The sequence below is a fragment of the Plecotus auritus genome, assembly GCF_963455305.1.
Source record: "Plecotus auritus genome assembly, chromosome: 11".
NCBI lineage: Eukaryota > Metazoa > Chordata > Mammalia > Chiroptera > Vespertilionidae > Plecotus > Plecotus auritus.
In genome coordinates this window covers 7,815,856-7,887,944 of record NC_137777.1, presented here as the reverse complement: position 1 = coordinate 7,887,944, position 72,089 = coordinate 7,815,856, and the positions used below count along the sequence as shown (strand labels likewise).

General features: G+C 39.5%; 1 protein-coding gene across 1 annotated transcript; it reads right to left on the bottom strand.

Annotated features, from left to right (window-relative positions):
- Nucleotides 1-24,122: 24,122 nt before the first annotated feature.
- On the bottom strand, nucleotides 24,123-68,802 carry SLC26A7 (solute carrier family 26 member 7; the record flags this gene model as incomplete). Its single annotated transcript, XM_080646564.1, has 18 exons — nucleotides 24,123-24,456; nucleotides 26,103-26,215; nucleotides 26,314-26,368; nucleotides 28,190-28,293; nucleotides 31,789-31,837; nucleotides 34,176-34,313; nucleotides 37,796-37,862; nucleotides 38,214-38,320; nucleotides 39,431-39,526; nucleotides 41,181-41,258; nucleotides 46,482-46,595; nucleotides 48,745-48,892; nucleotides 51,638-51,720; nucleotides 53,869-54,021; nucleotides 55,997-56,161; nucleotides 57,384-57,556; nucleotides 59,043-59,153; nucleotides 68,610-68,802. The coding sequence occupies 18 exons, from the start codon at nucleotides 68,800-68,802 to the stop codon at nucleotides 24,421-24,423; spliced, it is 1,983 nt and encodes a 660-aa protein (XP_080502690.1). The 3' UTR covers nucleotides 24,123-24,420.
- Nucleotides 68,803-72,089: the final 3,287 nt, after the last annotated feature.

Sequence of the window (72,089 nt, the reverse complement as noted above, 5' to 3'; positions counted from 1 at the left end):
TTTTTGCTTCTACTGAGGTGTCAAATTCGTAAAATCTTCTCTAAGACCAAGGTCCATAAGTTTAGGATGTATGTTCTCTTTTAAGTAATTTATTGTTTCAGATCTTATATTTAGGTCTTTTATCAAATTTGAATGAATTTTGTACCTGGGAACAAATTGCAGTCTGATTTCTTTCTTTTGCATGTGGGTTTATAATTTTCCCAGCACCATTTATTGGAGAGACTTTTCTTTTCTCTATTGTATGTTTTTGGCTCCATTGTCAAAGTTATTTGCCAATACACATGTCATTTTATTTCTGGGCTCTCAGTTCTGTTCCATTGGTCTACGTGTCTGTGTTTCCGACAGTTCCATGCTGTTTTGATGATCATTGCTCTGTGGTATAATCTGAAGTCAGGTAGTGTCATAGAGAGATGGTGACACTCTCATACTGAGAACAGCATAACTGCTGTTAGGCAGAACATTTTTCAGCTCACACATGAATCCTGACAAAGGCAGCTACATATTAGTCTAGTGTCTCCATTGCCAACCTGCTGCCTGTTTTTCTTTGATGTTTACAGTTATCCAATTTACATTTCTTGACCCAGCAATGAATACTGGGGCTTACTTCAATATGCCCGGATTTGAACCCAAGTATGAGATGAACGTTTCCATCAATCCAATGTTCTCTGAGATTCTCTGAATACCTTGGCAGAATGTATTACATTTTGCTTTTTTGGAGAAAATAAACAAATGGTAAAAGTCTCATACAGAAATTACAGGCTCTCATAGGAATTAATACAGAGGCTGTTTGCTGTAGACAAGTGGAGCTTCATACTATAAATGGTGAGGAAACAGATTTTGCTGAGAGCCAATAGTAATTTTAAAGGCACTGAATGTACCATGAATGTCTTTCTACAAGTCAATGTGATGTAATGTGATTAAATGGACAGAGCAATTGTACACTGTGCTTCAGTTTTTAAAAAATCATTTTCTCCAGGAACACACAAACCATTACAAGTAAACCATTAAAGAAGAAAAGAAAGGAGGGGAAGGGAGGGGAAGGGAGGAGAGGGGAGGGGAGGGGAAGGGAGGGGAGGGGAGGGGAGGAGAAAGATCCTTTTTTTTTGTCCTAATTATGATAGACAAGGGTATCAGTTGATATCATAAAATTCCATCTTCTCACAACTTCCCAACTCAGGTGTCAATGCTTATTCACAGATTTCTTCCATTATTAGCCACAGAAGCAAATATTTACAGTTGACATTTATTTCCTGCAGGTTTGGGGGGTTTAGAAAAGGTGTCTGCACAGCAAATGTTTCTAAAAGTTGAATGTGAGTTTTGGCTGTATTTTTTTTTATTATTATTAATGTACATCAGTAGATTCAATTCTTTTTTTTTTTTAATTTCAAGAATTTACATTCAGCTCAGTAGGCAATAATTACCAATATTCTATGCTGTTTTCTAATGGCCTGGCTCATCTCCCATGTTATTCTCATCTTTTCTTGGTGGGTAAGAATGGGAAGGTGAGGAGGTTTCCTAGCCGTGGGTCTGTAATCATTACCAGCTAGAGGTGGGAATGAATTAAAACAATTCTTACTTTAGACAACATCAGTTGCTAAGAGTCAGTCATAAATAAGAGCCACCGGGGACTGTCAACATTTAAATATTAACATGACAAAGTCCAAATGCTAGCAGACACAAGAATCATAAAAATTCAGTTGGTTATTACTGAACCAAGAGTTCATACCTGGGGAAGCAGGCTCCAATCATGAATAAAACAGGACTAAATACTAACTGTTCCCAAGTAATTGGCCCTAACACTTGTGAGTATTAATAATTTATCTTTAAGTATCAGGAGATAAGTGGGCCAGAGATGCAAAAATTATTAAGACAGAGTGAACATCCCTATTGGGCATATGCTGATACATCTGACATCTCTTAGCAGCTTAAACTATGAGTATTTTCCCCTCAACTCATTTTTGTTTTCTTTTCAAATATAACCAATATAGCAGTCAAAATTAAAAGAATTATTGAAGTAACCTAGCTTTGGTTAGATTGGGATGAAGCCAATTAGAAAAAAATAAGAGTTTTAAGAATAACTATGAAAATCTAATTCCCTAGGTATATATTACATTCATGTGGAGAGCTGTTTTTTTGTTGTTATTATTTGTTAAGGATGTTTTAGTTTGATTTGGTTTGCCTTTTAAATATTTTAATGCCTTGGCTCAATACAAACCAATTTAATAGAATATCTGGAGGTTGGTCTTAGACATCAGTATCCACTTTCTAGGTGATTCAAACTCACAGGTAAAGTTGAGAGCAACTAGCCTAATTCTATCAGTCTTGGAAGTCAAGGTCAGCCTTTTAGGAATAGTTATTCTTAGAGACCAAGGAGGGATATGCCAAGTTATTCTTATCAAAACTGAATCTTAGCTTTATTAAGAAGTAGGCAAATTTATCTTCAGAATTTCAGACTGTTCTTTCTGGATCTTTCCCACTCATATTTAACAAACTCTTTTCCACCAACTTGCTTCACAACCCTGGAGCGTATCCCTTTGAAATGTACCTTTAGATCCCTCAAGTTCACAGAAAGATATAAATAGCTAACACTACATAAATTTATGCTGTCAGTAATAAAGATAAATTACCAGTGATAGTGAGAATAATTTATTTTTGCTTATAGTTTGCAATACATTTTTGCCTTTACTTAATAATTTGCTCCTCACAAAGGTTCTATGAAGCGGTCATGCAGGTATCATTGTCCACATTTTTCAGGTGGTGAAATGAGTTTTAATAAGATGAGCTTCAAGAATAACTATGATTATGTTATTTATCAGCCACACAATGAGCAAGCGCCATTGCCATTACTCAAACACCAAGTCTTCTGACTCTAAATTCATTGCTAAACACACACACAATGGTGAAGAGTTTGGGCACCCATTTTGTTCTGCGGGGGATATTTGGAAAGGTTTTTAGTCCTTGAGTCATCAGGTCATAAAGACAATCATTTGATTTGCCATATTTGACCAACCCTGGTGATATTACGAGGGACACATAAGCTTTCTGATAATTTTCCCTTTCTCCATTAATTTAAGCTTATCGTTTGTCACAGTGAATTAAACTAGGGAAATTAAAAAAAACCACACACTTCACAGGAAATCAACATTTAAAATTCAAGACTAGAGCATAATTTGGACAAATTAAGGATGTCAAGTGGTCTACTGATACTATAGCTGTCACTCAATAGCTTTCTTAGGGTTTTCATCCAGCAGCAAAATAAAGTGTCTAAGCTTAGCCAAAATAGGACCAATAATCATACGGAATGACAGAGCTTTCATTTCACTGGAGACAGTTCAGCTAGTTCTTGCATTGGGCTCCTGAGAGATGCATATGGAACACTTAGTCTATGAATGAGGCATGTGTGCTCTGCGGGGAGAGCTGGCCAAAGTGCTAAAGTGCATGGATTTTAGATAAGTCAGCGTGAACATGTGGTGTTGTGTGAATAAAATGTGATAGTGCCTATCAGAATGAGCCTGTATCATATTCTTACTTGACACGTTAAGCATAGCTTTCAGTTCTGGGCATACCAATGTTTCAATTTTGTTCACAATTGTTTTTCCGAGACTTAAAACCAAAGACTCTTAACTTTTATCATCAAGAAATACTTAAAGAAGTATCATACACTTAGCCCTAGCTGGTTTGACTCAGTGAATAGAGCGTTGGCCTGCAGACTGAAAGGGCCCAGGTTCGATCCCAGTCAAGGGCACATGCCAGGGTTGTGGATCCCCGGTGGGGGGCGTGCAGGAGGCAGCCGATCAATGATTCTCTCTCATCATTGATGTTTCTCTCTTTCCCTCTCCCTTCCCCTTTGAAAGTGTAAGGTTCTGTGAAGTAGTCATGCAGGCATCATTGTCCATTGACACATATATTCTTAAATAGTGTATTCTGTACCTCCAGAGTTGAGAACTTGTTTGTTCTCATCTTCATCCTAAAAAGCTCAGCTGATTGAAAACTCCAGCCAATATTATACTTTTCATAGAGCACTCTACTGAGAACTGCATATGTGAATTGAAATACCACATTCTTGAATTATAATTCTCTTATCAGAAAAAATATAGGGCAGAATTGTGTGTGTGTGTGTGTGTGTGTGTGTGTGTGTGTGTGTGTTCTCTAGTACATTTGTTCACATATAATGAACTAAATAAATGGGGTAATACCTGTGTTTTTGTTTGTATGTTGGCACCTCATTTTAAACCTCTAATTGATACCAATATAATTCCTTGCTATATTATTCATGGATCATTTTAAGGTATCTTTGACTGGGTTCCCCAGAAATCAGGACCTATAATAAAGTAGCAGTGCTTTATTAGGAAATGAGATTCACGAAGTAGAAATGAGAGATAAAAAAAAAGGGGAAGAAGGAAGGACCAATTCCAAGATGCCTCCCGAGCTGACTGTTGTTATGGTGCACGTGGTTGCTCACTCCCGTAAGACCTCTTGAAGAACTTTGTGAAGCACATGTAAGGGCTTTCTCTCGAGTCCGAAAGGAGGAAACTTCCATCCGTGGGCTCCTGTTTCCCTTCAGCCGAAGGTCTGTTTTTCAGAGCACATCCAGATTCCACTTGAGTGAGTGTCCAGAGATTTAGCTCACTCCGGCAGCTGTATCAACAGAGGCCTTCAGGGAGGGCCGTAAATGCTGTCAGGAAATGCAGGCATGAATGCGGTTTGAGCCAAAGCAGAGCTGGTTGTTCCTGTGGCTACAATAAGGAAGACTAGGAGGCGGTGCCTAAGAAGTGTATACTGTATGAGGGTTCCATGATGAATGGATACGCTAGATTCCAAAAGTGTATTCATAATCTGTTATATGATTGCTTAATTCTTCGCATGAACTATCTAAAGCTCTAGATCCATCTCTTTCTATAAACATATATGAAGAAAATCTCCAGGTAATCCATAGAGACCCATTTAACCCATCTGGATAAAAATATTAAACTTTTTTTCCAGTGAAAATTGTATTGATCAATACTATTCCAACTGTGTCAGCCAGACATGCTGTTTGTCATTTAGCAGCTCTTGGACAATGGCTGCCACAGCCTCAGTCAAACCAGGCTTACCTCCAAGGTCTCTGTTCTGTTCCATGGATCTCTATGCCTGTTCTTGTGCCAATACCAGGCTCTTTTGATTTCAGTGGCTTAGTAGTATAGTTTGACATCCAGTATTGTGATCCCTCCAACTTTGCTTTTCTTTCTCAAGATTGCTTGCACTCTTCAGGGTCTTTTTTTGGTTCCATATACATTCAGGGAATATTTGTTCTAGAGCCGTGAAATATGCCGTTGGTTTTTTAAAAGGAATTGCATTGAATACATAGATTGCTTTTGGTAATATGGACATTTTAATGAGGTTAAATGTTCCAATGCATGAGCATGGTACATGCTTCATTTGTTTCTCTTTTCAATGCCATGTAGTTTTTTGAGAACAGGTCTTGTACCTCCTTGGTTAAGTTTATGTCAAGGTATCTTACTTTTTTGGATGCAATGATAGATGACTTTTTTTTTTAGTTTTTCTTTCTGAGAATTCGTTATCCTATATAATAAAAGGCTAATATGCAAATCGACCAAACAGCAGAATGACCAGTTGCTATGATGCACACTGACCACCAGGAGGCAGATGCTCAATGCAGGAGCTGTCCCCTGGTGGTCAATGTGCTCCCACAGGGGAAGTACCGCTCAGCCAGAAGCCAGGCTCACAGCTGGCGAGCACAGCGGTGGTGAATCTCATTTCCTAATAAAGCACAGCTTAGGTGGACCTAAGCCAGCAGTTGGACATCCCTTGAGGGCTCCTGGACTGCGAGAGGGTGCAGGCTGGGCTGAGGAACCCCCCCTCCCTGAGTGCACGAATTTTGTGCACCAGGCCTATAGTTAGAGTATAAATATGCCATCTATTTCTAGATGTTGTTTCTGTATCCTGCTACTTTGACAAATTCATTTATTAAACCTATTAGTGTTTTGGTGGAGTCCTTAGGTTTATCTATGTACAATAATGACAAATTTACTTCCTCCTTTCCAATTTTGATGTCTTTGATTATTTTCTTCTTGTCTGATCACTGTGGCTAGGACTTCCAGTACTGTGTTGAATAAGAATGGTGAAAGTGGACCTCCCTGTCTTGTCCCCAATATTAAGGGAAACACTTTTAGTTTTTCCCACTGAGCATGATGGCGGTTCCCCATGGCTCCGGCTGGGGGCACTGGGTCTCAGCCACTGCCCACAGTCTCCTCCCGAGGAGGACCCTGCATATCCTCCAATATGGCCCGCTCTCCCATCGCAAGTGGCTAGAAGCTCTGCTGAGCAGTGAGTGCTGGCTGCCTGTGAGTGCAGAACCACCCATCCCAAGTCCCTGCACCGACAGACACCCACCCCCACTCACAGGCATGCATGCTCTCCCTCACACATGCTCACCTACCCCACTCACCCACCCATACTCTCACCCTCACTCAGTCCTGCCCTCCACCATGGTGGAATCCCCTCACTCAATTCTTCTGATAAATGATCCTCTACCAGATTATTCTGTTTTACTTTTTTTTTAATTATTAAACCTTGAATGCCTATAATATTATCTGATTGCAAACAAAATTATTTCTTGGCATATCTCATATATAGAGCATACATATGCATGGGTTATCAGTGCCCCGTTAGTTGTGAAAAAAAAAAGTTTTGTCTTAGACAGAGAAAGTGCTCAACATTCTCTAGCATGGAAAGACTGCTGCCATCGTGTACCTTCAAACAGCCCTACTCTCTCTCTTTCCCAGACCTCTCCGTGTTATTTGTATACTACTGGTTAAGTGGTAAGTAATGGATTTGGAGAACTGCATTGAAGAGTGTTTGACCTATGTTCATATTGAAGGCTATAATTGCAGATTAGATAAATATTGTGACAAGTAGATTACTGAGATGCCATTTTTTACATTTTCTAATAAACATTACTACTACTACTCTTGACAAGTCAGCAATGAGGGGTCGACAAAATATGCCAGTGGATGGGAATTCAAGACATTTTCCAAAACCACCTCTAAACCATTTAGTGTGAGGCATTCCATAGTGTGCTTCCACGAATGAAAATGCATACCTTGCTTGCTTTCACCCTTAGGATTTCCTTCACGTTGCCTTTCTCGTCGGGAATGTCTTCCTTTTTCACCTCTGTCCATTTAAACTTGACCTTTTCTTTAAGGCTCAGCTGGAACAGCACCCCCACTAATAGAGCCTTCATCAATCTTTTATTGCTGGGACTATTTAAAGCAATTATAGAATATACAGTGTAGCATGTGTATTTGGTTATGTGTTTTTCAGCATTGTGTAATAAATATTTTTTTTCCTCAACCAAAGAGAGAACGGTGTCCCTCACAGCCCCAACTGTGCTACGTATTTTCCCAGTAATTCATCTTTGATTGTTTATATATTCTAGTGATGCTTAAACAAACATCTAATCATATTGCTTTTCCTCTTATTTAAATTCATTTATTTTATTCATAGATAAAAATTATCTGAGCCAAAATTCTATTAACTAAATATGTGATTATATATATATGTATAAGTATATGTATACGTGTGTGTGTGTGTGTGTATATATATATATATATATATATATATAGAGAGAGAGAGAGAGAGAGAGAGAGAGAGAGAAAGAGAGTTTATTTATGTGTATATTTTATCTATTATCTACTTAACACTTCTTATTTAATTCATTTTGGTCAATACAACATAATTTTGTAGAGAACTGGTCATTTTTAACTCAAAGTTTTTAACACAGTCTTATTTTTAGAGTGATGGCCTAAACAAATAGGCACTTAATAATAATTCTGACTACTTTAAAAATAATGAAAAATCTTCCCAACTTTGTGTCCATAAGAGATTCTAATGAATGACGTTTTTTCTGCTTGGAAAAATAAGTTTTGGCTAAAACATCATACAACTAGTTTATTGGCATTTTTCTTTTGTTAACAAGCTGTTGGCATCGTGTATATAATGTTAATGTCTTCTTGATGCCAAAATATTTACCATAACAGGAAGCTGACATATGGGGAGGAACCCACTTGATTTCTTCCATATACTTAATGCTAAACAACTGACTTGACTTCGCTTTTAAAATGGAAACAGCCACATTAACCATTACTGTGGAGGTTTATATCCTAGTGCCTCAAATTTAGACTAACAAATGATGGAGGAAAATGTGAATAGATATTTTTCTCTGCCAGGAGGACCCTTGCCTCTATCAAACCTCCTGAGGACTCTTGGCTTAAAGAGAACAGGTTTCCCACTCTTGGGTCTAGTGGCAGCCTGCTGAAGAGGCCAGTGAAACGCTGTGCTTTATTGACCACAAACAGAAATTGTTTCAAGCAGCTTCCACCTTTACAAATAAAAGCTCATCTGAAAACTGTTGTGATGCTGAAAGCGTGGTGAACTGGCCAGAGGAGGAAACAGACCACTTTTTGATCAGGAAAAAAATCCACTGTTTTCCATCTTTCCTTTACTTAATGGCACGGGAAATAGCATTCATCTAAGCATCATTAAGTATGCCCTGCCATATTCTAATTACACCATCATTGTTCCTCGAGTTTTAGAAGAACTTGGATTCTGACAGATTCTACTGAGGTGTAAAAAACATGAAATGATCAACTCTAAGACATATTTTCCAGAAAAGGTCCCGAGGGAAAAGCAGTATCTATCACCGAAGGGAAATAAATCTTGGAGCCGGAAGACTGGGATTAAAGCCTCAGCCTCCTCACTAGCCAGTTCTGCTTGACCATTAACCAGTGATGCCACTTTGCCCTGGCTACTCTAATGCCTGACTCTCATCCTCCCATCTGTACATGGGATGACTAATTCCTGCTTAAGAAAAGACCCGCGTGACTTGTCTGTGGTGACATTAAATAACATGAGAGAGAGACGTACTCTTTGTAACCCCAAAAATAAAACACTGTCAGCCCAGGTCACCGATTTTTCTGTCATTGTCATTAATATTATCAGACAGCAAATGGGCTGTAGGGCCCATAGAGAGCTGTAGAGAGCAGTCCTGCAATTCCATCAGCATCCCCTAAAAATATGGACGGTGAACGTCCTGCCCTCCTGTGACTATGTAGTGTCAAGTTGGATACAGCGCCTGCGTGGTTGATTTTATTATGTTTATCCTTTTGAATGCTAGTGATATGTGGGCAGAATCTATACCCATGTATTTGCATTTAGTCAATTAAAAAAACCACTTTTAAAACTACACAAGATATCACAACTAAACAAACTTAGCCTGGTATACTTCAGCACGCAATGGTGGGCAAGATGGTCAAATTTATAAAATCTTAAGAGTTAGAAGAGAGCTTAGAAACCTAATCCTCCATCGGCCACCTCATGAGAGAATCCCCTCTACAGTTTTATGACCAGCTCCTTTTTATGACTTCCCTGCATGCAAACATTTTCCTCTTCACACTGTGCTAGATGTGTCAGCTTGTCTCAGTATAACCATACAGAGGTTCGGCTGTCTGCAGCAGGGAAAGCCACACTCGTGAGGCAGGTGCTGATGGAAAAGAAAGTGGTTTATTCTCCCTGGCTGGTTTGTCTCAGTGGATAGAGCGCCGGCCTGCAGACTGAAGGGTCCCAGGTTTGATTCCAGTCAAGGGCAAGTGCTAGGGTTGCAGGCTCAGTCCCCAGTGTGGGGTGTGCAAGAGGAAGTTGATCAGTGATTCTCTCTCATTATTGATGTTTCTCTCTCTCTCTCCCTCTCCCTTTCTCTCTAAAATCAATAAAAATATATTGAAAAAAAAAAACTAAAGAAAGTGGTTTATTCAAGTGTTGGCAATCTGGGAAGATGGGAGACTCTCCCCTCAAAGCCCATCTTCACATCTCAGTGCAGGCAGGGGATTTCACCAGGAGGGGGAGGAAGCTCAGAACAAAGAAATCAGAAGGAGGGCGATTGAAAGTTCTCTATATGTCAGTCATCACAGTCCATTCTGATGATCATCTTGAAACCGGTCAAGCAGAGCTCCTGTTTTTATGGTTGAGAGTCTGCAAGTCTTCTGGAGACAGAATGTCCAGTTGCTGGAGTCAGCCTCCTTCTCCAAAGCTAGTTCCTGTAATATGCTGAAAGGCTGTTAGCTATTTATGGGAGGCATGACAAACCCTGCCTTTGCCTAATGCATGCATCCTCTTCCCTGATTTGGGGAGAGGCCCAGTGCATGGATTCATGCACCGGTGGGGTCCCTCGGCCTGGCCTGCATGTTTTCAAACTATATTTGTTTATTAAAGTTCTGATTGGAATTCATAACTAGAGTGGAGTTTGTTTTACACATAAAGTTAATGCACACACACACACATATTAGCATGTTAACTTCTATTCAGTAATTAATTTATAAAAATAACATATTTTCAATTTTATGTTTTCAAGTGCTCTAACATCACTGTTAATCCTCTTGTCCTAAATTCATTTTCTCAGATGTAATCAAGAACTTTACTGGAAAGCTAAAACTATTTTTCCACTTCCCTGTGGAAAGTTTAAGGCATTTGTTTTGTCAGAAACTGGATTAAAAAAAAAAAAAGAAATATTGAAAAGAGGAAAACAGAAAATAATTTAAATATGTTTTACCTCCTTTTCTCTAGTCTTAGGGAACTTTGACTCCAAAATGAAGTTGTGCTTTTTCCTTTCGCTGGTTTATTTTGGCACAAGCACTCATTCTGTTTGACTTGGTGACGGTAGTCTTTATTAGGTTTCCCCTTCCCAAGCGCCTGTGAGAATCCTTTTGAGAATCCGTTTGCTATATGCTCTCAAAATCTTTTCTGGTGCTCACCAGACTCTTAGAATTACCAACATCCGACTCTGGGCCCTATTCTGATCCCAAGTTCTTAACTGAGGTTCATTTCATGTGTGCCTAAGGGTGGGGGATGGTTACCTCCTCTTCTTTAACTTCACCCGGCATAGTGACAAGATTATACCTGAAGTCTCTGAAGCACAATTGGACTATATAAAATTTAACAAGATGATTCAGAGAGAGAGAGAGAGATGGGGTGAGGGGAAGAGAATGAACTATATTACAGGAAACAGAATTGGTGTGGCTTTCAGAATCTATTGTCCTAAGCCACAAATCAAGGTACCATTTTTTTACCTTAAATCTTGGTCTGCTTCACTATGGAAAAAATCAATCTCTCTCTCTCTCTCTCTCTCTCTCTCTCTCTCTCTCTTTCTCTTTTTAATTGAATTCATTGAGGTGACATTGGTTAATAAAATTATGTAGGTTTCAGGTAAACAATTTTACACTACATTATCTCTCTATTGTATTGTGTGTTTAACACCTCAATTCCAATCTCTTTCATAACCATTTATTCTCCCTTTACCCTCTACTACATCCCCCACCCTACTTCCTTCCGGCAATCCCATACTGTTGTCTGTGTCTATCCATGAGTATTTTTTTTCTTTGCTTAATCTCTTCACCCTTCTCACCAGCCTCAACCCCTTCACCTCTGACAGCTGTCAGTCTGTTCTCTGTATCCAGAGTCTGTCTCCACTTTGAATCTTCCATTTTACAGAGTCCCGCTTGACTCCTGGTAAATAAGCAAGAGGACTTTCTAAGTATTCTTTTTTTTTTTTTTTTTTACCTTTAAAGGAAATTTTATTTTTTACTATTATTTTTTTAATTTTATTTTTTTAATTGTTTGAAGTATTACAAATCTAAGTATTCTTTTTCTCTTGTAGTTTATTGTTTTATTTTTTGAAATAAATTTTTATTGATTTCAGAAAGGAAGAGGGAGAGATAGAAATATCAATGATGAGAAAGAATCATTGATTAGCTGCTTCCTGCATCTCCCCCATTGGGGATTGAGCCCACAACCCAGCCATGTGCCCTTGACAGGAATCAAACCCAGACCCTTCAGTTCACAGGCTGACACTTTATCCACTGAGCCACACAGGCTAGGACTCTTTTTCTCCTATAGTTTAGATGCCAATTCCCTGAGACCAGAAAAGAAATAGCTATCTCTTCCTCGGACTCCCCAGAATAATTCAATTTCTGTTCTTGATTGGCCTCTCCCTTGCCTGCTTCATGGGAAACATGCATTCTCTTTAAGGAGAAGTCCACCCTACCCACAGATTTGGTCTCCCCAGTCTCTCTCCACAATACGGAATTCCCTATATCTATCCCAAATTGTATACTGCAAAGCTTTGAAAAATGTTAATGGAGTCAAGGAGGTTAGGATTAGGCGGTAAAGCTTTAGTTTCTGTTTCCAACAATTTGTGAGCAAAATACTGGCATAGGAAAACTCATAAACACATATATCCCCTAAGAACAAATGAAGAATCAACAAAGCTAACAAAGGATAGTCTGCATCAGAATCACATTATCCAAGAGAATATTTGCTATCTTAGTCTTTTTTTATATATATATATATTTTTTTTATTGATATTTTACAGAGAGGAAGGGAGAGGGATAGAGAGCTAGAAACATCGATGAGAAAGAAACATCGATCAGCTGCCTCCTGCACACCTCCCACTGGGGATGTGCCCGCAACCAAGGTACATGCCCTTGACCGGAATCGAACTTGGGACCCTTCAGTCCGCAGGCCGACGCTCTATCCACTGAGCCAAACCAGTTTCGGCTATCTTAGTCTTAAGTACCTGCATGTGGATTACCTTTCTGAATTTAAGATTTTCCCAAGAAGAAAATTTGCATCTGTATTCATCAAAGATACTGGTTTATAGTTTTCTTTTATTGTGTTTGTTATGACTATAGAGCAATCCAATCCTTGACAGCCATTTGTAAGCTTCCCATCACAGGAGGACAAAGACCTGGAAAAACTTGCTGGACACCAGGAATCAGACCATATAAGAAACTGAAACTTCCTAAAGACACCTGATCGAACATCTGCATTCCATCCCCATTCCAAGCCCACCAACTCAGCCGCCAGACCCACCGACAGACAAGAGCTTCCCACCAGTGACTGCACATAAGGATGAAACTCCAGCTCTTTGGTGCTGCCATCATCCACCCAATGGACCCCTTGGCTCCACGCTGTGCAGTCCTTTCTTTGGATATCCCATCCCCCATCCCTTTTCATTAAATAAATTCCGTTTTTCTTTCATCACCATCTGAGATGGCTATTTAGCTGGCCCACATACCACCCACTTTAACCTTTCAGTGGTATCCTTGCCAGGTTTTGGTATCTAAGGATTAATATACAAAATATATAAATAACTCATACAGCTCAACACCAAACAAATAATGCAATTAAAAAAATGAGCAGAGGACCTGAACAGACACTTCTCTCAAGACATACAAATGGCCAACAAATATATGAAAATATGCTCAAATTCACTAGCTGTTAGGGAAATGCTAATCAAAACTACAATGAGATCCACCTCACACCTTTTGAACGGTTCATCTTGATTGGGATTCTCTGTGCTTCCTGAACTTGTGTGGCATTTTCCTCCACCAGGTTGGGGGAGTTTTCTGTCATTATTTCTTTAAACAGGTTCTCTGTTCCTTGCTCATCCTCTGCCCCTTCTGGTATTCCTGTAATGTGGATGTTGTTACGTTTTATGTTGTCCCAGAGCTCCCTTAAGCTATCTTCCTGCTTTTAAATTCTTTTTTCTATTTGCTGCTCTAGTTGGGTATTTATTTCTACCTTGTCTTCCAAATTGCTGATTCGGTCCTCCGCTTCATCCAATCTACTTTTAAGACCTTCCAGTGGTGTTCTTCATGTCAGATACATCATTCTTCATTTCTGTCTGGTTCCTCTTAATGGCATCTCTTTCTGTTCTCATGCTGTTGTAATTTGCACTAAGTTCCTCAAACTTCTTTATAATCATTGCTTTGAACTTTATTTCAGATAGGTTTCTTGCCTCCATCTCATTTAGTTCTTTTTCTGGGATTCCTTCTTTTCTAATTTGGGGTCTGTTTCTTTGTCTCCCCATTTTAGCTATCTCTTTGTATTTGCTTCTATGTGTTAAATAGAACTGCTATGCCTTCCAGTTTTTGTGGGATGAATTTATGTAGAAAGTGTCTTGAGAGGTCCAGTGGTGTAGTCTCTTTGTTCACCTGAGCTGGATGCTCTAGGAATGCCCCTTGTATGTGTTGTTTGGGCTCTCCTGTTGTAATTGGGACTTGACTGTTGATGTCCCATTTGTGGGAGGGGTCTCCCCTCTGACTTGCTGCCAGTGAGGTTCAACCCCAATGTCTTGTGCCAGCTGTCCAGTGGTCAGGGATTCCTTAGCCCAGAAGCTGGGTCTGCCATGAGTCTCACACCTTGATTGATTCTGTTCTGGGCTGTACTTCCTTCCCCCATGGAGCTGTTCCTGCAGGTGTCAGCTGCAGGTTTTTGGGGTCCTGCTGGATTTTGCCTCATTGAGCAGTCTGGGATGGTATCTATAGCGGGGACCCAAACTGCTGTTTCTGATGGATTAGATCAGGCAAAGACTCAAAGCCTTCAGAGAACCATCTCTGCCTGCAGACTAATTGGTTTCAGTTTGGAGTGTCCTCAGCCAATAATCCACTGGTGGGGTGAGATGTTTTCCAACAGGGTGGGACAATTGCTTCTGTCTGGAGGAAGATGGTGAAGGAATTAAAAATGGCAGCATAGTAAATGGAAGCCCACAGACATGCTCTCAGGACCAAACTGGAATTACAACTAAAATACAGAATAACCACCATGAAAAATGAACTGAGGACAAGCTGGAGAGAACCCTGATAACCAAGGACAGAAAGCGGGGAAAGCATAGAGTCTGCTAGGAGGGGCAGAGGAGCAAAAGGGCTGGCCAGGCTCCCACAGACAGCATCTGAAGTACTAGACAGATATCTCAGCTGTGGGAGGTTGCCACTGAAAACTCTGGGGTCTAATCCCCAAGTAGGGCCTTCCCGTGGAGAGCACCAGAACTGAGAAAGGAGCCCACATAACATCTGGCTGTGAAAAACAGCAAGGTTGCTGTCTGCCAGGGAGACACAGCCCTCTTGCACCTCCACACTTTCTGCTAGTCTTGATGTGGCTTCTTCTTTACGTCCTTGGATATAAGGGATCTCTCCAGTTGGTTATTCAGGATGATTTTTTGTATATTTTAGTTGTATTCTTTTTGGTCCTGGGAGAATGTCAGTGTAGCTTCCATTTAATCTGCTGCCATTTTTGAATCTTTAGGGGAGGATTGTTAAAATAATTCCATATAGAATTCCAAAGTGAGAAAAAGTCATATGCACTGAGATTTCAGGTGAGGAAATGGTGAGAGGTGATACCACTGACTAAAACAGGGAAGTTGGGTGAGACCATCAGTTCTACGGAAATACCATATATTCTATTTTAAACATACACATTTAGAGCATGTTGAATTTCAAAACATAGCATACCACCCAGGGAATCTTTCCAAATGAACTAGTTATAGAACTTATATTATGGGGTAAGAACTACATGATTTACAGATATTATCAAATTTGATACTCACAACACAGACCCCAAGAAAAGGAAGCCCAGAAAACTAGAAGATTTAGAAATGGCAGATTTTCAAGTCCATAGTACCTTATAAACCAAGAAAGAAGACTTTCAAAAAGATGGACTTAATTACTCAGGTCAAGTGCAATATAAAGATAAAGCTAGAATTGTGGGGGGTGGAGGACAGATTTGGCTATTACAATACCATAGTGACTTTAGAGGGTGCCGTTCCATTAGTTACATGGAACCAGTTTGTGGTGGTTAAATGGAAAGTTAGAGGTATGGACATAAGAAGAGTGGGTCTCATCCTGCCTTTCACATGGTTTTTCTTCTTCTGCTTCTATATCATATAATCATAGCTGCACATAATCCATATTCCTACATCTGAGACTTTAATCAGAATGTTAATTACATTTAGACTTTGAGTCTTTGCTGTCTGGTTACCTCAGCCCTTTCAGATCACCCATTTACTTCACAGGCATCTTCATGCTCTAAAAAGAACAGACAATCCTGTCAAGATCCTAAATCACATTGACTTACAACAGGCAGAAATCCTTTACAAGGGAAAACAGTGGGAAAGGGCTGTGTGGTGATCAAGGAAAGAGGACAGACTTGATAAAGCTTTCTAAAGAATTCCTTCCTTTCCCCATTGTACCTGTCTGGCCACAGATCACTCACAGCCAGACGGGTGTCTACACTTTCATGAGCTGACTTTCTGGCCAAGGCCAGCCTTGTGTGACTTCAGGAGAAGTAGCGGTCCTGCTGCAGAAGCAGCTCTCCGTCTAGATTTCAACATGGAATTTTTGTGCAGTTGTGCTGGCTTCTCTCTGGTGTTATAAACCGGTCAAGAAGACACATATGGCTGGTAATTTACACTAAAAAATACTTTCATTGAATTATACGTGGGTGACTTATTAAATGAAGGACATTATCAATATTACATTTGTCATAAATGAAAAACTAAATTTGAATGGATCTAATCCATTCATTGTTTTATGAGCATACTGGCCTCCAGAGAGAATCACAAATCCAAATAATGTCTCTGAGTGATGGATCTTATGTTCTCTTCACAGGGATGGCCAAAAATATTTGTAAAATTTTTATGCATCATGATGGTTCCTCTTTGGCCAAACATCAAAAAAATCATTTAAAGGAAAATTTCCTGAGACTATTGGGAAATGTTTCGGTCCAGCTGCAAACATTATAACAGGCAAGGTGGCAAATACTAGCTTCGAGGGGAGACCGGCAGGAAGCCTTTTCTTTCTTACTAGTTCTCATCACATCTCCAGGTCCATCCATTCTGTTGCACATGGTAAGACTTCATTTTTCTTTAGGCCTGCATAGTATTCCATTGTGTGAATGCACCACAGCTTTTATATTCATTTGTCTACTGAAGGGTGTTTGAGCTGTTTTCAGATCCTGGTTATTGTACATAACGCTGATATGGACATATGGATGCAAATATTCTTTCAAATTGGTGTTTGGGATTCTTTTTTTTAAATATATTTTATTGATTTTTTACAGAGAGGAAGGGAGAGGGATAGAGAGTTAGAAACATCGATGAGAGAGAAACATCGATCAGCTGCCTTCTGTACATCCCCTACTGGGGATGTGCCCGCAACCAAGGTACATGCCCTTGACCGGAATCGAACCTGGGACCTTTCAGTCCGCAGGCTGACGCTCTATCCACTGAGCCAAACCGGTTAGGGCTGGTGTTTGGGATTCTTAAGATATATTCTCAGAAGTGAGGTTGCTGGGTCAAGAGGCAGTTCCATTTTTAATTGTTTTGAAAAAGACTACCTAATGTTTTTTACAGTGTCTGCACCAGTCTGCATTCCCACCAACAGTGCACTAGGGTTCCCTTTTCCCCACCTTTAAAAAATTTATTTTTCATTTAGCTAATCAGACCATTGAACTATACTTGAATTCCTCTCTTTAAAATACATAGCAACACTATAGACATCAGGCTCTCTGCTCAAAAGGCTGTACTGTGCCAGTATCAAAGTTGACATGCAGGATTAGGTTAAATATTAAAATGTGTCTCTTTGTAGACAACATGTTGTGCTGTTTGACTCATCTATTAAATTTAAGAAAAAAAACTACTTAGATCATTCCATTTATTTTAAGTATCTTATTTGATGGCAAACCATTTTCACTGAAAGAGAAATAGTGACATCTACTGGAACAATCTAGTTTTATCCTAAAGTCTAGTCATTAACATTTCCTCTCAAAATAAATGTTTAAGATACACATGCTCTACCTGGAGGAAATAAAAATGTGCCTTTATGATGGAAGTGGCACCTGCTATATATCATGCTGTTGCCTTATGGTGCCAATATCAGTAACTAATTCCCTTCCTAAAATAAAAACATGTAAATTCTTCAGTAAATTCCCAGAGCAGAAACAAACAAAAAAAATTAAAACTTTGAGTTTTCCATTATTCTAACCATTTGAACAATGCAATATGAGTGTGGCAAGCACTGTGCTCTGTACAAAGGTCTGAAAACATATGGATTTCTATGTGTATATTTTTAGGTGGCAAGATCAGTAGAAAATTGTGGGAGAAAAATGCATAATGGCCTTTAAGTAGAGTGTGGGGTTAGGTTCTACCTGTAGAAGAAGATCCTTAGAAACGGGATTTAGAAATGAGGTTAACAATATGGTGATGGTTTAAAATACTGAAAAACAGAAATGGCGAAATTACTGAGCACAGGGAAGTGAAAGCGTTGACCGACAGCACTAGAGGCGAGGAATTTTCGAGGATAGAAATCGGGTCGTTTGTTTACCAAACCATCTGTTGGTCTGTGAAATGCACCACAGTTGGGATCCAGGATCTCAGGATCACACATACTGGTAGTAGATACCGCCCCATTTTAGCTTAGACTGCAAAGAATTTTTCTAACCATTATTACATCCGGTTTCACGCTACCTCTCTCCCTCACATCGGCATTAACCCGGATGGGTTGCCCTGGGAAGATGCACAGTGAGTCCCCGTCACAGTTCCTCTGGGACTTGGATTACAGAACATTGTTGCCGGAAGCCAGTTCCAGCATGTCATAATTGCAAGAGTTTCATCGAAAGGTTGATGGAACTTGGGGACTCAAGAAGGGCTGAGTCACATATGTTATCGCCTGTTGGAAATGGCAAAAGGCATTTCCCCAAACCTGAGAAGGATGCATTAAATGGATTGTTTGCTGCCAGACAGCTCAGGGCATCTTAATCTACATGTTATTGCCTCCTGCTGGCCAAACACCTGAACAGCCATAGGCTATTCCCCAATCTGACAATGGACTCTGTATGAAACGCTACCCTTTGAAGTGTATGTCTCCACCTTGCCTTAGGACAAATTGTGTTAATAAAAAGCAAGGGGTCCTGAGACAAGGAGAACTTGGTTTCTTTAGCCAGGCTCCTCTGACGCCCAATGCCTTTCAAAATTACCTTTCGTCTCTGGACTCTTACTTCAGTTACACACAGCCTTTCTCCAGATTGCTGAACCCTTCTTAATGCCGGAACAAGAACCCTGGCACATTGCTACATGAATTACCTTTAGAACAATTTCTTACTTCCTTTTTTGGATTATGAGATAAAGTCCAAACACATATTTTCTTTTTTAAATTCTTATTGAATTGATTTTGGTGACATTGGTTAATAAAATAATATAGGTTTCAGGTGTACAGTTCTATAATACATCACCTATATATCATATTGTGTTCACCACCCCAAGGTAAGTTTCCTTCCATCACTATCTATGCCTCTTTTACCCCTCCTACCTCCCCCCTCTCGCCTTTTCCCTCTGGTAATTACCATACAGTTGTCTGTGTTTATGAGTTAGGAGGCTGGGTGAAAAAGGTGAAGGGATTAAGCAAACACAGCAACCATATTTTCTTAATTTGGGGATCTTCTGAACATTTAATGCCATTAAATTCATTACCCATAGAAAGAGACTCACTTACAAAGTAGATAAAGAATGTACTACAGTAAGCACATTTCAGAAAAATGAAACCTGAAGGCATGAATTCACACATCTGGCAGTGATTCATAATTGAATTGAATATTATTTTTCTCTCTAGTTATGATGGTTTGCATCAGCCTCAAGCCTCGAACTGAAAGCAGCTGAGCGATATTGCTGAAACCTTCTTTTTATCACAGCTCCATCTGTGCACAATACAAGGTTTAACTAGAATCCACTCTGGTAACATCACACAGGCAATTTCAAGGAAGGCACTGAAAGAAAATGATTACCTGGGGCCTCGGGCTGGCAGGGAAATCGCTCCCTTATAGGGTGTGTTTCTAAGGGATGTCCGTGAGGAAGAACCTGGAGGGCGGGGCCATTCCTTAAGTGACTGCATTGGTATCGGTCAGAGACAGTATACATTTGTAAACTAAGAAGGAGGCTGACGTGTTCCATGATGAGAGATATTCAACACAAACTTCTAGTCTTGGGAAGTTCACTCAGGAATATATGAATACGAATAGTATGTTTCTGATATTTTCTGATTCCGACCAACTCATGTTCACCAAACGCTATGGGTGAATTTTACATGGTCCTTTGCCATGTGATATGATTATACACCTAGTTCTGGTCACTTAAGATGAGCCTCATAGATCTACTATGTAGCCACAACGCATTGTGACTAAGGTACAAGGCAAATAAAACTGGTGATGAGCACATATGTGCCCGAGAATGAGAGGTCAGGGGCTTTCTTTGTAAAGCAGACTGAAAAAGCCTCTGTGACTGTGATTCCGAACTTTAGGGGTGTAAAATTAAAGCGGAGGGGTGTTTTAAAATCTCTATTCCTCAAACCACCCCAAAGAAGTGTTGATCCAGTCCTGCATTGGGTGCTTGAATCTGCATGTTTTGCAAATACACCTGGGGATTGTGGTGCAGGTTATTATACGGAACACACTGTTGCTATGATTTAGGAGAAAGCTGTATCACAATGTGACTGGTTTTCTTGATGAAGCCTCTACTATGTGAAGTGAGATCTTGACTACCTGTATTTTTATTAGCAGTGTGGAGAAGGGCAAGTAAAAAAATAAGGTTTACACAAGATAAAAATGACATGTCAATCCCATTGTTTCGGCAGTCACACTGCTATTCTCAAATTCTAATTCCAGAGCCAACGTGAAAGGCATGGGTCTGAGCCCCAGAAGAAGGAAAAGCCGCTGTGTGGGAAGAACTGGGTTCAGCTTCACAAACCCCACTTCCAACATGTCTGTGTCTGCAGGGTGGGGACAAGGAGAGCACTGGATAGCCAGGAAATGCCTGAGGCCTAGCTGCCAGCCTGCATCCCGAACATCACCCCTGCCTGCCCCAGGATGCCGGCCTGAGTCCGCCTCCCACTACCACATCCTCATTCTTTTATTTTTTTCAAAATATATTTTTATTAATTTCAGAGAGGAAGGGAGAGGGAGAGAAAGAAACATCAATGATGAGAGAGCATCCTTGATCGGCTGCCTCCTGCACGCCCCACACTGGGGATCGAGCCCACAACCCAACATGTGCCCTGACCGGGAATTGAACTGTGAACTCCTGATTCATAGGTTGACACTCAACCACGGAGCCACACCAGCTGGGCCCACGCCCCCGTTCTCATCCTTACCCTCGGCAGCTCCCTGAGCTCCCAAAGACATTTCTGACCAGCCTTCCTCATTCAGATGTCGTCTGTGCTTTGGTTTCTTGAGTCCTTGATGCCAGTGTACTGTAAGCTGTCCCGATGAACCAGTGCTTCCTGTGGCTAACACAATGCATGGTCCCAGCCTATGTGTGTTTTCCTTTCTTATAACATCTACTCCTGCCCGAGGGACTAGTGATAACTTCCGGCCCCTAGAAAGAATGGTCAGGTAAATACTTGGACTTAGGAGACCTCCAGAGACTCCTGAAATCATACCATCAGAGGGTTCACCATGCCAGCTGACCTCTCCTTCTACTCTCAGTGGCCTCTGCAAACCTGCCTTCATCCTCAGCCTTTCTTTCCTCCCCCAACCCCTGGGCTCACTGCCCTCCCTTCCCTGCACTCTCTCAGGCTCCTTAGCCTACGGAAAGGTGTCTTCACTTAAATATAGGGCGCTTACCTAAACTTTAAGAAAATAGAGAGCAGGAGCACTTGGAAATCCCGCGAGGTATAAATGAAGGCGTAAGGCAGGGTGGCAATGGGAGTGAAACAGGGAAGTGATTTGGGGAACAAGGCAGTCTAAAAGAGGCTCTGGCCTGCCTAACTTTTCTACCTTCACAAAGGCCAGCATTTGCTTCAAACCAAGATGGGTCCAAAAAGGCAGCTCTAAATAAGGAAATAAGGATGAACTTCTGGTTTTAGTTTTATTTATTTTATTCTTGAAGCATCTTTTTAGTGTAACCATTGTTCTTAAGTATAGATGCTTACTAGACTTGTTCATTAGCCAGTTTCTAAACATGGCCATAAAGAGGCCCCAAATAGGAAAATAAAAAGACCAAAAAGCTTTCTGCACTTACTAGAGAGATTGGCCTTGCTTATGAGGACAGAAAGTTTGACCAAAATAACCTTTTTCCTGTTGCTGAGTCAATAGAAAATGACAGAGGACTTTTATATAATGAGTACTCTGAAAGAGATCATTACAGAGCATTTAGCGAATCTGGAGTAACCTCAGATTCTTTTCTTCTTAAAAAAGAAAGAAAAAGAAAACAAAACAAAAGGAACCACAACACCAAACAAAGTGGGAAACTCACCGCAGTTAGCATCCCGACTCTGTTTGGCACTGACCCTTTGAAAGTGAGACTTTTTTTTTTTTAATTGATGTCAGAGAAGGAAGGGAGAGGGAGAGAGAGATAGAAACATCACCGATGAGAGAGAATCATTGATCGGCTGCCTCCTGCACGCCCCCTACTGGGTTTTGAGCCTGGCCTGGAAATGAAGGTATGACCTACAGGTTCATAGGTCAACGCTCAACCTCTGAGCCATGCTGGCCGGGTGAAAGTGAGACTTATTAATACGTAAATCAAGTTGCTGGATAAAAATATGCAGCAATGTAATTACATGTGAATAAAAATATATGAACAAAAATGAAACAATAACACATACAGGTCAGCCTGGCCTCTGGGGCTTGTCAATTACTCTGCTGGTTGGTGGGTTTACAGATAATCACATACCCAAGCTTTCCTACAACAAAAGAAAAATAAAAAGAAAAACATAGATATATAGCTATATAGAGATAAGTGTATTTACTAGACGCCCAGCGCACGAATTCGTGCATAGGTGGAGTCCCTCTGGGTGGCCTGCAGTGATCCGGCTGAAACCCACAGTCCAATGCTGCCTGCAGCTCCTACCTGCCGCTCCCGCTCATCCCAGCCCCACTGTGCCTGCCTCGGGCTCACGCCCAATCAGTCCCGATAGGGAGAGGCTCGCACTTCTGTGACAGCACTCGCCAGCCATGAGCCCTGCATCTGGCACCCTCCCAAGGGGAGTGGCCTGTGGGATCGGGCTGAAACTGGCTCTCTGACATCTCCCGAGGGGTCCTGGATTGTGAGAGGGCACAGGCCAGGCTGAGAGACCCCACCGGTGCACAATCAGGCTGGAGAGGCACTGCGGGAGGGCTCCAGGGCATGTCTGCCCATCTCTCTCAATCCCGAACGGCCAGACCCCAGCAGTAAGCTAACCTGCCGGTCGGAGCATTTGCCCCCTGGTGGTCAGTGCACATTATAGCAACTGGTCAACCAGTTGATTGTCTGCCCCCTGGTGGTCAGTGCATGTCATAGCGAGTGATTGAGCAGCCTTAGCATATCATTAGCATATTACGCTTTGATTGGTTGTTCAGTTGTTCTGCAGTTCGGTCTATTTGCATATTACCCTTTTATTATATAGGATTGACTGTGTCTCTGAAATAAGGAAGTCTCAAACTACTGTAATCTTACATCAGAATAGCACAAAGCTATAAATACTTATCTGTGGTATTTTCTCATCTAAAAATCATATTTGTGAAAAAATATAAAATATGCAACTTACACATTCTTGAGCTCCTATAAAAATTAAGCTGAAAACAGATTTTTTATGTGGTGGGGATGTGGAAATTAGAGGTATCAGGTCTTACGATCTCCTAATCATTTCCAATATTCACAGCAAAAGAGATTCATGTAAAGAACTTGGTCCTGCCCTGATCGGTTTGGCTCAGTGGATAGAGCGTCGGCCTGCGGACTGAAGGGTCCCGGGTTCGATTCCAGTCAAGGGCATGTACCTTGGTTGTGGGCACATCCCCAGTGGGAGGTGTGCAGGAGGCAGCTGATTGATGTTTCTCTCTCATCGATGTTTCTAACTCTCTATCCCTCTCCCTTCCTCTCTATTAAAAAATATCAATAAAATATATTAAAAAAAAAAAAAAAAAAGAACTTGGTCCCATTGGGGTACCAATCATCTTGACAACAATATTCTGGAAGACCACTGTGCATGCAAAGGTATGGAGAACAATGGTTGCTAGTGTGTCATTTGTTTTTGTTTGACTTATTTTCTGTGAATTGGATATCACATCCCATAAAATAGATATTTAATTGTGTGTGCTTTTTGTAAGGGAAAAATGGCAATTTGCTACGTTGTTTTTGTATATTACTTACAGAAGATCCTGGATTTTTACAAATGGTTTGCAAATGTTCTAAGTCTCTGATGACAAGGTATTTCTCAGTTTGACAAATTAACTGACAACAAAAGAGAAACAAAATAACACAAAATACCCGGAAAAAAGGAAATACACTCATGTTTATCTTTCAGTATACCAAAACTAAATGCATACCCATTTTATAAAATAACTATAAAATAACCTACTCGGTGAATTTGCTTACTAACAAAAATTAGAAAAAAAGTGCTAGCCAATCTTGACCGGGGACTATGCAGTGAACACGTCACGTTGCAGGGATTGTAGCAGAGGTCCTCTGTGGGGTCTGAACCACCAAACAGGCTGTGCGAAACGCTAGCGTGTTCTCCGCAGGGCAGTTGCTAAAGCAACAGCTGTGCTGCAGCAAACGGGGCTTCAGACTTCACTCTGCTCACTGAGTTTGCGCAGATTCTGAAACGGAGAAGGAAGCAGTAAGCACATGCTGCTGACCAGGTGAAAGAGCCAGCAGGAACGGAAGCAAGCTGTCTAGCCGAGCCGAGAAACACCTCTGAGGCATCGGGTTAGCAGTTTGAGGCTCCACGGCCAGGACCAGAGTGCTGACGTTGAAACCGGCTCCATCACTTCAAACGGTAGAATTCCCTGGGCCTCAGTTTCCTCATAAAAAAAACGTTATTTCTTTATTTCTGTTGGGAGGACATCATGATGAAACAGTTTTATTCTTTCTTACCACATCTCCCAGATGGAGCATTTCCCTTTTGTTTTGTTTTCCCGTTTTATTGAATGTATTGGGCTGACACTGGTTAACAAAATTATACAGGTTTCCAGTGCACAGTTCCACTGCACATCATCTGTACACTGTATTGTGTGCTCACCACCCCAAGTCAAGTCTCCATCCATCACCATTTATCGGCCCTAGACCCTCCTCCACCACCCCACCTCCTTCTCCCCAGCAATCACCACACTGTTACTATTGTTCCTATCCATGAGTTTTTTTTCTCTTTATTTTCCTTTTTTGCTCAATCCCTTCACCCCCACCTGCCCAGTTTCCTCATTTCTAAAAATAAAAAAAATAAAAAAAGGTTAAATAATAGTATCTTCCTCATAACTTCATAGCAAATTTAGTGAATTCATATGGGTGAAGTGCTTAGCATATTCCTGGATCAATGACTGTTAGGATGTCATCTACACTAATAAAAGAGAAATATGCAAATTGACCGTACATCCATGACACCCATCAGCCAATCAGGAGTGAGTATGCAAATTAACCCAACAAAGATGGAAGGTTAATTTGCATACGCAGGCACAGAGCGACTGGGAGGGGCAGGACGCCTGCTATGAGGGGGAGGGCGGGGGTGGAGGGAGCTACAGGAGCGGTGCTCTGCTGGGAGCGAGGACTTGCAGGCTCCCGGGCGGCCGGGATCGAAGCCAGGGCAAGGAAGGCCTATTCTTGCATGAATCTTCATGCAACAGGCCTCTAGTTGTAATAATAATAGTAGTCGTCATGTTATTATTTTGTAAATACATACAGCTCTGATAGAATATAATAGGAATGACTCTGGGAGGCACCAAATTCTAATCTAGGGATGAGAAAAGGCAACATGATTTAAAATCAAGGAAAAATTACAGGAAATCAGAGCTCTAGGAACAGTCCTAAGACTAATCATAAAGCCCAGTATTTGGACAATTCCGTGTGAGTGCTGGGCTTTCTAGATACCATTTCCAAAGACGGCAATATTTGTAGCGAGTCAGGGGCATCAGAGCAGGAGTAAAGCTATGATGCTATATTTAGAGTTTCTGTATTTGACAGAGGTAGATTCAAATGCCCAGAATAGGGTACCCTGCAAGAAAGAAGCATTTATTTTGCAAGCTAGCAGTGTGTACTGAATGGGTGATCACCGAATCCTCTATGCCATGATACTGTTAGAAAATCCAACTTATTAAATAATGTTCATACCTGGCCCAGAAAAGGAATGGGAACATTTCGTTACTTTTAATGGAGTTTTAGATGCCAGAGGAATAATGAGCTAATATTTAGAAATACAAAACCCTTGATTTTACATTCTAATTTTTCTTATAACTGTAGCCGGCCGACTTACTTGTCTCGCTTTATTCGAGTGGATGTCACTTATTGCAGCAGACACTGACTTAAAAAAAACTGGTTTCTCTGAGTCTAGGTTTCCAAAGTACTTCACGGCTTTCACCAAGGAAGCTACAAGAAAGCACAAGTGATGGGAGGTGTACCTAGCAGCAGGGATCGTGTTCAATTGTCGGAGGATCCATGTTAGCCAAGGACTTCCCCTTTCTCACCTGTGCAATGGGCTAATGACACATCCACACTCCTGCTCTTACAGTCCCTGCAAGCCTGAAAGAATTAAAATAGGATACCACAATCAACGCAGGATAGCCAGCAGGAAGGGACAACAAGGGCTTCAGGTGCAAGGACCATTTCCAGCAAAAAGAAGCCATTTTTTATGATCTCAGACCACCAGAGGGCGGTATTGCTGCACAGTTGGGCATACCCCAGCAAGCTTCTACAAGAGCGTGTCTTAGCAAAGAGGAATGCATCAGGGCGTTTTACCTTTTATGCAAATAAATTGGGCTGCTGACATTTTCCACGTCGCTTAATGAAAAATTTTTAAAAATTACTTTTTCTTCCCTGTAAGAATTATATAAAATTGTTCTCAACCTTTGTTTATTGGAAGTTAAGGACCCATTTATAAAAGTGACGAAAACAGCTGACTTCAGTATTTGTACAATTTGTGCATATTCATGGACTCTCCAAATCCCAGCCCTGAATAGTAAGTTGAGAACCTCACTATCCTTGAAACCAAGTTCGATTGCCCTGCTTCCATTTTCAGGACCCATCAAGATAAGAGATCCTAAATGATGTGCTTGCCACACTGTAAGGTCTTGCTTCATTGAAGTCCAGGAAACGCTCAAATAGGAACAGGTATTGAAGGCCCTGACCTTAAATTCACCCAGACCAAAAAAAGCCCAGCAGTGCAAGCAAATCTAGAAGTTTTAGTAACTGTAGGATGGATTTTGTTACATAATAGTGACATATCGTACATATAAAATAGAAAGCAGCAATTCTAAGATTATGCGTGATACATCCAAAAATGCCCCTTGTATTCCTGTAGCAGCAGCCAGGTCTGTGTTAGGAGAACTGCAGACTAGGAGATGTATTGCTCTGAGCATGAACACGCAAACAAACAATGAAACAAATCATGAATACATGAACTGAGACTTGGCCATGGAATACATGGTTCCTGCTTTTAGAAGGTAAAATGATTAAGTCAAGGTGACCTGACCGTGTTTGACTTCTTCTGAAGCTCAGAAAAGCACAAACACAGTGCCGTGGGTGGTTTGTGGATGCTGATAGACATAATCTGCGGTTTGTTGACTTCTCCAGTGTCTTAAGTATAAAAATAAATAGAAATCATTCCATTTCCTTCAACCTCTAACTCCTACGAGAATGTTTCTTATGCTCAAGCAGCTAAGAAAGCAATCCAGGAAATGTTATTAAAAAACGGAAGAGGATGGATGAACCTGGAGAGCATTATGCTGAGCGAAATAAGCCAGTCAGAGAAAGATAAATATCACATGATCTCACTCATTTGTGGAATATAATAAACAACATAAACTGATGAACAGGGACAGATCCAGAAACAGAGAAGCATCGATCAGACTGCCAAACCTCAGAGGGAAGGCAGGGGAGGGTGGGGGCAAGTGGGAGAGATCAACCAAAGGACTTGTATGCATGCATATAAGCCTAACCAATGGACACAGACACTGGGGGGGGGGGGGGGGGGCGGTGAAGGCACGAGCAGGGGGTTGGGGAGCAATGGGGGGATAAGGACACATGTAATACCTTAATCAATAAAGAATTAAAGTAAATAAATAAATAAATAACTATCGGAAGAAATTCATGCTGAAGGGATTCTGTGGCCCTTTCGTGACCTTCTTTCAGATGGCTGCGATGAAGACATATGCTAGTTGCAATGATATTATTTCCATTTTTAAGAAATAACTATTGCCTCAAGGTCTATGTCCTTTGGAGAGAGTGGGTGAGGTGAGAATTGAAACAAGCAGAGGCAAGACCCCAGAGCTGAGAGCCGATGGTGGAAACCCTGTTGCTGAAGGGAAAGGAAGGGCTCAGTCCACACACACCCTGCGTCAATACCTCAACCAGCACGGAGACGCCACAAGAGTCAAAAAAGGCCAAGCCGCTGCAGTCCAGGATTAAGGAGCACGTCCTCTCCTCTGGACAGGGCTGCGCTGCTTCTTCTGCGGGAGGAACACAGACGCGAGTTAGGACCTTTCTTCGAGATTCCTGCCGCTGGGTTTGTTGAAAAGTGGCACAATAACAGCGGCCTCGTGTTTAACGGGACTAATTCCTAACACTTTTTAATCTTTACGTTTTTCAGTTGATTGCTCATTATTTCCAAAATCTTCGTAGTTTTGTTATTCCGAGGTTATTTCAGGTAATTACTGTGTGACTCAGAGAAGAAGATGGGGGAGAGCTTAACTACCAGTGTCATTCCACAGATGGATGGGCGGAAGCTCGGCAGTCCGGGCAATCTTTTTGATAAAAGATCTGGCAAGTTAGTGCCAATGGACTAGAACCGGAGCCCTCAGCCATTCCGCATCGCACTCCTTCCCGCAGCCTCACAGTTTCCTTCTGGGGGGTGGCCGGAGGGAGAGCCCTGATGTGTGTGCCTGGGGCTTACACAGCTTTGGAGTCAGACTTTTAAGGAAAATATTCATTGCGGAAGCTTGTCTGTTGGCCTTGGAAAGGACCAGAAGGAGGGGCCCTGAACATTACGTTTCATTGGGTTCATGGGAAATCTGCCTCTGAAAGCACCTGTTGGGAAAAGTAAAAACTTTTACATAGGAGTTCATGACGTTTTTTCACTGATGTCGTAAGGGCCACACTTTCCTCGTGGGAAATGACATACTTCCAGAACAATGACGGGCCCCATACGGGGTCTCTCTGACAAGGCTCTCCAAGCAGATCTAGTAGGCTAAGATTTCCTCACCGTCAGCGGACAAAGCCGATCAAGTATGTTCCAATGGACTAATTATTAGGAAGTTCTCTTAAAAATGAATTCTTGCCAAAACTGGTTTGGCTCAGTGGATTGAGCATCGGCCTGCGGACTGAAGGGTCCCGGGTTCGATGCCGGTCAAGGGCACGTACCTTGGTTGTGGGCACATCCCCAGTCGGAGGTGTGCAGGAGGCAGCTGATCGATGTTTCTCTCTCATCGATGTTTCTAGCTCTCTATCCCTCTCCCTTCCTCTCTGTAAAATATCAATAAAATATATTTTTTTAAAAAAATGAATTCTTAATTGGAATCACTTGCCACTTAAAATGCCCATGGTTTTTCTCCTTATGGTAGCCACAGCAAAGTGGGAATATGGTAGAATCTCAATTAGCATTGAAAGGAAGTATTAGGGAAATGGTGTATTTTTAAAAACTGCTGCTTAGAGGAAAATAGAGGCAAGCAGAAAATAAAAATAAATTCTGAACACATTCTGAATGTGTATAATAGTAACTGATAGGAGAAGGTTAAGTGTTACAAAGTGGTTTTAATACATTGAAAATTGCTATTCAGGCATAGGATTTGTTCCCAAGTTTCACCTTTAGATCTACATTAATAGTTACAAATTGAAAAATAACAGCATATACTATGTTATTTTTTTTTTCAAATGTAATGAATGGTACAAATGTGAGGAAGGTCCTATTTCTTCTAGGACAGTGGTCGGCAAACTCATTAGTCAACAAAGCCAAATATCAACAGTACGATTGACATTTCTTTTGAGAGCCAAATTTTTTAAACTTAAACTTCTTCTAACACCACTTCTTCAAAATAGATTCGCCCAGGCCGTGGTATTTTGTGGAAGAGCCACACTCAAGGGGCCAAAGAGCCGCATGGGGCTCGCGAGCCGCAGTTTGCCGACCATGGTTCTAGGAGTTTATCCATGAGTGGCAAAGATAAGTAACATGATTTAAAATGAAAAAAAAAAAAAAAGACGGGGATTTACAAGAAAAAAGTCTCTTTGGCGTGATTAAGAAGACTGCATGCGAAAGTAGTCTTGAAGGATATATACACTTTCAAAAGGTAGAAATGATATGGAGATCTAAGCATTGCAATCATACAGACAGCTTTAACTGAACACTGATGACAGTTTGAGATGTAAAACTCCTCCTGCTCTCATTCAGCCAACATTTATTGAGTACCTCTTCATGCCATGCTTCTCCCTTCCCCAATGAAATCAATAAAAATATATTTAAATAAATAAATAAATGGCAAGTTAGAACCTTAAACAAAATGGGAAGTAACCACAATATAGCTGATCCACTGACCGCTCACCAACAATCACTATCATGCACTATTTGCCGAATTAAACAGAGGACCTACCTCTATTATGCAAGGGCTTTTATTATATTCTCAAATATAACCTGTCCCTGCTCATTATCAGAGATAACAGGGAATACAGATCACAGGAAAAAGAAAAATACTATGCCAAGCAAAGATAAACATTTGTATTTATCCATTTTATCTCCTAGTCTCATCACACACACACACACACACACACACACATGCACATCGGTGCTACATTAATTAGTTTATAGATACTATATTCCACTTTGTTTAGAGTTACAGTAAAATAATTACTTGATCAATATTAAATAAGTTGCACATTACTTAATCTGGGACATATATTTCCTTGCATATTTTTATGATTCATAAGTATATTTTTATTTAATTTGGAAAAATTTTACTGAATTTTCAGAGCATAAAAATATCTACAAATTAAATATTAGTTAAGCATTCTTAGAAAAGCTTAATATTCATATGCTATATATATATATAATATATGTAATAGATATTTTCTTACCAAGTTAGATATAAAAATAGTTTTAGTAAGACTAATCATATTTGCAATTTTCCATGGAGTTCAATATTTGAAGGGTTCCTATGCACATACTTTTCAACACATCTGTTTTAGAAATAAAATGTATAGGAGGTATTTAAAGGCAGTAGAGGATTGAAGTCAACTCAGAGCAACTGTTTTGACATCTTTTTAATATGTCAATTATGTCCATATTTCTTCAGCTACATGTTTAATAATAGCATGTTGGTAACTTGAAATTAGCCATAGTAGAATTATTTATATCCCGGATATTGGCAAATGCTACACATCAGTTCTTCTCCAGCACCCCACACTATATCCTCTGCACCAAGACTTGTTAAAGATTTACCAGCACATTACTGCTTAACGTGGATACTCTAGTTAAACATTAAGAAAATAATCAGTAATTTTAAAAAACAAATGGCCTTGATTATATAAATGACTTACTCTACTGACATCTTTAGCAACGGTTCTTAAAATGACATGATGACACAATTTGTTACCAAAATTAGTTGTTATTTTTATTCATCTACTTACATAGTTCTGTTCTTAACAAAAGATGTGTCTTTTACAATACAGTACGTATTTCAAAATAAGCTACAACCTAAAATTCATAGTCTGAAAATTTATGTAGAAAAGTTGTTAGAGAAGGACGGAGCAGGGAAAGGCGGAGAAGAACAGAAGGAGAAAGTGGGAGGAAGGAGGAAGAGGAGATACAGAATGGAGGGGAAGGAAGATGGGGAGGAGAGAAAAAGGAGTAGGACAGAGGAGGGAGGCAGAGAGAGGAGAAGGGGAAGAAGATATCATTCTAGGGTCTATATTCAAGTCAGAACACTTTATTTTTAAAAAAACAAAACCTGACTCACCAATGCAATTGCCATTGGACAGAGAATTGAGCAATGAGTTTTGTTCACACTGAAATGGAAACAAATATAAAGAATAAGGACATTTCAAAAATTTATTTCTGTCCCTGAAAAAAAGTACATCATTCTTTTCTCCATAACAAAACACGAGTCTTCAATATGTATTTTCCATAGTCTATTTATTTCAGAATGGCAAATACAACAAACTGAAATAATAAAATGATAATTAGCTCTAAGTATAAGTTTGTCCAGTAGATAATTTATGTTATCAACTCAGACTGTCTTGTTTATAATATTTTATGCAAGACTAAGTTTTTTTTTTATTTTTGACTGGGAATTAAATATTTTTATGTGTTCTCCTGTAGCATATCCAATCAGAAGTAACCTCATTAACACAGCATTCTTTGAGAGAGAGTCATTAACCATATATTTCATATTATACAAAAGTTAAATGTTCATCAGAAGATCCATGGAAATGTCTGAGAAACATTTCTGATTTATGGAAATTCTAAAGAAAGAAAATGACTCCATTTTATAATTAAACTTAACACTGATTATAACTGATGCCCTAAAGCAGTGGTTCTCAACCTTTCTAATGCCGCGACCCTTTAATACAGCCCCTCATGTGGTGGTGACCCCCAACCATAAAATGATTTTCGTTGCTACTTCATAACTGTAATTTTGCTACTGTTAATGAATCGTAATGTAAATATCTGTGTTTTCCGATGGTCTTAGGCTCTACAGCAGTGGTTCTCAACCTGTGGGTCGTGACAGATATTTACATTACGATTCATAACAGTAGCAAAATTACAGTTATGAAGTAGCAACGGAAATAATTTTATGGTTGGGGGTCACCACAACATGAGGAACTGTATTAAAGGGTCGCGGCATTAGAAAGGTTGAGAACCACTGCCCTAAAGAGATAGATTGCTAGCCGCTTCTTAAAAAAATGTATTACTAATTATTGTTATTACTGTTAATGATGACAATTGATATTTCTTGAGTACTTACTATATTCCAAGGACTTTACATTAATCATTTGAAGTTACTAGTCTCATTTTTATAAAAAATTGAAAATTTTCTAAATTTTGGAACGTTTAAAAATAACCAAAGTCACAAAGCGAAACCTGAGCTCATGCCTTTACATCCTGACACGCATGCTACAAACTGCTAAATTATACTCTCTCTGCCATGAAATGAGTTTTCATCTTACAGGCGGACTACAGAAGACCTCATGATCTTCCCTTCCAGATACTCAGTGGTGCAGCTTATAGATTTTACGTCTGGTTCGGACAAGTATCAAATAATTTCCACCAGGTTATTTTACATTGTGGGGCTGGTGATGATTAAGTTAGCCCAATAAAAGGGACCAGCTAATGAAAGACATTCATGACTGTTTCCTTTGATAGGTCTTAACAGTACCCTGTCTGAAATCTTCCATGTCAAAATATTCTGAATAATTTATGTAAACACTCCAGCCACAAAGAGGCAAATAGTGACTCCACACTCCTGAAGGATAGGCTGCACTTAGAGACTTGTTTCCAACGGGTACAGTATGGCAACGGGGGAAAGAGAGTACAGCTTTAGAGTGGAGAAGCCTGACAAGTACTACCTCACCCAGGTGTCAAGGTCAGTCAACATCAATATTATAACTCATGTTGGTAGTATGTACCCTTGATATAATGTCATAAATATGACCCTTCACCTCCATAGTTTTTCTTCCCAAACTTATATTCCCAGTCTTACAGTCAGAAGAATACCAGATAAATCCAACAGAGGGAAATTCTACAAAATACGTGACCAGTTCTACCCAAAACCATCAAAGTCATCGAAAAGAGTCTATGAAACTGTCACATTCAAGAGGAACCAAAGAAGACAGGACACCTAAATATAATGTGATATTCTGGATGGAATCCTGGAACAGAAAAAAAGTACATTAGGTAAAACTAATAAAACCTGAATAAAGCATGGACTTTAATGATAATAATGTATCCATATTGGTTGCTTGATTGCAACAAATATGCCACACTAATGAAAGATAGAGGACTCTGTGTGGTGTAGTGTACATAGAAACTATACTAATTTAAGCGATTTTATTGATTCTTCTCAAGATTATAGTACCTAGTACACATGTCCATTAGATATACTATTCTGAATGAAAGTATATATAAGTTAATAAATGAATGAGTAAACAAATCACCAAATAACAAATGAGAGATTACCCAAGAGCTAACTGTAAGAACCAAATAAAAATCATAATACAATAGAATGTTTTGCTGAGGTAGAGGTCTCTGTACACATTTATAATGTATTATATTGATGTGATACATTTTTTAGTATGGTGATATAAGGTTATTATGACATTATCATCATGAAACAGTTGATCCTACCTTGCTGATATCATCAAGTGGCTGGTTGCTGGCATGTTCTTTTTGGATTATATTCATTAGATCAGCATGAAACTTCTTTGCATTCAGAAAAACAAGTGGGTTGTTTATTGAGATAATTTTCACCTGCTGCTGGGTTTCCTTTTTGGAGAAGAAATGGATTCGATTCAGAGTCCTGAATACCATAAAAAAGGATAACTCTATCCAATGAATCTCAATCTTACAAGGCCAAATGTCGCTCAGCCATGGAAGCAATCCCTTAGCTCACATTTTCATTATTAAAATGTATTTGGAGAACTTAATAGACTACCATGTTTCTTAGGAAGAATATGTGCATTCTCTTCACCAAGAAACATTAATAACCATGAGATGAGTCTGAAGCGTTTAGAAAATGACTCTTATCCTTACCTACTGGGTTTGGGGGATGCAACAGCCTAGAATATCCAAAGAGTACCAGGAAGATTTATCCTTCCAAAAGGGTCGTCTCTACTCAATCTAAAAATCAAAACTTCATTTACTTCACCATGAGTATTTTAAAAACAAAAATAGGTCCTAAAGGCTCAAACTGGCAGTCATTTACCTCATGATGACATAGCTTTCCTCTGGCTGGCATATTACCCTGCAGGTGCCTGATAGTCCTAACTGAGAGAAGGAAATCTAGAGGTTACATCGGAAATCTAGGCCCGGGACTGCCAGGGTGTAGGTAAGGCACACAGAAAAAGAGAAGGAAAAGTGTCAATATGCAAAGTATCTACTGTGGCCATTTGCCTAGGTCTCCCTGGCAGCAGCTGATGGGTATGCAACGAAAACTGTCTTCTCCATGACCTTTCAACAGGGGTCAGACCAAGGAATTGAGAGGATGGTATTTTCTATGAAATGATAACTCCTTACCAATTAAATAAAGCATTACTCCTCCCTGCTTTAGTATTTACATAGAAGAGACACAGAAAATAGTGAAGAACCCACGCAGAGAAAGACAAATAAGAGAAAATATTAAGTATGTGAAGTTGGATAATTCATTTAACCTTTCTCAGTTCCCTCATATTAATAATTGGGTAAATATTTAAACTAGATTATCTCAGAAAGTTCCTTTAGCTGTACAACTAACTATACTCTAGAAAGTGAAGAGATTTGCTACAAATAACTCAATTAAAAAAAAAAAGCCTTAAGTTACCAAACCAACTTCTAATCAAGGGTAAATTTCTTACAAACCAAAAATAAAACCATTCTTGAGTCTGTCATAGTTAGTTATCACAAACCTCCACATGGTGTGATTAGATCTACCCACTAATCACACCACATGATTGTACTAATGTATTAAGTTAACATTATTAAAAAACAGGTATTTGTTAAAGAATAAAGATTCAAATTGTACCAGAAAATAAATTCTCAATGTGGTTGTATTTATTGAGTGGGAAGAGATCTCCCAAGTTGAGTGTTTCATATAAAAAAAGTATGGAAGAATACATGAATGGAAGAAAGGAATGACTAACTGCCACCAAGCTAACTCTGTTAGCTTACTAGTAATCCTGGCCTGGTAGCTCAGTTGGTTAGAACATCATCCTGATATACCAAGGTTGCAGGTTCAATCCCAGTCAGGGCACATACAAGCATCAACCAATGAATCTACAATTAAGTGGAACAACAACGGAGAAAAAGGAACCCTCGTGCTCTGCTGGTGGGAATGCAGACTGGTGCAGCCACTGTGGAGAACGGTATGGAGTTTCCTCAAAAAACTAAAAATGGAACTCTCATTTGACCCAGTGATCCCACTTCTAGGAATATATCTCAAGAAACTAGAAACACCAATCAGAAAGGATATATGCACTCCTATGTTCATAGCAGCACAATTCACCATAGCTAAGATTTGGAAACAGCCTAAGTGCCCATCAGCAGATGAGTGGATTAAAAAACTGTGGTACAACTACCCAATGGAATACTACGCTGCGGTAAAAAAGAAGGAATTCTTACCATTTGCAACAGCATAGATGGAACTGGAGACCATTATGCCAAGCGAAATAAGCCAGTCAGAGAAAGATAAAATATCACATGATCTCATTCATTTATGGAATATAATGAACAACATAAACTGATGAACAAAAACAGATCCAGAGACAGAGAGGCATTGATCAGACTGCCAAACCTCAGAGGGAAGGTAAGGAAGGGTGGGGGTAAGAGGGAGAGATCAACCAAAGGACTTGTATGTATGCATATAAGCCTAACCAATGGACACAGACATCAGAGGGGTGAGGGCATGAGTGGGGGGGGGCAAAAGGGGGATAAGGACACATATGTAATACCTTAATCAATCAAGAAATTAAAAAAATAAAAATAAAAAATAAGTAAGTGGAACAACAAATCTGTTCCTCTCCTTCTCCCCCTCCCCCTCCCTCTCCCTTTCACTCCGTCTCTCTCCCCTTCCTCACTTCCCCTCTCTCTCCAAAATCAATCAATAAAAAAATATATATATTTGTTAAAAACTTAAAATTCTATTCAAGAATTTTAAGTTTGAAACTCCAATTCTGTTTCAAAGTTAAGAATGATAAGGCTAATGTATGTAACTGTATGTGTGGGGTAGATACATAGCGAATCTTAGGGGCCCAAGAGTCAGTCTGCACAAATTCCTATGTAAAATGTAAAAGAAAAAAACAGCAAAGAGATAGGAAAGAAAAGAAAGGCAGCGTTGGTGGGAAGGCTGATACTGGGGCACTCTCAAAGGCTCTGAACTCCAATAGTTCTCTGAGAAGCAAGTCTCTTCACAGTTATTGACAAGAGGTCATTCCCCTGGGTGTCCCAGAAGGACTCCTGGTGCTACTTCGCACTCCCAGTCTACTAAGAAACACCCTGACAGTGGCCCTGCTGGTGGAAGGCCACTTCTCTCTGTGCTGAGGGTAACCATGAGGTGCTGGAACAAGAAAATGTGAAAAATAAAGAAGAAAAGGTTAACCAAACATTTACAAAACAGGTTCAAAGGGAGGCCAGTTTGCAAAAAGTTCAAGGCAACATTTTTTCCCCTCACTTTAAACTTGTTTTGGCCAGTCCTCAGAATAAAAATCCTAGAACAAAAACACAATTGGCCTGATAGGGCAAAACAAATAAGTTGTTTTTTAAGTGTGCACTGTGCAAGAAATGAATTCTATTGGCATTCCATAATCATTGGAATAAATTACTATCTGCTAATAATACAATCTCATTGTGTGTGTGTTAAAAAAACAACAACTAAAAACAATTACAAGATCTGACTTCGCCTTATTTCCTTTCCTATTCCCTCTCTTCCTTCATCATTTAGTTTGGAATGGCCTATTGGTTTAGTTTGACTGTTTTATGGAACTGAGCAATGGAAAAGAGGTTTCCAAATGCCTGAATTAATCTGGACTATGATTATACTGGGACTGTAGTTCTATTGTCTTATATGAATGCTAATATAAGTTTTTTGTTGTAGATGTTCTGTTGATTTGCTGCTTGTCAACTGCCATATATATAGTAATCACTAGTTCATACTAATTAAAATACATTTATAATGTTAAATGACATAATTTATCTGTTTTTAATGATATTTTAAAGCTATCCAAATCACAAAAATTGTTAATAATTGCACAAAGTAGAAAAAAAACTAAACTTACACCATCCATTTCTGTTTTCACTTTAAATTCCATTTCTTTCATGTTTTTTATATTCAGTGTCTTTGCTCTAGAATTAAGGCAGATGGAAAACAAGATGTCATTTCCTAATTACTGCACTAACCATGAAGAAGTAAAAATGATGTTTTAATCATAGGAATATACCTAAAATGGTTTAGATGCTATATCTCATTTGTTAATAAGACACTGGTAAATGTGTATTTTTCTAAAATCCTCAGGAATAACAACTTTATTATATACCATATGTAGATAAAAACTTTTCTTTTTGTCTCCAATTCTCCAATAGAAAATAAAACATGAATTGTAGCACTATATAGTCCAAAGAAATAAAAGTAACTTGTAACACCATATACTATGGCTGCTGTGTCATAATAAACAGAACATTTAAATAAGATCTTACCTTGGGAAGCGACCAATCACCATAGCTATGGTACAAACAACACCAAACAGTAGCCCCACATTGGCAGCAAAACATATTGTAAAGACGTATGTACTGACCCATATGCCCTAGAAAGAGAAAAGATGCGGGTCCTTGGATGTTCTCAGGATGGATAAATTCCTCACAATTTTATTCTACAATATTCCAGTAACCACATCTCTCAGGAAGAAAATATTATTTAAGATGTCATAAACAGAAGCCCAGGAATACAGAAACAAATCCTGGCCCCATCATACTCTCAGGAGCAGTGGTGGGTAAAAGGCACATGCTTTTATTTCTACATACCACCAATGCTTAATTCAATCCCCCACCAACACTTTATTGAAGATCTGTAAATTATGGGTTGATGTGTGTGGTTTAAAAGCATGCCATATTGTTTGGTCATTCCCAACAATATTCTGCTTTCTAGGATTGCTATAAAAAGAACTAATTTATTTTCCCACACGACTCAAACCCTAATGTTAAAATGACTGAATCTAACATCATGATCAAAGCCACTTTTAGATCAACCACTCCAATGACCGTTATTATTTTATTTGCAAGGGGCCACTTTTTGTGAAATTGTGAAAGCTAAAGCATCAGGGCCAATTTGGCTCTTGAATAGCATGTTAAACATTTATGTTAGTATAAGCCACACTTTTCCACTGTTTAGTATAATTTAATCTCTTCCTGGCAATATCCTATTAAAATAATGATCCTCTCAATGTAACCCATTTAAAACCCAATTCATGATTCAATTTATTGTATTTAGAATGAATATGGTCACTATTAAGATTTTGACCTTATATTAATGTGGTTTGCATAACTTAGCAATTAATGATTTCTCATACATGTTAAACTTGTCATATTTTTATTAGTGTGTACTTCATGAACTTCACTGGCAAAATTAATCCATAACAGAAATTAAGAATCCCCAATCCACTCAAGTTAGTTTGAAATTCTTTAAAAGTTCTAAAACAACACATCAATCAAAATTTGACAAGATCCTATGCCTATGTTTTATAAAGACATTGCACATTTTAATGCATTTATTGGTATTTTAAAAGAAATTACTGGTAGTTTGTAAAGTGTACAAGTCTCAAGTGACTAAAACTACTTTCTGCAAATGAAACTATTAAAATTTATTTTTCACATGTGTCTAAGGCAAAGATGAAAATGTGGGTTAAATATCTACTAACCCAATCGATTTTATCCACATTCCAATATTTTTTTAAATCCCGAAACTGTATGAGCATTCCTTTCAGTCCCACGACAATAATACTTGCAAGAACACACTACAAGTAAGAAATAGGGTAATGAAAAGGCAAGATAAGTATTTTAATCAACATTTAAAAGAATCAAAGTATTTTCATTTCTTTCTTTGTTAGAGTAACTTACTAGAAAAAAAGCAATCATCATTTAGAAGACTAATGTAGCATTCAATTTGTTTAGAACTACCCAGTTATTGCACGTCAAGAATATAATATCAATTCTAGAAAATAACAAGGTAAAACATGTCATTCTAAAAAATTAGAAAGAAGGAAAAAGAAAAGTAATGAATGATAAGGGTAAATGTTATAATGCTGATTGTCTTCAACTTTATAATAATTATTCACCACCATTTGTTTAAAAATTGTTTGTTGCCAAGTTAAATATTGATATCATGTATTTCTTAAATTTTTTAGTGTTATTGGTTTGAGAGAGAGAAACATCGATTTATTGTTTCATTTATTTATGCATGGATTGCTTGATTCTGGTATGTGACCTGACTGGGGATTAAACCCGTAAACCTTGGCATACTGGAATGATGCTCTAACCAACTGAGCTCCCCACATAGCTGTGTATTTCTTTATAATTGCCTTGAGTATCAATTTATCGGGTTTCACTGAAAGATATAACTGTGTTGAAGTGTGAACTTGATTACTGAAAGATCTTCCGGTGGAAGTTACATAATCTCATGATATGAATGAGAACAAGGGAGGACTGACACTGTCCCTGGTTCTCTGAAGACAGAATCTTACTTACATAACTTTGGTACCCCAGGCTTATGAAAGGCAAGATAAACCACTGGGACTAGAATTCTGAGTCCCTTTGTTTTTTTCTGTTTGTTTTGTTTCTAGATATATTTTTATTGATTTCAGAGAGGGAGAGAGGGAGAGAGATCAATGATGAGAGAGAATCACTGATTGGCTATCTCCTGCACGCCCCACACTGAGGAACGAGCTCACAACCCGGGCATGTGCCCTGACTGGGAATCAAACCACGACCTCCTGGTTCATAGGTCCACGCTCCACCACTGAGCCACGCCAGCTGGGCTCTGCGTCACCTTGTATAAGGGTGTGTCAAAGGTGGTAAGATGTATTTTGTACCCTACTTTCTTCCCCAAACACATTTCCTAATAGTACAAGTTAGGATAAAATTCTTCCTAACTCTATTTCTTATAACAAATATGGCCTAATTACACTCTCCAAATGAGCACAGAATAAATCCAATTCCATAATGGCATTTTTATACAAGAGCCTAATGATCAGAAAACTCCTGTTCCTCCCCCATTAATGTGGTCTTTTTCCACCTCTCCTCCATTCCACCATTACTTATGTCACATGAATGACCTGGGGATCATTAATGATTGTTGAAGTAAGTCATTTAAGAAATTTAAAAATATATTTTTATTGGTTTCAGAGATGAAAGGAGAGGGAGAAATAGAAACATCAATGATGAAAGAGAATCATGGCTCGGCTACCTCCTGCTTGCCCCCTACTGGGGATCAAGCCTGCAACCCGGGCATGTGCCCTTGACTGGAATTGAACCTGGGACCCTTCAGTCCGCAGGCCGATGCTCTATCCACGGAGCCAAACCAGCTAGGGCAGTCATTTAAGAAATGTTAATATGCAATGCTTCTCATTAAAAGTAAACTTAAAAAGCAGATTATGGGAGAGCACACTGTACCATTGGCAGCCAGTTAAGCAAAGGTCCTATGGCATAAATGACTGTCAGGACGAAAATGCAAGATATGAGACAAGCCACCTGTAAAACACAAGACAGATAAAAAAGAAAACCTTGAGCTTTCTAATAATTCCAAAGCAATAAGGGGGGGGGCATAAAATTCTTAGTTCATCTTGATTAGAAAAAACAATACGCTGGCACATGATTATTAAATTACGTAGATTATTATCTCTGTTTTGCAGCTGAAGGAACCCGAACGTGACATCTGACAAACTGGTGCAATCTAATTAAGTCAGTGATGACAGAAAAGCAATTCTATGAAAAGGAAAAAAAAAAGGCTTTCAGTACACATTACAACAATGGCTTTTTTTGTTTAATAGTGAAAACAACATTTCAATGAAAGGTCCTTCAGCCTGTTTGGTTTAACTCCCCGCCTCACTTCCCAGGGAGTTATCTGGGTAATACTGGAACATGCAGCTGAAGGCTTTTCTGTGCTGCTGATACATTTTCACTGAAGCATTTACTCTCTTCTTTGGAGTCCTTTGTTAGAAAGGGCTCCAGTATGAATCAGTTATATAGGGTTACGGTAGGACTCTCTGCAATGAAACAGATGCATTTTATTAATCCTGAAAAGTCACTAGTATCATCTAATCAATTCAACCTGCTGACCAAAGGAAGTTCACATAACTTGACTCTTAGCTGTGCTCCACCTAATGTAGAACCTGGTTTCACACAAGCAAATGTTCATAACTTAATAGAAACTTTTGGCCAAACTGGCAGCCTACCAGAAAAAAAGAGGGCTCACAGGACCACAGAGATGCCCAGAATACCATTATGGAAAAATCACAGGGAATCAGGTTCTATTAGAATAGCTAACACTAAAAATAAATATATAAATACTCAAGTAGTCAATCAATACTAAGGGCCGGCGAGGATTCAGAACAACTGGCGTTCTCAAACATTGCTAAGAAAACATTTTGGTAGTTTCTTATGAAGCTACATATACACTTACCGTATATCCCAAAACTGTTTAACAGAGATAAAAATGCACGCTCATGCAAATACCTATATGTAAATACTTATAAAAGCTTTATTCACAAACACCAAAAACCGTAAATAACTGAAATGTCCACCAGTTGGTGAATAGATAAACAAGTTGTGGAATATCCGTACAATAGAATACTACTTAGCAATAGAAAAGAACAGACTATTGATATACTAGTATGCAACATTCTAGATGAAACTCAAAATAATTAAACTAAGGAAAAGAAGCTAGCCACAAGTTCCTTCCTTATTTAGTAGAACGTATCTCCAGTACTCCCCAGCATATAAAGAGGAAAGAAATCTTTCTGTGGGAAATAAGTCATTAGGTAATAAAAAATTGCCCATAAAAGAAGTTATAACAAACTGTCACTAAACTAATCATTTAGGTTAGGAGTAATCGCTGATTTTACATTACAAACATTTATTAATATATATATATATATATATATATATATATACACATATATATACATATATATACATATATATATATACACATATTTTTATTGATTTCAGAGAGGAAAGGAGAGGGAGAGAGAGATGGAAATATCCATGATGAGAGAGAATCATCAATCCACTGCTTCCTGCACGCCCCCCCCCCCCCCCCCAGCAGGGATTGAGCCCAAAACTCAGGCATGTGTCCTGACCAGGAATCGAACTGTGACCTCCTGGTTCATAGGTCAATGCTCAACCACTGAGCAACACCGGCTGGGCTTTGATAAAAAATTTTTTAAACACAAATTATTTTAGTGGAATGCTGTCATTCCACTAAACCAGAAAGAGCTAGGCGTCAGAGAGCAAATCACAGAATTTATTCAGATACCTTCATAAGTGACTCATTATATCACTGCTTATATGGAAAAATAAAAGGACCACAACTGCCAAGGTTTATTTCATGATGAAAGACAATGGCATGCACCCATTGGTGGGATCTTCACTCATACACTTATAATGTACCTGAAAATAAAACACTTCTTCTTAGTTACAGATATGAACTTGGGGAAGGTAGTCTACACTCTGGGAAAGGCTCTGAAACAAGGAGATTTAACTAAGGTCCTAAAACTGAGGAATTAGAAGGTATATGGACCATGAACTAAATTGGGATCCATCAAGCTAAATATTTTTAAGGTTCCAAAAATATCTTATAGTGTAGTAAAGATGATATAGAAAATACAACTTAACTAAATAATCCTATTTCAAAACAGTAAACTATAACTACCTTTGGGCTTTTCTCTAAATAACATTTAACTTATTTTTTATTTACATGATGCTTTGTATGTACATCAACAATAACATTCTTACTAAACTACAATTTCGGTCTCATTGTTAAAATAACTCAGGAGTTAAAAGGACCTTACTTACAAAAGTGACAAATGATGGGTGAAACATACTATTTGTTTACCTTACATGGGAAGTCATAAAATAAAATAGGTCAGATAAACCAACGGCGAATGTCAGCTTCTTTACTGCACTTGCCTCGTCATTGTTGATGCCCGAGGACAAAAGACAAGTGCATCTAATTGGACAAGAAATTTTTATCAGTTCTGCCTCATGTATCTACTCCTCAGGCATGAAAATCAATAATATAAGAGTTTCTGCCCTCTATGTCCTCAAAATACTGCATTCGTTGTCTCCATAAATAAGAGATCCAGATGCTAAACTTTAGATTTTTTAAAAAATTTGTGAGATCATGCAGACCAAGCCATCACTTCAGAGATGGACAACTCAGCAAATGCCAAAAAAAAAAAGGTAGATTAAGATGAGATATTTTCAGTGCTATAATAAACTTCCAGATTCTGTAATAATCCCATTTAGTTGTATTTTCAAGTTTTACTGCCTTTTTGAGTACCCTTTAAATTTGCACATAAAGTGCTGCTTTCTTATACATCTCTGATCAACTAAGAGAAAAAATTTAAAAGCAAGTTGCAGCCAGAACAAGAAAGATAAACTTGCAACTTTTTTTAAAACTCAGAAAAAAACAACTAAGCACCCCCTTACTTATATGTTTTAACTAGTAAAATGTTCACACCCTTAATTACCCATAGGACAAACATTTTCTAGGTATTTTACTTTTCTTCAACTCTTACCATTTCATACTTAGGAATAGAGTGAAGAAATGTAAATGAAATCATGATAATCAAGCTGCTAAATTTCTAAAATCAAGCGGGTTGAGGGGTGAGAAAATGATTCTATTATTTTTTTTAAAACAAAATTCACATTTTATTTACATTGAAATAAACTATATAAAATGGACTTTCTTCACGAAAAATAGCAGCAATATTTTCTGTGTTATTCCTAGATGACTACAAAACACGTGTTTGTAGGACTCCCAGGCTTTGATTATAAATCAGGAGAAGGCAGTAGGTACAGTATAGTCATGGAAAAAGACAGAACGGAACAAATCCGTTGTCAGTATCCACGGCCTCTGATCCTGTGTTGACAGTGAAACAGAGTGTTTGCCAGAAACCTGCTAAAAAGCTTATGAAGATAGAGGTTCCACAAAGGAATGTAAACAGCAGCATCCAGATGGGAGCAATGACAGGTTCTTCCATTCAGTCTTTAACTGTAACTTGTTTCTTTCAGGTCACTGAATAAAGACAAAATCTACACTGAAATCCTTGTTTGGCAAGCTCGCCTGTTTCTTTCACTGTCTGGTTATTCCCTTACCTGTCCATTACTGATTTTTAATAGCATACTTAAAACTCCTGCTGGTCTTTACACATCTTTCTCCTGCCACTTGCTCCCCAAGGTAAAAAACCATACCCTTTCAAATGTATTCTTCTAATCACAACCCCCCCCCCCGCCCATTTTTAGGGTAGGCTCCTAAAAATGTTCGACCTGTCACATAAAATATTTTATAAATCCTTATTCAATTCCAATGTTAAATACATATGAATTGTTGTTGTTGTTTTTTTAATATATTTTATTGATTTTTTACAGAGAGAAAGGGAGAGGGATAGAGAGTTAGAAACATCGATGAGAGAGAAACATCGATCAGCTGCCTCCTGCACACCTCCCACTGGGGATGTGCCCGCAACCACGGTACATGCCCTTGACCAGACTCAAACCTGGGACCCTTCAGTCCGCAGGCCGATGCTCTATCCACTGAGCCAAACCGGTCAGGGCCATATGAATTGTTTTAATAATGGTGAGCAGATAATATGAGTTTCTATACTCACACATACATGCATTTTCTTGTATAGAACTACAGTTAACAGTGCAAGATCTGGAGTAAATCTATGTGGGTTAAAACCCCAGCTCTGCTAACCCATGAGCTCTGTGACCTGGGTAAGTTACTTTAACACTCTTTTCTTCAGCTTCATCATGTGGAAACTGAGGATAATAATTATACTTTCTTCAGAGTTGCCTAAAAAGGGCTAAATGAGTTAGTTCATTTACATAGAAAGTATGATATGCAATGGCTGGCACATGAATCAGTATATGTTTCCACCAAAACTACCACTATCTTCCACCAAACTACCATTATCTTCATTGTCATCACCGTCATCTTACCAGTATCTAGCATAATACTTGGTATAGAGAGCCACCCAAGTGTTGAGTTGACTTGAGTTCCTAACAATATATAATAATTGTTTCTTTAACCTCAAATGTGCACAAACATCCTATTACTTATTTAAATACTTGTACATCTATTCATACAGAAATCTCAATGTTAATAACTAATTTTTCATATAATTGATTTCATCTCATTTAAGGAAAGTGAAAATGGAAATTTGTCAAATTGATCAGCTTAGCAAAAACAGAAAATCAGAGGCTCCAGTAGCAAGAGCTCTGGCTCAAAGGTGGCCAGCAGTAAAGCTGCTATTGGCATAGTATTTTCTTAGTGAGCTCACTGAATCATTGGCTTTTGGAAGGAACGTTTACAAGAATGAGAGGAGAAATAGGCTTCCTTGTAAGTAGTTAGAAAAAATGAAGTAGTAAAACTATTTTCTGTGCTTTTTAAAAAAATATATTTCTACTTTTGTTGACTTCAGAGAGGAAGGGAGAGGGAGAGATAGAAACATCCATGATGAGAATCATTGATCAGCTGCCTCCTGCATCCCCCCCCCCACCCACCCCCAGCGAGCCCACAACGACCAGGAATAGAATCACGACCTTCCGGTTCATAGGTCGCCGCTCAGCCACTGAGCCACGCCAGCCAGGCTGTCTTCTGTACGTTAGACAGAAGCCCGCTCCTGAGCACGCTCCCCCAGAAGGAGAGTGAAGGCCAGGGAGCTCCCTGCTGGACAAGGACGTTACCTGTGTCTTTGCCCCTGTGCTGTACAGGCCGGTGGTCCTCCCCATGGCAGCAGCACTTGGTATGCAGAAGAAAAATGAAGAGATCACATTGCTGAGGCCGTGAGCCAAAAACTCCTAGAAGATTGATAATATGGGAATACATCATTTATTTCTTAATGACAACCAACTTTTAGAGACCACAGGTACACCCTATCAAACCATGAGTCTTGTTTATATCCCATTTCTGTTTTCTCCAATGGTTGTGATTTAACCATTGCAAAAAAAAAAAAAACCACAAAAGTGGACATTTACTAAGTGATTAAATGAGGGAAAAACTATTCTAAGTACTTTAATCATTTAATCCTCATAACAACCTTATGGGAAAATACAAGATATTTATTGTCTCTGTTGCCAATTTCTCCTCCCATCTTCTAAATCGCTATAATCAAGGCTGTAACACTGACAGCAGCCTCATATATCTCATGTTTACTGTGTTTCTTGATCATGTTATTTTTATTGGGCTGGATTAAATCCCATGCTGTTTTGTACAGTAACATGCTGCACGGGTTTGTGGTCTAGGAGCAATAGGCTATACCATACATGTAGGTGTGTAGTAGCTGATACCGTCTAGGTTTGTATAAGAGAACTCTGTGATGTTTGAAAAATGACAAAATAGCCTAATGACATATTTTTCAATAGGTATCCCCATCAATCAGCATCACACGACAATATTCTTGACTCCTTCCCTTTTTCCCAGATGGTATCTGCATTCAATCCAGAATCGGTCCACTTCTCATCTCCTCCATTGCTACATCCTGGTACACACTGTCTAATTTTACCTGGATTCTTGGAAAAACCTCCTGATGTGTTTTTTTCTGCCTTTCCTGTTACCGGTAACCTACAGAGAGCAGTATCCCTGCCCTTACAGAACTGACATTCTAGTGAGGGAATGCTGACAACAAACAAGATGAATATGTCAAGTACAGCAGAGGAGGGCGTGGAAAAGTCTGGAGTTTAGGATTTTATCTTACCTGGGAAGGTTCTCTGAGAAGGGAACATTTAAATAAGGGAGGCTTGTAAATATGTAGGGGAACAGTTTCTGGAAAAGGGAAGAGCAAGTGCAAATGTCCTGAGCGAGAATCATCAGTGGTGGGTTCAGTGAACAGCAGGCAGCAAACAGAGAAAAAAAGAAAAGAAAAGAAGGATATATAGAGAAACAAAGGGTTGTAGAGCTTTATAAACCTTGGTGAAGAGATTTTCAATCTGAGTACAAGGGTAAACCCCTGGGAGGCTCTGAGTTGAGAAAAGATATGGTCTGTGTTGTACACTACAGTATCCCTTGTTCTTAGTGCCTGGACGTTTCTAAGATTTGATACACATCAATTGAATGAATAAATCTTCTTTTATACAGATGACAAAACTGGGGCACAAAAATAATGAAGGGCACCCGGTGTCAGAGTGAGATTAGACATAGGTGATTTGACATTTGTAACCAGTATTCCACAGCTATCTCTGCTGACCTGTAGGGATGGGGGCCACAGGGCTTAAACCAAGACACTGGGAGAAATAGATTCTGAAATGTAGTCAACATGATCTTCATTGTTTGGCCTTCCAAAAGTAGATGCTCACGTCCTTTAGTTTTCTACTAAGAAAGAGTGATACTAGTGTTTTCTGTACTTTAAAAACCATCATTTTTGAAAGATAAATATCACATGATCTCACTCATTTGTGGAACATAATGAAGAACATAAACTGATGAACAAAAACAGATCCAGAGACAGAGAAGCATCGATCAGACCGTCAGACCTCAGAGGGAAGGTAGGGAAGGGCGGGGGTAGGGGGAGAGATCAACCAAAGGACTTGTATGCATGCATATAAGCCTAACCAATGGACACAGACAACAGGGGGGTGAAGGCATGAGTCGGGGGGGGGGGCAAAAAGGGGATAAGGACACATATGTAATACCTTAATCAATCAAGAAAAAAAAATTTTAGAAAGTAAGTACTCAATGGTAATATATTTAGATTCTCGCCTAAAAGCAAATTAAAAAGAAAATCAAGATGCCCCTCTTTCTCAAAATAAGATAAAATTATAAACCAACCCATAAAGGACATATATTCAGCTATAAATGATTTAGAGATTTTTTTTCTTTTGTTTTTGTCCAATCTATTCTTGCTGTACATGTAGGAGAGTTATATTTTTCATAGGGTCAACATTTTCAGGATCCGGGAGTTCACAGCATGATGATACGATAGCTCTGGAGAGGGGCTGGGGCATATCCCACCTGGTTGTCATCCACTGCATATTTGAACTTTCTGGCGGATTCTTGAGCAAGAGCCAGGGAGGCCGCATAGCCCACAAGTGCTACTCCAAAAGCTTCCGTGATGACTGCAGAGAGGACATTCATGGGGGGAGCTCTCGGTGAAGGAATTCTGTGGAAAGAAATACATAATGAAGTCGTCAAGTTTCATGGAATTTCTGTAACAACTTGCAATGAATTCCACTACGGCGGTGACTCTGAAGTTTACATGGAATAAGTAAGATGCCCATGAGAAAGCCAGGCAGCCTTGCCCTTAAAAGCCCTTTGTTTTCAACATTATTTAACAGAAAAGCAAAATCGCAAGGAACACCACAGGGACACCACCACACCGCTGCCATCTGCACCCAAGTTCACCGCAGGAACTGACTTGATGAAAAATGTTCTCTATCAGAACAAAAGCATATTTGGAGCATTCTTTCATTTGAACCTTCTCCGATATTTATTTGGCTGGCATTAGAGACTGTATTCCCTGCCTTGAACACTATAGACCTGTATGAGGACACTAGTTTACTGTGAGCTACCATTTCCTGAGCTAATCCTTAAATTTGCCATTGAGTTCATCAGCTTAATTATGTTTCTAACTCAATCCTTTCACAGCACTCTTAACTATGCATCAAAACATGTCAGGGAAAATATGCATAAAGGCTACATCTACCCTCTGTTGCAAAATATAGGACCACAGTTAACTGTATCTCAGGTGTAAAGAATTATTTAAAATATTTATTTCAATGAATACCTGACCATTGTCTTATTGTCTTTTGAAAACCTCTTGTGCCAAATAAAGTCTCATCATTTATTTATGCCTAATGACGCTTTGGGATATACATATATATTCATCCCTCTGGGGAAAAAGAAGAAGAAACAGGGAAGGCAATACATGTTCATTTAATATCTAGTAAGTAGTAGATTGCTCAGCCCTTTCATATTAACTGCATGGAGAAGGCGGCTAGGGAATGGATCTAAATCACAGAGTGAATGGTAGAGCTGAGATTCAATTTCAGCTCTGTCTAATTTCAATGCCACACTCTTGTTGATTCCTTAAGAGGCTGGGTCTGGAAAGTTCACTCAGAATAAGGGAGAATTAGTGTGGATGGAGGAGAGGCATATATTTTTTTACCTACTTGCTAAAGTTTACCCCCAAAACAAATGTACTTGTATCACTCTAAAATATATGCTATACAAAAGTACTACCATTTGAAAGTATTAGAACTTTTGTTTCATGGAAATTGAGCTTGCCTAATTATTAATACCAATAAACTGACCTAGAAAGAAACAATAAACTGACTTTTGAAGGTGGAAAAGTGGATAACTTTTTACAAAAACCAAATTGACCCAGATAATCACCATTAACCTCTAACTGCATTAAATTATCTTTTTAATCTCTAAATGTTTTCTATTCTCCCTCCATTTTAATGTAGTTAGAAACCAAAATTTGGGAGTGAAAGGTAAAATTATAGAGGACTCGATAATTAACTTTCCCCTAAATTTATAAATATTGGTATGTATTCAGCTTGTTAAAAGGGGAGGGTTGGGATCAACTGAAGGACTTGTATGCATGCATATAAGCATAATCAATGGACGCAAGACACTGGGGATGGGGGTGGTGTGAAGGCAAGTGCCGGGGGGTAGGGGAGGCCAGGGGGAGGTCAATGGGGGGAAAAAAGGAGACATATGTACTACTATTTTTAATACCTTAAACCAGTGGTCGGCAAACCGTGGCTCGCGAGCCGCACGTGGCTCACGAGCCGCGGTTTGCCGACTACTGCCTTAAACAATAAAAATTAAAAAAGGAAATGAGCCATAAGACACACCCTCTTCCTGAAGATGCCTTTGTTTCTTTCATGCTATACTTGGAACAACCTTTTGCCCTTTCAGGGTGAACAGTTCTTGTTAACCTTCCTCTTAGTGTTCAGAGAAAAGCTTTCAGACAGTAAGGAAACCATGCCCTCTTCTCCACACCACTCTCTTCCTCGCCATTGTACAATACCCTGGCCTATGGTTTGCTATTTCAGATAATGCTTGTGTACTTTTACTATGTTTTAAGTGAAATAAGAGTAGTCATAAGAATATGTAAGTGAAATGGAGAAGACTAAATCCCAGAACATGACTCTAATTTAGAAATGTGATGCCCTCATTTAAAAAATAGCAACCACCTGACTGGCATGGCTCAGTAGCTGAGCGCTGACCTATGAACCAGGAGATCCTGGTTCGATTCCCAGTCAGGGCACATGCCTGCCTGGGTTGTGGGCCCAATCCCCAGTGTGGGGCGTGCAGGAGGCAGCTGATCAATGACTCTCTCTCATCGTTGATGTTTCTATCTCTCTCTCCCTCTCCCTTCCTCTCTGAAATCAATTAAAATATATATTTAATAAAAAAACAATATTTTTGTAAATAATTTCCAAATCTTTTATCAGAAGCAATGTGTATTAAATAATCAACTAATAGATCTCAGAGGGAAGGAGTTGGGAGGCAGGAAGAGTTTAACCAAAGAACTAATATGCATATATGCATAACTCATGGACACAGACAATAGCGTGGGTAAGGCCTGGGAGGGCTGCGTAGAGAGGGACAGACAGGGATAGGAAATTGGTGACAACTGTAATACTGTCAGCAATAAATTTGAAAAAACAGTTATCAACTTTCTTAGTTATATGTAAACAGTCTAAGACGTTAGTCTTTCTCTACATGTGTATTATTTGTTTTTTATCACTTAAAAAAATTGAAAATAATTAGAATTTTGTTCTTTACAGGTTCTTTGAAAGAAATAAAATCCATACCATCTACCTCCAGTCTAGTCTCTTCTTCCATCAAAAAACAAAGAAACATACAAACAAAAAAGTAAGAAAAAAGACATTACCCTTTTGGAATATGACCAAGTACTTCTAATCCATATGTATTTTCCATATCGGTATAATAACAAGCAAATGATGCAGCAATAACCTGTGTGGTTACATTTGAAAAAAAAATTACTAGTAGCCTTTCAAACGCCTTTTTAAAAATTAATGTTGAAAGTAAACACTGTTCATGTGTCCCAGAATTGTCACGAGTGATGTAGCAGTTACACAGATTTTTAAAAATTAGAAAATTTTATAACTCAAAGACTACTTCTGAGATTTGAGAGCACTTAATTTGCAGTCTCGAAAATTAAATGGCATTATAATAATACTAGAGGCTCAGTGCATGAAATTCATGCATTCGGGGCGGGGGGGTGTCCCTCAGCCCGGCCTGAGCCCACTCGCTCTTTACCGCCCCCCCCCCCCCGCTTGCTGCTCCTTAATGCTTGGCTGGCTCACTGCTCCCTAGCACAGCCGTGGAGATGGGAGAAGCTCCCACCACCACTGCTACACTAGCCAGCTGTGAGCCCGGCTTCTGGCTGAGCGACGCTCTCCCTGTGGGAGCACACTGACCACCAGGGGCAGCTTCTGCATTGAGCATCTGCCCCGTGGTGGTCAGTGCACATCATAGCGACCGGTCGTTCTGGTTCCACTGTAATGGTCACTTAGGCTTTTATTATATAGACTACGGGCCCAGTGCACGAATTCATGTTCCTTGAAAGGAACTGTGGGCTGCGAGGCTGTGGTAGGCACAGGGGCGGTTCTCAGCCCATCCTCCATGCCCCCACTCAGCCCCTCCTACCACAGCCCCCGGTCCCCTGTCTGCCGACAGCCCGGCTCCCACTGCCGCCGCTCCTATGCGCTCACATTGCTGACACCCCTGGTGGTCAACACATGTCATAGCGTCCAGTTATTTTGTTGTTCTGCCATTCGGTCTATTTGCATATTAGCTTTTTATTATATAGGATGTTTTTTTAAATGTTTTACTCTAATTAAACCCAATTATGTCTAATTTTGAAGGGAAGAAAAATGTGTGTGTGTGTGTGTGTGTGTGTGTGTGTGTGTGTGTGTGAAGTTACCACAATCCAACCTTAACACTTGTCTCTCATGACATGAAGGGATGCTTTAGAAAATAGCATGTTTTGAGAAATTGCATTGATATTCCTAATAAAGATTAGTAATCAATAATGTGGACAAAAAGGGGCCACATGCTAACCTGACTAGCTCAGAGAAAGCCTGCGAGGCAGCCTTGCAAACTCAGAGATCTGAGGTAACCACAAAGGATGGTCTGAAATTCAAACTTTTTTTAAACTAAAAGCAGTTTATGATGGGTAGTCATGTCCTAGGCCGGTATCTTCCTTGACAAAGGTCAATCTTTACCTTACCTGTACCTCTTAACATTGCCTTTCTGCATCTATGATAACATATCGTGGGAATGTCGAAGTAATTTTCCTTTTTTCCGGACCCCTGAAGGCACAGGCGCTGCTCTGAGGAGACCACAGACCCCCTCCTTGTCACTGAGTTCATTACTGACTGTGAATTATCCCATACACCTCTATATTAAAAAAGTATGTCTATCCTTTTACTTTTTATCCAATCCCAGAGGTTTCCCCACCTTGCCTTCTCCCACCTCCCTACCCTATCACCAGTGGATTCCATGTGACCCACTTACATGTCCTCTTTTGATTGTAATGTAAAAAACAAGGTGAAAAACTTTGCAGCCAGTATCACTCGGGCCTCTCAGCCAAGCACCAGCTCCCAGGGAGCCCCCCCTTTCCATGACTCCCCTCCTCTGACCAGTCTCTAGGTTTTTCTTTAGTGCTCCTAAGATATAATATGTCCAATCAGCTACGCTTTTCTTGTTCTTTTCAAGTTGATTGCACAGTATTTTAGCTATAAATCCCATCCCTGGCTAGGAACAAGGGATGGGATTTATAGCCACAGCCTCTCGCCCCCTTTAGAAATGTCTCCATATTCAAAGTCTTAGGATATATGTTCTTGTACTTAGGGAAAAATAACAAGAATGTGAGAAATTCTGTAATAACCGAAAACGTGTGTGTGTGTCCTTTTTAAAATTAGTGACTTCAAATGTTTCCTGGTCTTACATGAATGGATAGCCACACACACGAGACATCTTCATGAGAGGTAGGAGCAGCTGTGAGTTACTGTAGGCAACATGGTGAACCTCAGCAGGTCACCCCAACAGCTGGCAGACATTGTAGGGCAGAATGCTAACTGTAGATTTCATACTTACCAGAACTAAATCGACAGGCAGGACGGCTTTAATTCTCCTTTTAAACTGCTCGTTTAACTCTTTCACCATCACAAGCACCACAATGCTCAGCAAGGATAAGAGCAGGGCTTCCAGGCGAACAGACTTGATGTTCTCAAAGACGTATGTGTAGATCTACAATGATGAGAAGAAATGCAAAGAAAATATAGGGTCACCCACACTATAACCACCTCTGACTCCAAATGAACTCAGTGATGTTTACCAAGAAGTCTTAATGGCTGTAGGATGGGAAGGTGAGGTACAGATGGGTGGTCAGTGCAAAGCTCTAATTCGCTGCACGCACAAAATGGCTTTGCCCTTGATGCTTCTAGCAAACTCAGGGGGTGTTTCTTTCTACATAAGAACACTATGTATGACTTCTCCTTCCCAGCCACTTCAAGGAGAAGGGATGCTCAAACTCGTTAGTTACATGGAGACTTACTGTTAAGTGCAATGAGGCCATTTCATAGGCTCTCTTGGACCCCCCACTCTTGCTCAAACCCGAGAATCAAATACAAAGGAGCACTGGTATTTAAATGATATCAGATATTTGGTTTAATGTAAAATATCGCCACGTTCTCAGTCATCCAATATTTTATTTACCTTTTTATTGCCACATGCTTTATGCCAACAACCATGCTCAATTCTAGGTCTACAAAGGTGAACAATTTAGATGAGCCTCAGTATTTTCAGAGCTAACCATCTAGCGAGTAAATTACCAATTAAAGCAACAAATTAGTTCACTATGGAGCTATAAACGTAGAAGGTGCGCCCGAAGCATATGTGTCTTAGAGGGGTTAGTGGTGAGCAGAGCTGTCCCTAAAGAAGATAAACAGGAATCGGCCAGATGATGGATCAGAGAAGTAGTGGGAAGAGTCTGTTTTGCCTAAAATACATAAAATGTGGGAAGTGAGAAGAATGTATGCCTTCTATATAGATCTACACATATTTATTTATTTATAAATAAGATGATAAATAGGCTGAGACACTGGTGCCATTTCAAATAAATCCATTTGTGTGTGTGTGTGTGTGTGTGTGTATTCTTTATTTTTATTTGAGTGTACTTTTCATTTTCATTTATTTTTTCTCACAGTTTACTTACAATTTTATTTTGTATTGTCTCAGTATAGAGGTTAAAGTCAAAGAAAGAATCTTAAAAGCAGCAAGAGGAATGCAGGATTGGCATGAAATATTCAAAGTGATGAAAAGCAAGGTCCTATAACCTGCTACATGTTCTATCCCAAGTCACTACTGAATGAGCTTTCTGTTTCTCTCCCATTCAATTTAGGCTGTCCATTTTTCAGGGTATATGAAAAATTCCTAAAATTCACAATAGAAATATCAAAATAACTGAGAAGGAGGTGTGGGCTTTCAGCAAACCACCGTGTGTTCTTGACTCAGAAAGCCCAGATTTGTTCTCCACATCTAAACCTCATGTGTACATATCTAATTGTGATCTCATTCTCTAGAAAAGAAAAAATGTCATGGGCTCTGCTTTCCTTCTGACTTCTTAATCCCCTTTTATTAGCATTCTTGGTTCCTGCTTTGCAGCCTGCAGGAGTGTTTAAAGTAGAAAAGAGCTTTGCTTGTACTGCAGAGACGGGGATGAGAATGAAACTATTTTCCAGTTCTGAAACTCCTTGTTTTTAAGGAAGGAGATAAAATTTCCTACAGTAACAGGGCAGTCAAACAGATTGCCAAGCTTGCCTTGTGCTCTTGGTTGTCCGGTCTAATTAGCATATTTTGCTTTTATTATTATAGATAACCCAAGTTTCTTTTTTTAAAAAAAATATATTTTATTGATTTTTTTACAGAGAGGAAGGGAGTGGGAGAGAGAGCCAGTAACAACGATGAGAGAGAAACATCAATCAGCCGCCTCCTGCACACCCTCTACTGGGGATGTGCCCGCAACCAAGGTACATGCCGTTGACCAGAATCGAATCTGGGACCCTTGAGTCCACAGGCCGACGCTCTATCCACTGAGCCAAACTGGCTAGGGCTAACCCAAGTTTCTTTAATATAGAAATATCTCAGTATTGTAATGAACCAAATCCTACTTTGTGAAATGCACACCAAAATACATATGAACAAAGACATATGGAAAACTCACGTAAAATAAGCCAAGTGGCCCGGATATGTAGGGCATTTTCATTCCCAAGAGATACTTGACTTGTGAAGTCACAACATGTGTGGCAGCCCCAGTTGTCATTGCGCTGATCACAGGCTCCGTGAGCAGGAACGTAGCACTGCCCAGCTGGAGGGCAAACATGGCCACCTAAGAGGACAAAGCACAAGAAATTTCCCCAGGTTGCTAGACAGTTCCATGTCCAACACCACTGCACTTCACACAGACAGAGAACGAATGCAAAATGGGATTCTACAGTTGTATGTGCTCAATCCCTTGAGTTTTCTTGACAGCATTACCAGGTTCCGGGTCTCTAATACATGTTACTAGGAACAATCAATGTGTTTCGATTAAAATGAACATAGTATTTTTTCCTGAATATTTACTTCACTGTGTTTCTCTTTCCCTAATCATACATGTTACCAAGAAATTCTAGAAAATCAGTTGAATTTTTTCCTGTGGGGAAAAAATCAAATTTGCATGATCCTATTTGCAATTATTTAAAAAATCTAAAATGGCACCATTACTGGTGCCTTAATATGGTTGAATCTGGACTGACAAGACAAAAAATAAACAACAACAACAACAAAAAAACCAACCTCTTTTTTTCTTCAGTGAAATAGCAGGAAGCTCCTGGGGAGCATGTGTTTTGAGTAACCATAGGTGGTGGATGCTAGGAGTATAGAAGGATTAACTATTTCAGTTCTTAGAGTAAGACTGGAAGCCAGGGCAGGGACTTATGCATAAGGAGGGAATCCCAGTCAGGAAGACGGAGTTGGTTTTAATGTACAGAACCGTACATAATTATTTAGAAGAGTACTCGTGTGACGCCATGCCAGTGAAACCAGCTTTGTCAAATTTATCATAGGCTGAGACACTGGTGCCATTTCAAATAAATCCATTTGCTAAGACGAACTAGGAATTTTTGTAATTTTTATTTTGTCTTTTTGGGGAAAACACTCTTTGCAATAATTTTTTTTTTCTAGAGAGGAATTAAGCTTTTCCCTCTTATCTGTGTAGGAAACCAAATCATTCAAATATTTGAATCCTAAAAACAACCCAAGTAAAACAACTCAGTTGGTGAGCCAGGGTCCCAAGCCAGAAATGAAAAACACTTTTTAGAAAGTTTGTTCTTAAAAAGACAAAAACTACTTCTCTGTAACTTCAACATATTAATTCTAACTCATTTACTCAACCAGTACTTATAGAGTAACTATTCTCTATACCAGACCGTATTTTCATAAAGACAAAACACATCTGCCCCTTATCCATCTAAACAGACACACCCATGAACATGAATAAAAATAAAGCTCCAACTGCCTTTCCTTTGCCACTGTCTCAATTTCTTCATCCCCATCTCAGTACCACTTACCTGAATCACACCTCCCAAGAAGGAAACAGATGCAGCAATACCAATTCTTTCCATCTCAAAGTCAGATAAGCCCAGGATGCTTGTGTTACTTTGTTTAGTGAGGTTCTGGCTACTCGGAGGAACAAGCCGTTCCACTGCGTTGGCTGATATTAAGGATGTCAAGGCAAAGGTGCCTAAAAAGGGAGATGGGGAGGGGACTCTCCTATAAGTAACAGACTCAATAAAAATTGTTGAAGTCCACCATTGAAGTTGAATCCATACTGTAAAACCAAGTCGATCTATTAGAAACACTCACCTCTGCACCCCCATTACTCCAACCTTTGTTCCACTCCATGGAATAAATAGAAAATTACCTAGTTATACACTTTCCTTCAACATACAACCACACCCATCTAGTTGCTATTCCCTCCCAGGCCATACACATCCCGATCTCTCGGTAGACCTGCACAGAGAATATCCTCAGTGTAAGGATTAAGATCATGGACTTAGACATAAATCTAGCTCTTCCATTTTTTCTCTAATGTGACAAAGCATGTTACTGTGAGTCTAAATTGCCTCATCTGTAAAATGGGAGTCATATATCTATACTTCAGAGTTGGGGCAATATAAATAAGATCATAAATATAAAGACCCCAGTACGCTCACTGGCTAAATATGAGTTCTTTCCATGAATCTGAGGCTCTTTACCTACTATGCTTGGTCTTCTATATACTTGTGCAAACCCTGCTGTCTTTCAAGGTCTGGTTCCAATCCCATATCCATAAGGATCCATTTCCAAACCTGGATGCCAGGTTTAATCATTCTTCCCTCTGTGCTTTCATAGGAGAGTAGACCTTTATTATAGTATAACAACATGCTGTGGCCATAAAATGATTAAGTATGCCATTTATGTGTAATGTAATTAAAGTTTAATGGTATTTCCCCAAAATTGTCCTGGTCTCACACAAATGTGGGACCATTTTCAATGTCTTATTGTGTAGCAAGTACTAAGCCAGACACTGTACATCAATCATCTCATCTAATTCTTACTATAATCATGTGAATTTTTTTGCATTTCAATATTAAGAAAGCATCAAATAAACCTTTAAAACTTTGCCTAGGCTTATGCAGATAACAAGCAAAATATGAGATATACAGCCAGGACTAACTCTAAAGCCCATGTTTTAACCATCTCATTCTATTACCAGACCATTATACTTGTGACATTATATTTGGTAATGCAGAGCTAAGTAAGCTAAACGATATATATTAATTAAAGAGCATTAGAGATTATAGCTTAGAAGAAACCTAAAAGATCAATTATGTGGAAAATACTTTTCAATATTTAAGTCACTAAATTTTAGAAATTCTTATCTTTATCCCTCAAAGTCCTTACTTTCTACATTTCATTGTAAAATCAGAACATCTGTCTTCCTTTTATGGGCTTTTTACAGCTAAAAAGGCAAAGAATCTTTAACAATAAACTGGTTACATAGTAATTTAGCAATAGTTCACAACATGTATCGAGTGGCTGAGGCACAGAAAGTAAAATGTCTTAGCTCTAATATATGCTGAGCTTTTCCATAGAAAAAGTAGAAATGTAATCAATAACCCATGATCACTTTTGAGGCCCTTTTCTTCACAAACACAAGAGGCATCATCAGAAACAGAAAGTATTACCTGTGGCAACATGACGTCCCATTCCAAAGATGGCATAAATGATGGCAGGAAAAAAAGACCCATATAAACCGAACACTGGGTGCACAGATGAGAGAATGGCAAAGGCCAACCCTGTGAAGAGCAGCAAAATGAAGACCATTTTATAACTCAGGATGTAGTCCATTACAAAGCAGAATGAATATTGGCTTATTTAGTAACAAGGTAAGCCATAATTTTATTATTCTGTTTGCTCCATGAGAGACTAGCATCATGTTTCTAAATAACAGAAAATCCACTCATTAGTTTATATTTCATTTCATTTCAAATTTTTGGAGTACTGCTTTTTGTCCTTGGTTACAAAGATCTCTATATATGAAAGCCCAGAGGCCGAATGGCAGAATGAGCAGAACCACCAGTCGAGCAGTCGCTGTGACGTGCACTGACCACCAGGGGGCAGACGCTCAATGCAGGAGGGGAAACCACAGTGGGAGTGCCACTCAGCTGACCAGGATGAGCGGTGCTCCCACAGCAAGCAGATCCCCCGTAGGCCTTGCCCCCCACCAGTGCATGAATCGGTGCACTGGGCCTCTAGTAACTACATGAAAATATTTGTGTTGAGTGTCTTCCTGTAGAAGTGTTAATGTCACAGCAAAATATCTTCACACACTTAGCAAAGCATTTTCACATGTATTTTTTTTTAAGTTTTTGTTTTGTTTTGTTTTGTTAATCCTCACCTGAGGATATTTTTCCATTGATTTTTTTAGGGAGAACAGAAGAGAGAGGGAAAGACAGGGAGAAATATGGATGTGAGAGAAACACATTGATTGGTTGCCTCCTGCATGAGCCCCGACCAGGGCCCGGACCCGGATGGAACCTGCAGCCAAGGTACGTGCCCTTGACTGGAATTGAACCTGGGGCCCTTTGCTCTATCCACTGAGAAAAACTGGCGAGGGCTCACATGTACAATTTCCTTTGCCTAATAACATCTGTGAGATAGGCAGGGCTTATAGCTTTACCACTGACATGAAAGGTGACAAAGGCTGGGGCAAGAAGAGCACACATTCAAAGTGGCCTCGTTGGCTGGCCGACTGGCTGGCCTGAGATTGTGTATCTCAGAGGCTGGGCCAGTGTGTGATGCATGCAGTTCCCATACCGGGACCACATGAATATAGTCATTTAGGCACAATTTCTTCAAGTGAAAAAAGAATCAACTTTGATTATTCAAAGAGTAAGAAGTAACTAATAACTATTCATTTTCATTCCTAATAGATTCTACTGTCTACATACTTTGTATGTTGCATGCACATCAAAAAATGTCCTAGTAGCCGAAACCGGTTTGGCTCAGTGGATAGAGTCAGCCTGCGGACTGAAAGGTCCCAGGTTCGATTCCGGTCAAAGGCATGTACCTTGGTTGCGGGCACGTCCCCAGTAGGGGGTGTGCAGGAGGCAGCTGATAGATGTTTCTCTCTCATCGATGTTTCTAACTCTCTATCTCTCTCCCTTCCTCTCTGTGAAAAATCAATAAAATATATTTAAAAAAAATGTCGTAGTGTGTCAAAATGACTACTGGTGGTTTAAAGGTGACCAAAATAAACGTGATCTTGTTTGTGGCTGGTCCTTGGCATTAAACAGCTAGTTAAGGTCCTGATAAATCCATTCAAGTCTATATACACTCTTCTCCGTGTTTAATAAATAGGGTTTTCCATTCAATAAGAGCAGAATTACAACTCTAACTTTCTTAATTTGGGCTGCAAGTGCTAATAGATATTTGCATTACCTCATCTAACTTAGATAAGAGCAGAAGCAACACAATAAAAGTATAAAGGAATTAAATAAAAAAATGAGTATTAGGTTAAAGGATGCCCAAAAAGGATAGGGAGACAAGCAAGGAAAAGAAGGGTGGAGAGAGAGAGAAAGAGAGAGAGAGAGAGAGAGAGAGAGAGAGAGAGAGAGAGAGAGAAGGGAGAAATAAAAAACTTAAGATTTTTAATGGCTCATTATTTTTAAAGATCAAAAATCATGTATTGGTAATGCAAGTTTGTTATATCCACACACAAAAATGACTACTGGAAGACTTTAAAAGATGCAATATTTGGGGAAAAATGTTTTGTAGGTGCAGTAACGGTTAATATAGTAGAGGAATAGAAGAGACTCTCTATTCCCACATAAATCTCATCAGTAGTTTCAGGGTCTGTGAGCACTGCCAAATTCCCAAGGGGCTCTGAGTGTGAAGTTGGACATTAACCACAAACACCCCTTAGTCCTCAGATCCAGGCTGCGGTGAGAACGGCTTCCGTCGATATAGGATCTGACCCCTGACCAAGAAGGAGCGTGAAAGCAGGCAGGTAGCTCAGCCACTGCCTCTGCTGCTGCTATAATCTCTTGGCTGAGACAGCTAGAGAGTGACCCTGTCACTGCTGATGAGAAAGAACTGTTTATCACAGAGAAGGTGAGGTTTCATATTTAAGATACAAATATTTACTTTCAGGACAGTTTTGTCTGGATTTACACAATAAGCCATTATTCTGAAAATCAAAGAAAACTGGAACTGTAAAAGATTGTTTCTAGAACCTGAGAATTGTGCAGAAATTATAGAGAGAGAGCCACTCCGTTGAAGACTTTATATTTTATTGTCTTAGTGACCTCACTATAAAGTGGAGAGGCAGACTTAGAGGCAGGCGGTGGTTTTACTCGCATAAATACAAGAACAATGTTATTTTATAGACTGTAGCCTATGGTTATGGAGCTTCAGTTACCACCCAGAAAACGACAGCTCACACCACTCACTGGAACAACCATTCCCGTAGAATTCACTGCCCTCATTTGTCAATCCTTTTTGTGAAACACCATGAGGAATAGCTTCTGGTCAAGATGGCGAAATAGGTAAACTCTATGCTCACCTCCTCCAACGACCATATCAAAATTACAACTAAATTATAGAATAATTCTCTTTGAGAACTAGCTGAAGACAAGCGGAAAGGAATTCCTATAATTAAGGATATAAAAAAAGCAACATCAGGACCGCAAGCAGGGGAGAGAGGCAGAACAGGCAGGTCCCACGTCCCTGGTGTGGAGAATAAGGACCGAGAGTGGTATCTCAGATGCAGAGGTCCTCCCTGAGAAATGTGAGGTCCCAGTCCCACCTCAGGCTCCCCAAACCGGGGCATCAATGCCAGGAAGAGGAGTCCCCATAACACCTGGCTGTAAAAGCCAGTGGACATCAGTCGTGTCCCAGAAATACAAAGGGCTCCTAAAGATGGAGGCACTGCAGGAGTTAAAGGGACCATGCACATACTGACTTGCTCAAAAACTCAATCACTGAGTCTAAACTCTAGCACAGGGGTAGCAGCACGAATGGCTCCAGGGACATGCAGAAAGGAACTAAAATGATTAACTTCAGGGCAAGAGCTGGAGGGCCAAGGGTTGGGAAAACTCTATCTGGGGTGCTGGAAGGCACTGTAGTTTCTTTGAGGAAACTATCAGAAAGAGAAATTAAGTAAATAATCCCACTTACAATTAAATCACAGGTATTAGGAATAAATGGGTATGTATTCATAGGTACTTATTATGTATTTTATTATTTATTCCAAGGTGTGAAAGAGCTGCATGTGGAAACCTATACAACACTGAAGAAAGAAATTAAAGAAGATACAAATAAATGGAAGCATATACCATGCTCGTGGACACAAAGAGTAAACATTGTTAAAATATTTACTAATATATGACCCAAAGCAATCTAGATTCAGTGCAATTGCTATTAAAGAGCCAATGGCATTTTTCACAGAATTAGAATAAATAGTCCTAAAATTTATATGGAATCACAAAAGACCCCCAATAGCCAAAGCAAACATGAGAAAGAAGAACAAAGTTGGAGGAATCATGCTACCTAGTGTCAAACTATACTACAAGGCAATAGTATGGAAAACAGCATGGTATTGGCATAAAAACAGACACATAGATCAATGAAATAGAGTAGAAAGCCCAGAAAAACCCATGCTAAATGATCAACCAATCTATAACAGAGGAGACAAGTATATACAATGTGGTAAAGATAGTCTCTTCAATAAACGGTGTTGTGAAAACTATACAGATACATACAAAAACGAAACTAGACCACTATCTTAAATCATATACAAAATTCCATTCAAAATAAATTAAAAATGTAAATGTAAGACTTGAAACCATAACACTCCTAGAAAAAAATAGGCAGTAAATTTTTTGACATTGCTTTTACTGATATATTTTTTTTATGTGTCTCCCTAGGCACATAAAAAAATATATCAGTAAAAGCAATGTCAAAAAATTTACTGCCAATTTTTTTTCAAGAAAAAATATAAAACCAATGGGACCACATCAATCTAAAGTTTGCACAGTGAAGGAAACCATCAACAACAAAAATACACACACATCCTACCAAATGGGAGAAGATATTTGCCAATGATATATCTGAGAAAGGGTTAATATCCAAAATGTATAAAGAACTCATACAACTTAACCCCAGAAAAACAGATAACCTTATTTTAATAATGGGCAAAGGATCTGAATAGACATTTCTCCAATGTCTATTCAGGTGGCCAACAGACATATTAAAAATAATCAACACCAGTAATCATGAGGGAAAAGCAAATGAAAACCAGAATGAAATATCACTTCACAGATATCAGAACAGCTATCATCAATAAATCAACAAGTGTTGGCAAGGATGTGGAAAAAACACATTGCTGTTTGGGATTATAAATTAGTGCAGCCATTATATAAAACAGTATAGGTTCCTCAAAAAATTAAAAACAGAACTACAATATGACATAGCAATTCCACTTCCGGGTATGTATCCAAAGAAATCCAAAATACTAACTCAAAAAGATATATACATCCCTATTTTCATTATAGCATTATTTTCAATAGCCAATATATGAATGCAACCTAAATGTCCCTTGATAAACAAATGGGAAAGAAGATGTGGTACATATATACAATGGAATATTACTCATGCATAAAACTGGCAGTGGGACATCCCCCAAGGGGTCCCAGATTGCGAGAGAGTGCAGGTCGGGTTTAGGGACAACCCCCCCACCCTCCATGCACAAACTTCATGCACCAGGCCTCTAGTCCTATATAATAAAAGGCTAATATGCACATCGACTGAACAGTGGTATGACCAGTTGCTATGATGCGCACTGACCACCTGGGGGCAGACGCTTAACGCAGGAGCTGCTCCCTGGTGGTCAGTGCGCTCCCACAGGGGGAGCGCCACTCAGCCAGAAGCCGGACTCACAGCTGGCGACTGCAGTGATGGTGGTGGGAGCCTCTCCCACATCCAAGGCAGTGCTAAGGAGCAGCAAGCCTGGCTTCTGGGTGAGTGGTGCTCCCACAGGGAGAGCACTGGGCTCATGGCTGGCAAGTGCAGTGGCAGTGGTGGAAGCCTCTCCCGCCTCCACAGCAGCACTAAGGACCCCTCAGGGGATGTCCACCTGCTGCTAAGCCGGCAGGCGGACGTCCCCCGAGGCGCGGGGAGCAGGCCTAAGCCAGCAGGCGGACATCCCCCAAGGGTCCCAGACTGCAAGAGGGCACAGGCCAGGCTGAGGGACCCCCCGCCCCTTTGCATGAATGCCGTGTACCAGGCCTCTAGTGTAGATATAAAAGAAAGTCAGGTTAGAGCTAGGTAGCTAATGCTAGGGTTCCATATCCCCAAGCCTGAGACCATGCAGGGGAATAGTCCCTTTAACTTTTGCAATCTAATATGCTTCAGGAGTTCCCACTTATTGTTCACATGTCATTAAGCTGCCCTCAGGAGTGCAATGAAGCTCCGCTTCCACACATATGTTTCCGTGCCAGTAATGCCACACATTCTGCAGAATTATAGGAACATTCATCTTTTCCCTGCTAAGGCAGCATAAAATTTTCATGGTGTGGGAACAGAATTCTAGGTGATCCCTTAGCATTACAAGCTCAAACATCCTCATATTGCTCCTCAGTGGATTAGGTTCTTATATGCAAGTCATGCATTGTAGGCCTCCACTCTGTCTCAATGCTTGAGTTTTCAGGTTAGAAACGCGGAAACTATTTCCCCCCAAGTGGTCACCCAGGCTAGAATGTGAACTAAATACTCTCTAGACCAGAGTCTTATACTACTTAGCTTGCCATCCATGTTGGTGGCATGTTTTAAGTCAATGACCTTCTCTATAATGTTTGCTCATCTTCAAAATACATTCAGTAGAGTGAAAACAGGTATTTGTTTCTATTGTTTGTTATGAGGCAAGAACAAAAAAATTACCCCTTCTTTCTTCTAGGTTCTTGAAGAAAAGGAGCCTATAATGATTGCCAATATTGTATTCACACAAATGAAAGGTAATGGTATATAAATGCCTCCTTTACTCTATATTTTGTAGTAGTTGTTTTTCTTGTAACTTCACCTTTTGAGTCTAAAAGGTGCAGGGATGATAGCTAAATGCAAAAGTAATATGAAGAGGAGAATATCTGAACCTTCCTAAAGAAATGTCTTCTATTATTAATAACACTAGAGGCCCGATGCACGAAATTCGTGCAAGAGTAGGCCTTCCTTTCCCTGGCTGCCGGCATCGGCTTCCCTCTGGCACCCGAGACCTGGGCTTCCCTTGGGCCACCAGCAAGCACCGGGACCTGAGCTTCCCTCTGGCCACCGGCAGGCACCCGGGACCCAGGCTTCCCTCTGGCCGCTGGCAGGCACCTGAGACCCAGGCTTCCCTCTGGCCGCTGGCAGGCACCCGGGACCCAGGCTTCCCTCGCAGCCCCAGCTTCATCCAGAAGGACATCCAGTCTAATTAACATATTACACTTTTATTATAGATTGGTATTGTAAATGTCTGGTTATTTTGGCAGTATAGAGTATAAAATATAAACTATTAAGAGCTGACTTTGTAATTTAGTCCTACCTCTATCACTTATTAGGCATGAGGACCAGAAAAATTATTTAATTTTCTAAGCCTCCATTTTCGTATGTGGAAAATGGAGAAGAGACAGCTGTCTCTTGGGATTTTGTTAGGATGGGGAAGATAATGTAAATAAGGAGCTTAGAACAATACTCCTTATAGCAATGTCATGATATTTCACTTTTCGTATCTCCATAGTGGGTAAGCATGAGCAAGTTTGAGAGGATTGTTTTTAAAAGAAGAGGTAATTTTAGAAGAATGAGTCTTTCGTTGCACCAACAAAAACATTTAAGTTCTTTCTAGTGGTGTAGACTTGTCCAATCTCTGGTAGACTTCTAAGAGAAACAGTAGCCAGATCCATAACTTTAGGAGACATGAGGACTGAATAAACTTTGTGCTTCTCATCAGCTGGGAGTTGGCCAGTTTTTCCTCATAACCAATTAAATACGTAAATCATAAACAAAAATTCTCAAAATCTATAGAAGCCATGCAATTAACTACTAATGACTTACACACAAATGCTATCACTAATGACATACCACAGGTATTTTATTATATCCCCAAATTTCTTTATTAACCTGATATTTTACAAAGGTGAAAAAACAAATTGGTTTTACATATGTCTTTCATTTCACATTAAGTTAAAGCAAAATAAATTTATAACATAGACTGAAACTATGAAAAAGCCCTTGTAAATGAATCACCTAAGTTTCAAAGTACGTGACAGTGTCTCCTTTGAATAAAACTGACTAAAATCAAGGCTGGAAATAACTCTAACCTGCTATTTATTTTGAACTTTTATGAAAGATTTGTTTTGTTTTGCTATTGACAAAATTGTCATTAAAAATGTAATATAAGACTATTCAGAAAAATGTAATCCCATAAAATATGGTAGTATTATGGATCTTAAAGCACCAGTGCAGATGTTTCTAATCACATTAAAAACACAAATACACAAACAAGTTTGTTTCAACTACTAAATAATTCAATTAAAAGAGTGCATATCATGGAATGGTAGGGATAATAGTTCAAGACAGGGAGGTAGTGAAACTGTAAGGAAATATAAATCTACAAAGTCTGTGCTGAGGAGTGTTCCAGATTCTCAAGTCTGAGAAGTCAGTTCCTTTCCTTGCTACAGTTAGTAAATTATTACCTAAATTAAAGAAATACAATGAGTATACCTTTAAGGAAAACACACACACACACACACAACACACACACACACACACACTCACATGTATATGCACACTAGCTAACTAAAAGCTTTCACCAAGAGAAACACCTATCTAAATCCAAAAGGTCATTTAGAATCTGCCTTGGGAAAATTAAAATAAGACTTCTCACTGGTTTAAATTTCTTATTGAGAAATAAATACAGTGCATAATGTTGTGACAGGACAGTAAGAAGCTAGGAAAATTCCTGGGCAGGTGGAATAGGGAAACTGAGATGAGAAAATTAAACAAGGCCAAACAGTTCTGGCAGCTTGCAGCCAGCTTGTGAATCACAAGACCTTATCTTCCCCAACCAAGGACACTTGAGAGCAAATGGCTAAAACCTCTCCTCCCTAACCAGACAATACATAGCTTAAATTACCCTGGAACTGCTAAGGCAGGGGGGGAAGGGAGAAGGAAAAAAAGGGGCATTTTATCTCACTCACTGAACAAAGAGGTAAGCAGTCTTGGGACATACCAGATGGTCTCATAAATTCTGGGAAAGCTACCACAAAGTAAAAGGGGGACCTTGAAATCTAGTCTGTGCCCAAGATATCCAGCAGGTTATAAACCTGTAGACAGAAGGTTATAAAATCCCTTGAACCCCCACCAGGCGTGCATTCAGATTAGCTGGGTGCCCACTATGTTTCATGCCAAGTACATTTTTAATAAATTTGCTTGCTTTGCTTCCTTAATAAATTTGCTTGCTACAACACTGCTTCCAGTGTCACTCATTTGAAATATTTCCTACAAGATTGACAAGAACCCCAGCTGATCCAGGGGCTGTCTGATAACATCTTTTCTGGTGTCCTATAACAATGTGATACAGAATTAAATTGGCATGTACAGTCAATATTGTGGGGGAGCACGGGAGACTTGGTTGGAAAGTTTGTAAGGAGAAAATTCCAACCTAGGGCAGTTGGCTGAAGGCAGCCACCCCTAATTGTTCCTTGACCTTTCCAAAAAAGTCTGTGTGCGTGTGGACCCTCAGGTGTTTGCCGGAATCTTTATGCTTAATCTTTAGACGTCCTTGCTTAAAGGACACTGCAGACGCATATGTCCTCCCAAGAATGCTTACCCTGATCATATCTAAAAGTTAAACTTTAGCTCAAACTGCTGTTACCATAAAAGCCTGAAGAGGCAGGCGAACGAGGCTGTCTGGTTCCTCTAGCCAGGCAGTCCCTTAGCTCTCTCTTTCACAGCAATCGTGTGTCAGAGTAATCATTCATGGGTCGCTCAGGGTCTGCTGGTCAGCCCCAGCACAAAATATGCTCTAAGGGCATACAGGATTCTCTATATATTTATACAGATATTCAGTATATAAATATTCAATGTGTTTATTTTCCTCAAATTAATTAAAAATCCATTTCATTAGCTAAATTGTAAATCTGAGGTCACCATACTCTTCCACTAAAACAAAGTGACAGTTTTTTCTGCATAAAACAGGAAAATCAAATGCAACACATTACCTTGTGTCACCTGTTGAACTGCCAACATGATCCCAGACACAGTATCTGGAAGCAAGTTTTCTTTCAGATTGTAATGCAATGCCCATTCCAGAATCGGTAGCCGCCTTCTGCACCACTGTTTAACGCCTTCGCAATGGGGAGCCTTCACCTTGCTCCGGAGCACGCTTTTCCTTTTCCTCTTTGCCCCCGTCATTTTTCAGATTTTCTCTTGCTGAAGTAAACTTTAGACAAGAAAAAAACTGCTGCAGAACAACTCCTTTCAATGCAAGGCTCCAATTCTTCCGTGGTTTTCAATGTCAAAGCTATCCAAAAAAATAAATCAGTAAAAGAGTGAGTCAGGTAGAGAGATTAACAGGTGCACTTAAATATATGCAACTGGGCTGTATGTATTATTATGGTGCAGTTAATCATTCGAGATAAAAAATATAGATTAAAACCTTGCAATCTTATCTGAATGAGATGGGGAAATGGTTTGTGTTAGGAGAATATTTTTCCTGCCTTGGAAAAGAAATGGGTTCAGTGTTAAGTTGGTCTAGAGCTCTCTCACCAGTAAATGCTCGTATACGCTCTGCAGTCTTCAATGTTTGGCTCCAATTCCAAAGACTAATGTAGTTCTGGGCATGTGTCGGAAGTAGGCTGGGTCATGCCAACGAAAACAGGAAGCACTCAGCTAGCTGATTTCTCCCTATAAGCTATGCAAAAAGATAAAACCTCCAGAGGGCTCAGTCCTGCAAAATAAAATCAGAGAATTTCGACTTACGTCTTTGGGAAGTATACGTGTTCAGTTCTACAAAATTCAGAAACATAAGAGGTAACGAATGTCCTTATCACTTTTAGTCCCCGGGAGACTAAAAATGTTCATTCATTCACTAACAGCAATACTTATCTTTGTATTATGTACTTCATTCAATATATAAGCAAATAATTTCAGAAGCTATATTGAGTATATATTATTGAGTATATTGAGTATATATTATCTTTATAATCCAAATTCACAGTAAAGATTTTTTCAAAACATATCTATAAATTCAAATCTATGCTGACAAAATAAGAAGAATTGAAAGCTTGACTGAAGTCACTGATCAACAGCAATGATTCGTTTAAATCTAACCATTTAAATTCATTTTCTAAACTCTCTGTGTTACATGTTAGTAACAAAGAATTCATGTAAACAGGATTATTAGAACTGAAAATGAATCTGTATCCAAGTACCTAAACAGTGCCAGCAATTATGCTAAAACATCCTAAGACCAGGAGGGAGCAGAAATTAGCTTGATAAAATACTTTTGTAGTTTCTCAATCAAAAGACTTCTAAAAATTTTGAATAAATCTTTCCTTAAAACCTTTTCAGTGTAAATCTGGAATTCCATTTCCAGATTTTTTGCAATTTCATGTACTTAACACATTATTTAAAGCATGCCAAAATCTTACTCCAGAGCATGGTATCGCTCCTACCTCTAATCAGCAATACCAAAAACCTTTGGGAAGAAATTTATTCACACCCATACGATTATCAGAGAATCTCTGACCCAGCCCATAAAATTTAAAAAAGACTAAATAATATTTATGCAGAAGTTTCAATGACTGAATTTATATTAAAGTTCAATACTATGTATCATCTGTATGAGAAATCTGTTCCCAGATGTCTAGGCAACACCGATACAAATACAAACATAAACTTATCTTCGACCTACCATGGGAAAGTACAGAAAAATTCCTCTTTCTAAAATATTATTTTGATTACATCTCTAACATGTTTGATCATTCAGTGTTCAATATCAAACTTAAACTCATTAGCACAAGCATGAGACCTCTCTCCCCTCCCTACACCCCTCTGATTAGCCTCCCATCAACTCTATTTATTAACCCAGCAATTATTGATTGAAAACCACATACTGTTAGACTCTGTGTGAAGTTATATGAAAGAGGGGGTATATATTGTCTTTATTGTCTAGGAGTTATTTAATTAAGGAAACAGGAAAGTGTATAACTCACTCAAGGCAGAATGAGATAATCAAGTCACACAATAAATGCCGTGGAAGCTCAGAGGAGGGATAATTACGGTCCCACTGAGAAAAAGCCTTCGCACATCGCATCGACCCTCTGTTCCAGCAGATAATTACACTCACCCTCTGCTGCATACTGGCCCTCCAGCATAACTCTACAGCAATTTCCCTAGCTCCCTGGTATTTCTCCTTGTGCTAAACATTTAGCCAGTCCTTACCTCTTCCATGAAACTTTTTCTGGCTTCCCCACAGTTCTGTTCTTGCTGTACACCCAACATCCAGGTAGCCCTTAAGCTATTCGTGGGTGTACAGCTGCGTTCCTTCTCACTGTCTGTTGGTTTTCTTCCTTGAAATCTACTTCATGTGATTTTATCCAGTCACGCTGGTGAGATTGTGAATTCTTTGTGAGGAGGGATTATTCACATAACTTGCTTTGCCACTTTCCTAGGACCTAATAGAAGGTCCTGTGGACCGTAGGACCCACTCAGCAAGAATTAACACATGAATGTCCCTACTCCTGAAAGTACCCAAGAATTCTTTAGTCTATTTCAGCCTGGCTCCAGGCTATGCTGTTAGAGAACCAGGAGACTAGGTGGAGAGAAAAAAATAGTCAGATAGTAATGGAGAAAATAAGGACTCCTCCCCATTCTTTCACCATGTATCTCTTTTCAACACAATTCCTTTTGCTACTATTACAGAATCTGGATAATGGAAAGAGGGAACACTAGATAGTGAATGCAAGGGAAAGGGAGGAGACAAAACAGAGAGAGAAACCTCCTGGGCTGGGGTTTTAGAGAGTTTTAGAGGTCAGCATGTAAGAGCTTCTGGAGCAATTATGAAGTATGAGATAACTGAGCCAGGCTCAAACGAGAAAAGAGTCTTTAAAGAAATACTGTTCAGCCCTGGCCAGTGTGGCTCAGTGGATAGAGCGTCGGCCTGCAGACTGAAGGGTCCCAGGTTCGATTCCAGTCAAGGGCATGTACCTTGGTTGCGGGCACATCCCCAGTAGGGGGTGTGCAGGAGGCAGCTGATCGATGTTTCTCTCTCATCGATGTTTCTAACTCTCTATCCCTCTCCCTTCCTCTCTGTAAAAATCAATAAAATAAAAAATAAAAATAAAAAAGAAATACTGTTCAGCCCTGGCCAGGGTGGCTCAGTGGATAGAGCGTCGGCCTGCAGACTGAAGGGTCCCAGGTTCGATTCCTGTCAAGGACATGTACCTTGGTTGCGGGCACATCCCCAGTAGGGGGCGTGCAGGAGGCAGCTGATCGATGTTTCTCTCTCATCGATGTTTCTAACTCTCTATCCCTCTCCCTTCCTCTCTGTAAAAATCAATAAAATAAAAAAGAAAAAGAAAAAAGAAATACCGTTCAGCCCTGGCCAGGGTGGCTCTGTTGGTCGGGTGTCATCCATGCACCAAAATGTTGCTGGTTTGATTCCTGGTCAGGGAACATGCCCAGGTTGTGGGACCAAT